The sequence below is a fragment of the Zeus faber genome (genome assembly GCF_960531495.2).
Source record: "Zeus faber genome assembly, chromosome: 7".
Classification (NCBI taxonomy): Eukaryota; Metazoa; Chordata; class Actinopteri; order Zeiformes; family Zeidae; genus Zeus; species Zeus faber.
Window position 1 is genome coordinate 9,558,508 of NC_137203.1, and position 70,264 is coordinate 9,628,771.

The 70,264-nt window shown below is 43.1% G+C and overlaps 9 protein-coding genes across 10 annotated transcripts in view; 4 read left to right on the forward strand and 5 right to left on the reverse strand.

Annotated features, from left to right (window-relative positions):
• Window positions 1-13,943, reverse strand: part of LOC307232498 (rho guanine nucleotide exchange factor 28-like) — a 49,174-nt gene extending 35,231 nt beyond the window's left edge. Inside the window, exons 1-9 of the mRNA XM_080003530.1 lie at window positions 13,887-13,943; window positions 13,546-13,586; window positions 10,391-10,532; window positions 9,111-9,220; window positions 8,757-8,943; window positions 5,515-5,698; window positions 3,605-3,806; window positions 1,879-1,954; window positions 795-838 (exon numbers count right to left, since the gene is read on the reverse strand). Of these exons, the coding sequence (XP_079859656.1) occupies window positions 795-838; window positions 1,879-1,954; window positions 3,605-3,806; window positions 5,515-5,698; window positions 8,757-8,943; window positions 9,111-9,220; window positions 10,391-10,532; window positions 13,546-13,586; window positions 13,887-13,941 (1,041 nt within the window). The 5' untranslated portion in view covers window positions 13,942-13,943. The remainder of the gene's footprint in view (window positions 1-794; window positions 839-1,878; window positions 1,955-3,604; window positions 3,807-5,514; window positions 5,699-8,756; window positions 8,944-9,110; window positions 9,221-10,390; window positions 10,533-13,545; window positions 13,587-13,886) is intronic.
• Window positions 13,944-15,428: 1,485 nt separating this feature from the next.
• utp15 (UTP15 small subunit processome component) lies at window positions 15,429-21,305 on the reverse strand. The gene is made up of 12 exons (XM_080003517.1): window positions 21,208-21,305; window positions 20,654-20,772; window positions 20,439-20,531; window positions 19,875-20,059; window positions 19,458-19,636; window positions 18,629-18,754; window positions 18,353-18,488; window positions 18,168-18,252; window positions 17,770-17,928; window positions 17,435-17,536; window positions 17,124-17,257; window positions 15,429-16,120 (listed from the first exon to the last, which is right to left on the reverse strand). Exons 2-12 carry the CDS (start codon window positions 20,741-20,743, stop codon window positions 15,808-15,810), a joined length of 1,602 nt encoding a protein of 533 aa, XP_079859643.1. The 5' UTR covers window positions 20,744-20,772; window positions 21,208-21,305; the 3' UTR covers window positions 15,429-15,807.
• Window positions 21,306-22,877: 1,572 nt separating this feature from the next.
• On the forward strand, window positions 22,878-25,531 carry LOC307232495 (transcription factor BTF3-like). Of its 2 annotated transcripts, none has more exons than XM_080003525.1 (6): window positions 22,878-22,954; window positions 24,096-24,164; window positions 24,278-24,391; window positions 24,586-24,787; window positions 24,895-24,954; window positions 25,171-25,531. In XM_080003525.1, exons 2-6 carry the CDS (start codon window positions 24,096-24,098, stop codon window positions 25,215-25,217), a joined length of 492 nt encoding a protein of 163 aa, XP_079859651.1. In that variant the 5' UTR covers window positions 22,878-22,954; the 3' UTR covers window positions 25,218-25,531. The 2 variants fall into 2 exon arrangements, with proteins under 2 accessions (XP_079859651.1, XP_079859652.1); XM_080003526.1 differs by lacking the exon at window positions 22,878-22,954 and adding an exon at window positions 23,217-23,487.
• Window positions 25,532-31,251: 5,720 nt separating this feature from the next.
• On the forward strand, window positions 31,252-35,482 carry LOC307232494 (protease-associated domain-containing protein 1-like). The gene is made up of 5 exons (XM_080003524.1): window positions 31,252-31,404; window positions 32,082-32,182; window positions 32,307-32,416; window positions 33,948-34,115; window positions 34,220-35,482. The coding sequence occupies exons 1-5, from the start codon at window positions 31,329-31,331 to the stop codon at window positions 34,338-34,340; spliced, it is 576 nt and encodes a 191-aa protein (XP_079859650.1). The 5' UTR covers window positions 31,252-31,328; the 3' UTR covers window positions 34,341-35,482.
• LOC307232953 (uncharacterized protein) lies at window positions 34,452-37,577 on the reverse strand (the record flags this gene model as incomplete). Its single annotated transcript, XM_080004167.1, has 2 exons — window positions 34,452-34,457; window positions 36,780-37,577. 2 exons carry the CDS (start codon window positions 37,575-37,577, stop codon window positions 34,452-34,454), a joined length of 804 nt encoding a protein of 267 aa, XP_079860293.1.
• An 11,862-nt stretch (window positions 37,578-49,439) lies between these two features.
• Window positions 49,440-50,330, reverse strand: LOC307232955 (uncharacterized protein; the record flags this gene model as incomplete). The annotated part of the gene is made up of 1 exon (XM_080004169.1): window positions 49,440-50,330. The coding sequence occupies one exon, from the start codon at window positions 50,328-50,330 to the stop codon at window positions 49,440-49,442; it is 891 nt and encodes a 296-aa protein (XP_079860295.1).
• A 2,844-nt stretch (window positions 50,331-53,174) lies between these two features.
• Window positions 53,175-54,041, reverse strand: LOC307232491 (allatostatin-A receptor-like; the record flags this gene model as incomplete). The annotated part of the gene is made up of 1 exon (XM_080003521.1): window positions 53,175-54,041. One exon carries the CDS (start codon window positions 54,039-54,041, stop codon window positions 53,175-53,177), a length of 867 nt encoding a protein of 288 aa, XP_079859647.1.
• A 1,755-nt stretch (window positions 54,042-55,796) lies between these two features.
• Window positions 55,797-57,039, forward strand: LOC307232956 (adenosine receptor A1; the record flags this gene model as incomplete). The annotated part of the gene is made up of 2 exons (XM_080004170.1): window positions 55,797-56,662; window positions 57,021-57,039. 2 exons carry the CDS (start codon window positions 55,797-55,799, stop codon window positions 57,037-57,039), a joined length of 885 nt encoding a protein of 294 aa, XP_079860296.1.
• A 12,797-nt stretch (window positions 57,040-69,836) lies between these two features.
• The window catches only part of hic2 (hypermethylated in cancer 2), a gene marked incomplete at its 3' end in the record, with an annotated part of 1,773 nt that continues 1,345 nt past the window's right edge, over window positions 69,837-70,264 (forward strand). The window contains exon 1 of the mRNA XM_080004379.1: window positions 69,837-70,264. This exon is cut by the window's right edge and continues 1,345 nt beyond it. Coding sequence (XP_079860505.1) covers window positions 69,840-70,264 — 425 coding nt within the window. The 5' untranslated portion in view covers window positions 69,837-69,839.

The window sequence follows — 70,264 nt, forward strand, 5'->3', positions numbered from 1 at the left end:
ACACGTGGTGTAATTTGGACACGCGACACACATTATATCAATAAACTTTTAAAAAACAGCGAGCCAGCGGAGGGCGGGGCTGCTCTGCGACTGAGTCACAAATAGTGTCTCTCCCCCGGTGTACGACTTGAACCTGCAATTTACATTTCTTAAAAAGTCTCACATTTTGAACGGGCATGCACTAGTTTGAGACAGAGTCAAAAGTCTTTTCGGGTCTCTATTTTTTCGTTTACTTCTTGTAGTGGGAGTCCTGGTTGTGATTTTGAAAATGATTAAATTCCATAAAGAGGATATTATGGCATATAGAGAGGTACTGTATATTTGGGGGGGTGTGGTTGCGTTGATTCACAGGTCAATCATTCACCCTCGAACAAGGTGGGCGTGTCTCTCCCGTCTTCCGACTGTCTGGTACTTTCACTCAGACCTAAGCTCGCCAAAAATGGAGAAAGTTCTGGCTCTGTTTCCTGCCAAGATGGCGGTTTACCAAAAGCAAATAATGGCAATCTGAATGAAATATCAAGAAACATATACCCATTATTAACCAACCATTGTGAACAGAACCATTTTCAACTGTGGACAAACCCATTATCATAAAATAAACGATGGGAAAAGCTAGATAAACTTCTGTAAATCATTTTGGAGATGCAGAATTTTGAGGAACTGGTCAACAATTAAACAAGTAATTGTGGTAGTTGGGTCAGATGCCAGTTGCATTTCATTACACTGTTTTTTTTTTAACTTGCTATGTCAATACTATGCCAAGCGCAGTGCCCATAAGGTAAAATAATACTTACATTTTCTTCTCCAGCTGTGCTGCCTCCATAAATGTCAGGATACACTGCTTGGCAGAAAAGAGGGACACACAAAAACACATGATTAAAATGGACGATATAGCAGTCATAAAACTTCAAAAGAATTTCTTCCAGAAAGCACAGATGTTTGTCATAGTTTAACGGTGTAAGTCCCCCCCCCCCCCCCCCCCTCTTCGCTTTTGGATTATCTGATGATGATTAAAAATGTTGGATTTTCTATTCTTTTCATAACCCCAGGGGTGTCTTTACGGTGTGGTTTACTACTTTGCGTCCCACAGCTAAAAGGGACATGGTGCACGATCACCCACCAGACACAGCAGCAACGCGCACACACGCAAGTCGAGTCTTTGGGTGGCATGACAAAAAATCTGGAGTTGTAGGCGTCAAAACTAAACAAAAGTCAGGAGGTGGAGGAGGAAGAGAAACAAATAGGATGGAAAAGCTTGGGAGAAGAAAATTCAAAAACAAAAAAAAAGAAAAATAAAACCAAAGAGAAAAAAGACTCCAGGAAGAGAATGTAAAAAAACAACAACAACAAAAAACAGGGGGTGTACAGTATAAGGGTAAGGCTGAAATAACCACATGGAGGGCCATTATCCCCACAAAGGTCTGTCTGTGCCCCAGCGTGATATCATACAACATGCTCATTCAGTGAGCTGGTAGACTGATGCCAGCTGGCTCTTTAAGTTGCACCCCAGTGAGAGAGAGAGGAAACAACCTTTAGCGCACGGCCTCACCCCGCCGGGAGGAAGAAGCCGGGGAGAGAAAAAGAAGTCTGCTCACTCTATTCATACCGTGGAACTTCCTCACGCGAAACGTGGAAAGCCGAGGAGATCGATAATTCAAACCGTCAACAAATTTGGCGAACGAAACCGTCCCCGTGTCTGCGTCTGATTTGTTTGCCAGGGCGGCTCGGCCGCTGCCGTGGCCGAAAGCGCCCAGCGGATGGCAGTGATGTTCTCCTGCAGAGAACGACTCCCCCTCGAGAGAATGGTAAAGACAGGCTGCATTGGCACCGCTAGGCCTCTTGAGATCCCATAATCAGAGACTTGGAAGAGAAAAGTACCATTTTCTGTAGGATCATCCACTAGTTCTTCTTTCTCCATGACGACCTCCGCACGTTCTCTCCTGAGCGCTTTGATCTGAGGGGAGGAAGAGTCGTTTTAAAAGAGGTATACCGAGGAGGGAAAATGCTGCTCCAGACAGGTTTGACCAGCGCTGGGCTGATTTTCACAGGAAATGGAACAAAGGCGGAAACGTTTCTCTTTTTTTTCAAATATCATAATAATTCTAATAATTATCACCATAATTCAAAATGCAAGACAAAGCCGGACTGATTTTCATGTAATAATCATATTGCTCTTTTCTTTTCCAAGTACATCAGTCCCTGACCACACAGTTTAATGCCTTTTTGATTTTATTTACTAAAAAAATAAAAAATAAATAAAAATAAGTCCTATTATGACAATTTCTTAACTTAGGAAACTATTAGGAGAGGTTCAGAAATGTCAAATGTGCTCGGACGTGGACAAGCGTGTACATTTCGCGGAAGGAGAGATGTTGGAGAGATTAGGACAACAATCAGTTTATCAAATTATATATCGTTTGGATAGAGACGGAATCGTTTTTTGTGACCGATCTTGTACGGGAAGCCATTACGCCATCCACGACAGGATCCCACGCACGTGCCGCAGAAACACAAGGGAAACGGGGAAGGTGCAACATTCCAACGGCAACCACTTCAGTCCATCACGGCCAAAAATGTGCAGAATCACTCAATCAAACTCTGATTGCCCTAACAACGGCAGACGACGACACCAAGATTCTCTCATTTCCCCACCGCTCGACGTGAAGTAATGCAAAAACCAAAATGCAATTATCGAAAATGGCTGGTTTTTGTTGTGCTAGTTGGGAGATCGTTGTCCGATTAGAGACCCAGGACACAAAAAAAGACTTAAAGACTTAAAAAAAGGGCATCATTTCCATTCTGCGGCTCAGATGGCGTCGTCATTCATTCTCAAAAAGAGAAATCCTACTCCTGGCTGAAGTGAGTTCAGGAAACTCCGTGACTACCTTAAAAGGCCCCCCCACAAGCGAGAATTGATATAATTTTTTTTACTCCTCATCAAGCTTTCAGTGAGATTGCTAGGGGTGATATTATGAACGTGCCCAGATCTTATCCTAAGCTTTTCTTTCCGGCTTGTTTTTTTTACATTGCCGTGCGTCTTTATGACGTTCCCGCTGTTATGTTGTTGAGCTTTTAATTACTTCAAGGTTGTAGGCAGGATGCGGAGAGCGTATAGGAAGGAAAGCAGGAATTGCATGAGCAACATTTCTGGCCCTTAAGCTCTGCAAAAGAGATTGAGATTGTCATGCAGCTCTGTGTCCATATTCATGGTTGCTCACCACTGGCCATTTTCTTAATTGACTTATTAGTATGATCGAATAACGAGGGCAGAGTCGGATGTCTAAAACCCTCGTCTCTATGAACAGTTACAAGGTAGGAACAAGATGGACTTAGAGCTCACTCACAGCACATCTCTGAGGGATTTATAGTCAGAAGGGCTGTGAACACACTGGACATTATCTGTCTGGAGACTGAAAACAGTAAAAATATACAATACATAACCAAAAAAAATAAAAAATTAATTCAAAGAGTTTTTCTTTTTCTTCTTCTCAAATCCGAGCGCAGTGACTGGTGATTTATATGATTTTTTTTTTTTTTTTTTTTTTTTTACAGAGCATCGGGCCAAAAGTATTCAACCTCACGACTCTCAGTATCACCCACTGACCTCCTTAAGGAAATCCTCATCTCTCAGCCTCTCCCTGAGAAGCAGGACGTCTGCGTGCCTGCTCTGCTGCGAGTTCCACTGCGGGTTCTGCCGGACGGTCAAGGTCAGGTTCTCCGTATCGTGGCAGAACCTGAGCAGGCGGAACTGATCGGCCCACACCTGGGACAGGCCCGCCGGGGGCGTGGACAGGGGGTTGGGGGGGCTGAAGCACAACGGGTGAGGGTTAAATTCAGTGAAATTCGCACTCCAAATGGGACTACGATTAATCATGTGATCAAAGTAAACAGTAACAGCTGAAACAGCCATTTAATTGCGTTGCGTTATGCATGTGCTCCTCTATATGATGCTTCCATTGTTGGTGGCAAGGTGTGCCTTTCCGAGGCAAGAATGAACTGTGGTCAGTAAACTGTCTATGTGGATGAACATTCACAAAAAAGAACAGCACCCTCAGATGGAAAATGTCTACACCACCTTAACTACCCAAGAACAATTGTATTATTATTTTTTTTTTTTTTTTAATTGTGAGACTTAGTTCATTCCAGTGACATGCAAATCCATAAAATCATCTGTTTTGGGTGGATTACACTATTCCAAAGCTCCAGGGTGTCTCCTGGAGCCTCTGTTGCAAAATGATCATGTCCTTCTTTGACCTGAAGCAAAGGCCCTTGAAAGCAGGACCGGATCCAAACATTCCTGAGTTTCACAGGTAATACGAACAGGTGTTTAGCATTTTACGGTTTAAACATAAAACATGTTTCATAATAATTTTTTCTCCCCACATGGAATCCGTGACATTGCTGGATAAAAAATATCCGGCAAAGGCAGTAAGGAGTCATTCCCATGTTGGCCTCCTTCATGGAGTAGTTCCGTATGGAGGCTGTTCCACATAGATGACTATTACGGATACAGTACGTAGTGGGTTAGGATTAGTCTGTTGTTTCCAGTGTCAATACGATGGTTTGGATAATCTGTCGGCCACGGACGTACAATCTGAATAAGTTTGGTTATTTTCCTGGCTATCATAGACCAGCGCTTCCGCTTCCCGTCCCCCCTGCCCCTCCAGGGAGGACTCTTCCCTGCTCCGACGGAGCCGGGACACAGGGATAGAGCCCCCGTTCCCGGACGCAATAACCCTAAACCTAAAGTTATTAAATCAGTGTGATCGTTCTCCACAAGAAGGAACGTTCTCCACCCTTTCTCCGGTGCAGCCGGTGGACCAGCGAAGGACTAGTGCCCGATGTCCCCGCAACGCGCCCCTCCCTCAAAAAGACACGTCTAGGGTCTGAGGGGCAATTTAAAGAAGGACAATAATAAAAACTTAAGAGTATAAAAACCTGTCCCGTAGAGACTGGACGTTCTTTCGGTTTCTAGTCTTTGCAGCCGAGCGCCCCGGTTCGGACTCGCCACATTTCCGAATGTTTTTTTTTTTGCTTCCCAAAAACAAATAACTTTTGAAATATTTGTACAAAATAAATATTCGTAAAAAATCCACTATTTGTGTTTTATTTGGATTCAGCCCCAGCCCTACTTTACGGAAATCTGATGCTTCCATTCCCACGCGCTGCCATTTTCCCGTAAGTTATACGACTTCAAGAGGGGGGAAATTTACGGAACGAATTTTATAGAACATTGACACCGGCTCCCGTTCCCACATGACGCCATTATGGAACATTGCCAGTAGATTTACAGCTTCCAGTGCCAGTGGGCAAGGGGCTACACAGTATATTCAGAGCATTTAAGAAATCCCAAGAATGCAAATCATCCGGGGCAAAAATGTACTGTAATTTTCAGTTTCCTTTTCAAACAATTAGGTTTGCAAGTAGGCTTTATGACCCTTTTCACTGTTAACATTCTACATTCTTCAGTCATGCTGTCAGTGTCTCTCCATTGTCTGTCTGCGCATCTCTCACTTTTTAAGCAGGTCCAACAGTTCAGCGTTTCCTGTGCTCTCTGCCAGCTGCAGAGGGGTGACCCCAACCTCGTTTGGCAGAGCAACAGCCATCAGCCCCCCCGGCTGACATAGCAGCAGCTCTGCCAGCCGACACAGACCCCAGCGCACTGCCAGGTGTAGAGGAGACTCCCTGCATCTGTAGTCTGAAGAGAGAGGAGGACCAAACCCCAGAGAGAGAGAGAGAGAGAGAGAAGAAAAAGACACGGACACAGAGGGATTCATTATGCAGAGTTAAAAATATACTCCTGCATAGATAATAGCATGCGGTGGTTGGAAACAGAGATAGCTGCCAAGTGGAAGCAAGATCGAGAATAGTAAGTGAGATAAAGTGGTGAAGAAAAATCAACCTATGTGTAAGAGAAGGGAGCTTCGGGGGAAAAAGCAGGAACTTTGATAACAACATTCTCTAATGCCACGGACACAACAGAGAAACTTTCAAAGTCGTCAGATCGCCGTACTGTTCACACTACACAACTTTCTGTCTTGTGGTCGGGAGTCTTGAAGTCGTTGTGGTTTTCACACTACATGACTGATGGATGACAGGGGGTCACACATTACAGGATCTGTCACCAGGAGGTATCCCTGATGAGTCTGTCGGGTCTCTAAATTTGGAACAGCAATTTGGCATGGAGTGGTCCCTTCCTGTGAGAGCTATGGCAGTAAATGAGGGAGAAAAGGAGAGGGATGTTATCAGGAGGGCGTTCGAGAGAGTGTTGAAAGCAGGTGTTGGTGGTGTGTATGTGCCTGTGATTCCACCTGTATGTGTGTGTCCACCTGTATGTGTGTGTGTCGTGTTCACCGGTGAGTTCAGGGGACTTGTCCCAATTAATTCTGGTTGTGGTCGCAATTATGTTGTGGCCCCTCCGAGCAACGGAAAAGGCATATAGACACTCCACAACCCCAAGCACTATGCCCTGCAGCCACAGAAGACCCCCCCTCAGCCCCCAGAGAAGCCAGGAGCCCACGGAGCAACACCCACGCATGGCACCAGAGAGCATAAACCAGTACCAGAGAGAACTCCCGAAGGGCACACATGCAACCCACCCCCACGTGAAGGCATAAGACACGGACCACAGTCACAGAGCCAGGTCCCACGCCAAGAGGTCGACATCTGCCAGAACCACCCCCCATGCCCACTAACGGCCCGTGCAAAGGCCAGGCCCGCCATCCCGCACCCGGCCAGATGCCCCACCCAGCCACCAGCACCGACGAGGGCCCTGCCCCCTCCCACTTAGCCAAGTGCGCTCAGCACAGTACAGCAGGATATCAGCACCCCTCACCGATGCCCAAAGACAGCCAGATATGTGAGCCCCCCACTACCCCTGGCGCCCAGGGCACCCGCCACATAGAAGCCACACAGCGAGAGCAGGGCCGACCGCCGTCTCCCGCAGCCGATCCCACACCCACAATGGCAAGCAGCCTCCAAGAGGCCCTGGAAAGCCCCCAGCAGCGCTCCCCGCAGCCCCGTCGGGTTGCGACAGCCCCGAAACCAAATTGGCACCAGGTGCAAGCCGCCAGGACCCGAACTCAGCCAGCAGGGAGCCCACCTGGCCAAATACGCTCCCCATACCAACCCACCACGGCCCCGCCACCCCGGAAACCCAGGCGCTCAATGTGTGCTGTTGGTAGTGGCAGTTAAAATTGTGGGCCGTAGGGGTGGGAGCCTTCCAAGGATGTCGAACCCGAATCCCTCATTCCCCGCAGACCCTGATCTGATGGACCCTAATCCTACTGAGTTTGAGTTCTGACGCTGGGAGAGATAGGCAAAGCACAACCAGATCAAAGCAGGGGTGCAGTAGGCCGGGCAGCGCCGGGCAGCACCACGCAGTGTGTTTTCTAAATGCTGCGCATTTGTTATATATTGGTGAAGTTGTTTTCTTAAGTTGCAGTTATGTAGTGGCTTTTGCGTTAGTGTTTTGTCTATTTGCATGTGTTTTCTTAAGTTGCAGTGCATTGAGCTCTCAGGGCCACCGTACATTTTGCCATTTTGTTGCGGCACAGCGCTGGATACCTCCACTCTTGTGACCCAGTTTAAACACACTTAAATTTTATTCTTCCTCTGCCTCTAAAGTGGTCAATATCCAGGTAAGTGAACAGCTTCCAAACAGCATGACATGGAAAATCTGGGCAAAGAGTCTGCCCTCGGTCTTACGATACTCGGATATTCCGAATTTATTCATTTTAATTACTTCATAAACTAACAGAGAACACAGAGTAGACACTAATTGATGCCCAGAGGCCGGTAGGGGTTAGATGTTGAACCCAGCAGTAGCAGTGGAGTGATGTCATAGTCAATGTTATCCAATTAGATCATTTAACTGCAGACATTCAAAGGGAGACTTTGCTATGAAACAGACTGCCATAACTATATTAACGCAAAATCTGATTTGTTATTTACATTTGTGCCGTGCGCACTCACTCAATGCGGCCAAATACACAAGAGGCATTTTACCAACACGGTGGTCAGAACACAAACCACAAGTGCACGTAAACAGTCTCACAATTATAGACCCACACACACACACACACACCACAAGTGCACGTAAACACAGTCTCACAGTTACAGACCCACACACACACACACACACACACACACGCACACACACACACACACACACACACATTTATCAGACTCTAGCCTATAACCCAGGGTTACTTCCAGATGGAGAAGCTCTATTAACCACATTACACACTGGTTAATTGGCAGTGACAAACTCGACAGAAGCGCACATGTGACCACGGCCACTTCCGATCTCGGCCCAGCAAGCATGCATGAAAAGGGAATGATGGAGGAGAAAATAATGGGAAAGAGGAGGGGAGAAATAAGGAGGAGCGCGAGTTGAAAAGTTCAGCTTCCACGGATAACGCTGGGTCCAGGTTTCCAATGCGGAGCCAAAGAAATGAGTGCGCTACAAAGGCTGTCAAATTGATCTCCGTTCACACGTTACCCTCCAGCTCTGCGGCTTCGTTTCCAAGCTGCCATTGCCCCTGACGCAGCAGAAGAAAGTATCTCCACTGCCAAAACAAAGCCATGCGTCTAGAATATAGCAGGCTCGGTCTATACTGCAAACCGCATTGTGCACTCCTGATCTGCTTCTGTCGATACTTCTGCAAACACACTCAGAATCAACAAATACAATAAAGTCCTTTAAATGACTACAATGACAATCCATCTGGAATAAGTGACGCGCCCTATCTCACCCTCTCCATTGGGGCGACCCAACACATTCCAGCTGTGAGGTATGTCCAGGTTGGCCATGGCCAGCGCCAACCTCCGATCCATAGCCCAGCGGCAACTCTCCTGGCCCAGGCTGAAGAGGCTGCTCAGCTCTATGTGATCCACGGCACTCAGCCGATGGCCATGGGTAATCAGGTGCTCTGCAAGGTCCTGAGGATAAAGCGTTGATAAAAAAAATATATATATAGGGAATATATTTGTGAATTCTTGTGCAGTAAACTACATGCACTGCATACTTTGTACTCTGTGTGATTAAGTGGGTATTTCATGCAATTATTCTTTGAGGGGAATATTCTTTGCTTTGTCGTCACTATTACCTGCGCGTCATCTTGGACATACTCTAATCTTGCTCTTCCCACCCAGGTTAGAGGCCCAGTCTCAGAGCACATGTAGGCCTGAACAGAGACCACTTCGGCCAGGTTGTGTCCTACAGGAACGAGGGACAAAATCATGGCAAATTAAAAAATATACTGTAAGACGGAATCTATTTTTGATTAACAAATCTATGTTGTGTAAGGCAAGGAGCGCACTGTCACGCCCTTCAATTCTGCCTCCTCTTCCCCCTAGCCTGCAGCCAGTCTCTCTCCTATCTGTGTGTGTGTGTGTGTGGTGGGCGTGGCTGCATTCTCCTGCTCTCTCCCGATGGCGTCACTCACCCCACCTGCTCTGCCTACTCACCTGCGGTTCATCTACTCATCACCAGGCAGAATTTCAACCCCCGGCTTGCCATCCTCTCATCACTAGATCATTGTTAGAGCTACCACATCAGTCTTGCTCCCGGCCACTCTGTGTTTATTCACAGTCAGAGTATTGTCAGTGTTTTGATTCCCGATACTTTGTAGTATTTCCCTATCGTCCCAGTTGCCATCTCTCCGGTTACCTGCCTGCCTACCCGCCCGCCAACCTGCCTGCCTGAACTACCTGCCTCACCTTCCTTGCCTGCCTTGCCTGCCATTCACTCACCTCCTGTTCCCGTCAATAAATCCCCGTTCTTTTATACGACTATTCCCGCCTCTGTGTCTCGCGCTTGGGTTCACCGACCTCAGCCGTGACACGCACGGTGGTAATTACCAAGGACAAAGATCATCTTCAAGCGCTGAATGAATAAACCCAATAGACCGTGTCGTTATGGACGTGCCTACGAGGACCATTAAAACACCGCCATGCTATAGGTGTGCATGCATGGCTGCACAGTGCCCCTCAGCCTCTCGATGGGTAGGGCATGGCTGTCACACGGTTTATGGGACTCTGACTGTTTCTCTCCTGGGAGGAAGTTGATAACAGTCTGCGCTCTAAAAGACCTCAGAGTCAAACGGTCCGCGCGCCTGTTGCGCGTTATGTGCGCATTACTCTCTCCCGAGGCTCACTTAGTGGAAACTTGCAGAAACGCAGCCACGTGCAGAAGGTGAAAAGTGCCGAGCAGTGAGTTCTGATCACAGACAAAAAATGCCGAGGCCCGGAAACTCCTGAGGTGTGGCGCGACGCTGCTGTCATATAAGGAAAAGTAATAAATGCCTCTTAAGTCATTAAACATGTTTTCTTTTTAAGGAAAAGAGCGGCACACCTACACTAGACAAACACCCGCGGACAAACATACCAGGTACTATGAAGCAGAGCATGACGTCCGTCAGAGCTCGTACGATATGAACCAGGGTGGAACCTTCCAGAACAATGAAGATTTCCGCATCCTGGGGCGCCGGGTCGAGTCCGTCGAGCAATGCAAAGACCTTCGCCTGGCCCTGGGAGTAAATGAAGAGTGTGAGAAAGGAAGGGGGAGAGATAACGAGAGCAGGGGGCGAAATGTATTCCTTAAGATGTTCATTTCAAAGTAAGAGTCCGTCCTGATGCGGCCTCTTACGGCTCCCATTTATTTGCACCGTGCACCAAATCCCTCCACAGCACTGCCTCAGCACAATAAGGCATTGCCCTGGGCTCAATAAAAGGAGGAATGTTTTGTCGACTGCTGTGAAGATCTACCCTAATCCCAACCTTTCAGAACACTCCAGGCCGCTGATCTGAGAGGGAAAGAGAAGGGAGCCGGGAAGGGGAGACAGGGAGCTTACCTCTGACTGAGGCGCTCGAGTCAAAGCTTGCGTGAGTCAGGTACAGGTGTGACATCGGTGTCATCTTATGTCCATGAAAATTCCTACTGAGGCGCATGATTCCCACAGCCCACTTGAAAAACCTTAGAAAATGTTTGAGGCCCGCAAGTAACTTCGGAGAGAGCGTGTTTATTTTAGCGATCAAAGGAGCAGTTCCTATCTCTTGGTTTATCACAGTGGTGATGCTTTTTCAAAGTTTTTAAAGAGAAATACAGTTTTATGAATTGTCAAATATTTTGGAAAAGTAGAACTTTTTTTTTTTTTTAAATAAAAGAAAATATATCTATATAAATGCAAATCGTGCAGTACCCCTGCAGACCACTAGGTGGCCTGGTGCACCGATTGAAAAATTGCTTCTTTAAAGGACTAGGAGTGGGAACTAAATATTCTATGGTGGAATCATATCTATTACTATTTGTAATGATTTATAACCTTCACGATAATCTTATTATTGATCTTATTTTTCGCAACTACAATTTAATGGAAAAGGGACGGGGCCCCTTCTTACAAAGCTTCATGAAAACTATAATCAATCAATAGCAAAAGACTTGATTTATTAACCCCAAACTCTCAAGTCTGTGAGGGTTCTCCTAAGAGCGTTATTGAACAGCCTCTCGTCCTCTCTCTCTCTCTCTCTCTCTCTCTCTCTCTGTGTTATCTCTTGGATTTCTCACGGGAGTTGGTCTATTAGACGATAAGGTCGTCTTCTCCAAAGCTGACCTGGTTTCCTCACTGGAACATAGAGGAGAGGCTTCATTTCTCATTTTCTCCGACAGGAACGCCGTCAACATAATCTCAGCCACCTGTCTTCTCTTAGTTAGCCCTTACCTCCTGGAACCCTAACCTCTTAGAATCTTGAATCTTGAATCTCCGTATCTAGTTCACTGCTCATACGCCCGAAGGAATTTTAACGTGTTTTCGTCGGCCATTAATAACTGACCGTTTAGTGAATAATCAGCCTGTTTTCAATTGCACTTCCATCCATGTCTTTTAGCCTGGTTTTTTTTTTGTTGTTGTTTTTCTTTATCCCCAAGTGTGTAGGTAACAGTCCTACTGAGCTTCTAGTTGGGTAGAATTCCCCACGGCCAAAGCGGGTGCGGGTCAAGTCCCGCTTTAGTGTGCAGGCCTGTTTTCAATTGCACTTCAGTGTCTTTATCCGTTTTTATCTTTTCATTTCTAAGCTTTTTATGAATTGGTCTTGCATTATGAAATGTGCTATACAGATCAGCTTTCCTTGCCTTAATGTAATTGATCAAACTCTTGGAGCAGTTCATCAAAAATAGGCAAAAATAGACAACAAATAATGCATGTTTGATGAGGTTCTTTCTCACCAAAAATAAAATACTAATGGAATTACAAATATTATTGCACGCCGAATGGTCTGGCACATTGGAAGTCACAATGGGTGGAGAATTTATTTTTCATACTTTTAACTGCTAGTTAGGACCATCTTTTTTGTCCAAAAATCCCCAAATCCCAACCTACCCCCCCACCCCGTCTGAGAGGGCACATGCAACAAACATCTCCCTATGGGGATCAATATGATATCATATCACAGCTGCCATCTGGAATAAAATGAGAGCAGGAGCACATGGCAGAGACCTGGATCAATGTAATGTTTGAAATAATACTGATTACAGGCTGGAATCAACGTTCAGACTCCGACAAAACCAGCTGGGAGCAAAAAGTGAGCGTGGGACTCTATTCAAACCAGTATATCTAAAGTACTGTCGTCACGGTATCAATGTTTTTTTGGGGTTTTTTTTTTTACGCCTTTGAGTCATTTCCTGCTTGAACTCTGTAACAATTTAAATGACTAAGAAGAGAATTTCAGAAATAACACCGCATTACAGTGAGTTATCATCCCAGCATGTTAAGCAGTGTTTGGATAGCCTCTGCGTTACGGGAGAAGATTGCAAACACCAAAAAAGGAAATGATTAAACATCCAAAGTGCTTAATGCAAGACTCCTTTGGCATCAAAATGAATAATCACAACATCGACGTCGGGTGTTCACCTTGATCTTCAGAGCCGCGCGCCGCATTTGTTTTCCGTTTTTTGGGGTATTTTTGACCCCTGAATGAATGAAAGCAACCGGGCCGGCGCCGTCTTCCACTGGCAACACGTCAGTTTTGAAAACACGACCCGACAATGGACGTCAGAAATCAAAAGCAACGGCAAACACAAGCTCCTTTTCAACCTTTTTTAACATAAAAGTAACAAATATATCATTACGCATAAAGAAAGAAGTTATTCATTGACTAGATGTATGGATCAGTGTCAAAACGTTATTGTCGTGTGCACGCTGACTAATAATATTTTTCCCCCAACGAGCTGTAATAAATGACCAAAACGTGACGGCAAAGGGAAAAATGTTTCCCACAGAGAAAAACAAAAGGTCGGCGAGGTGTTTATTTGACAGGAACAGAGCTCACCAGCGACCGAACAGTATTAATGATGTTGGAAGGAAGTGGACTCATCGACCCAGACGCTAAATATAAAATTGCAGATTGACTTTACCTGGGACTTGACTGCAAAGAGAGCAATCGAAACCCTTGAGCGCGTTTGGAACGGACGGTTCCCAAACGTCGAGCCGCACATCAGAACAAGGCTCGCTTCATTCATCATATTATATTGAAGCAGATACTCACATAGAGGGGCACTTCCCTTCTGCTCAGCTCCATCACGGCAGCTGAAAACACACACACACACACACACACACACACACACACACCAAAAAAAAGTTAAATAAGACAGGCGATAGATACCCACAGATTTCTTTCAAGTCTTTGGTTAGATCGACTTTTCTCTGATGGTCAATGCACGATTATAAAGTATGCAATCTGCTGTGTGCAAAATTAAAAAAAAAATCCTTCTGAGAACTACTGGTTAGAGACAGGTTAACCTTCTGATCCACAGCCGGTGCAGGATGCGGCTCTAATTCTCAGACACGCAGAGGAACAATATTTGGCAGAGGAAAAGCACCGCATACCTCCTTGTTTCCCCCTTTGTAGTGCAGGCCCGGCTTGGCCCCCGATCACCAGCATGTGTCCTGTGGTTGGACATCCATTGGACTCTGGTCCCGAGCTCTGGTCCGCCCTGTAACTGGACACAGCAGAACGACACGCATTTCAACAACCCCTGAAATGACAGAGCGCGGCCCCCTAGGGGTCCTCCGAAGGAACTGCAGGGGGTCCGCGGCAAAACTATTATTATTTTATATAAATATATATATCATTTTTCATATTTTTTGTTTTAATTAAAAATTTTCACAAGGCGTATTTACTCAACTTAAATAATTAATAAATGTGATTTTTGTTGAGAGAATTGACATTTCTTGTCAGTTGAAATTAAATGTTGAAACCAGAGCCGTTTTTTGTGGGTTTTTTTGCGTGGAGGTCCGGTGCTTATATTTGTTCGATTTTTTTTAATATACAATAACTTAAACAATAAATATAACAATATAAACTGTTATTCGCATGGTAATTTGATATGTAATGAGAAAATCTCCGACCCCGGTATATTGTCTTTCTTGGACCCCCCGATTCGTCCAACTTTGACTTGTTTACCTGCGGGGTTTTAGCGGCGTCTCCCGGGGGAGTCTCCCCGCAAAAAACCTCCGTCTGCTCGGGTCCATGCGAATGCGGGAGGATAACGTCCGATAACAGGTAACCAAGACCCGGCAAGTTTGCCCCCGAATCCACACGGAACGCGCCGCGTCTCGCCGTCTCCAGGCTCCGCGGAGAAAAGCCGCTAAGGTAACAAAACCCGAACAAAACCAAGCGACTCCTCCGCTGTTTCATTCTACTTCACCCCCACCCTCCCTCCTTCCCTCCCTCCGCGAAATACGGGCGTTGGGTGCCGGGGAGGAGGTCCGCTCCGCCCCGGGTGAGGTATCCGGGATCCGCGCTGCTGCGAGACCCGAGGATCCAGGGAGGGAATTAAAAAAAACAAAAAACAGAATTTTACCAAGAACGAGGAACATATTTTAGAACGCAGCGACCTCTGGTGGTTTTAGAACTGCTGAAAATACTGAATTGCGGGCTATGCGTTTGGTTCAGGGCGGGGCAGCGGCATCAGGTGGGAATAGGGCGGGTAGGTTATAAACTAGATGGTTTTATGAACCGATATAAGAAGTACTGGAATAAACTTTACCATCACTACTTTTTTTTTTGTCAGTCACATAAGTACAAGTTTTTTTATCAGCAATACTGACACTGGTGCAGAACGTCCCTATTTTTTTCTCTCTTATTTTATTACTCAGCTTTGTGAATGCATTTAGCTTTTGTTACTATTTGATGGCCTTATTAATGTAGATAATTGAGGTGCATGTTGTGTATCAAAGGTGCTATGCAAATAAAGGTTGTGCCACAAAAAAAAAGAGAAACATGGATATTCTAAAAGGACCTGCAGCAGACACCGTGGTTAACAATTCATTGTGATTTCGAGACGTGAAAGATCCATTGTGTTGACAGCACAACCGCCTCAGTTCAACGGTCACTTTTGATCCACACCACACAAGCTTTGACATGTTCCACCATATAGATTTAATACCATCTCCTTACAAAACAAACATTGGAAAATATCAAAATACAAAGTCGATATTAACAAATGATACCATTCAAACAACATGTACATTGCAAAGCGTTAATTACACGACCTTGAATAAAAATTAATCCGTCCGTTCAATCCCACACAACTAATGATTCCTTGTGAATCCTGTCTTCATACATTGAGGAAATGTGTCCTTTGTTGACCGCCGTGCCTTCAGTGATTGCCAGTTAAAATATTCCAGAGACCGCTGTTTTTGCATCTTAAAACCTGCATTGAAATGTTTTTTTTATTTTTTTTTTCCCCTTTGCTTTGAAGTCCATACAGAGGCATCAGCAGGGATCTTCTTCGCCCCAAGTGGTTTAACTCTGCCGAGGTGACGTCCTGATTTCAGATTCCAGAGCTCCAATGCCACCCTGGGCCAGGCCGTTGGCTGTGCCGACGGCGGGGCAGGCCACCTCCTTCCTGGGGAGGGAGGAGGTGAACAGCACGTCCAACATTCCCAGAACCTCCAGGAGGTCCTGCTGGTAGTTGATTTCCTTGTCCAGTAGCTCCTGGAGGCGCAGCAGCTGCCGGTCCACCACGGCCGACTTGCCAATGACTGACTGATAGATGTCCAGGGTCAGCTCAGCGGTCATGGTGAGGATGGCGGAAAACCTGGTGTCTGTGATATACCTGCAGGAGTGAAATAAAGCAGTACATCTTTAAAACACACAAAGGACAATACTGATCAGACTATGCATCGCCATCCATTTTCCCCAGAATCATGAAAATATTGACCAGGAAAAAAAAAAAAATTTCCCCAACATTGGCCAAAACTCATTGAGACATTTAGACGTTGAAATGCAGAACTTGAAAGTAACAAGTTTAATATTAGAATTCTGCTAAACAGTGCCCTCCACTTTGTTGCAAATGCTTACGATTGACTTTCACCAAGGTGAATAACCCAAACCAGCTACTTTCAGGTCTGAGTGTTTTTTTCCCCACCACTGGTTGAATTGAATGGCAGTGAGTGGCATACACTGTAGATGTAAGGTGGGTGGAGTTCTCCTTAAACAAACACTGTGTACTCCAAAGCAAACTTGGAACTTTTTAATAAAGTATCCGAGAAAGGCAAGAAAAAACAATTCTCTTTTTTTTTTTTTTTTTTGCGGGAAGGTACTATTTAAACTACAATACTACATTTAGCATCCAGGGCTGCATAATGGACCGGTTGTCAGAATCATTGAGATCATCATATTATTCAGTCGATGGATCACTCAAGAAATCATCACTCAACCTGTTGCATCACATTGCATATAATAATAATATATAATTATATATAATGGACAACACTGCGCACCCCCTACACAACCTACTGGTCAGACCACAGAGTGTCTTCAGCCAGAGGCTCCTTCAGCTCCGCTGCAATGAGGACCGTCAGAGTAAGTTAAATTATATTTGATTCTATCTATTTATATGTATAAAAACACACATTGTTCAATACAACGTTTGTTTTGTCATGTATGTCATTGCTGCTGCTACACTGGAATTTCCCTTTGGGGGTTAATAAAGTACCTGTATCTTACCTTATAGCTTGCACAATGTCGTTTAAATAACACACACATTTTGGCACTGCGTTAAAATATTTTAAATGAATTGCAAATGTGGCTGATTAATGAGTGATACAAATGCTTACTTGGTGAGGAAGTGGAGAAACTGGGAGACGTTCTTTTCATCTCTTCCTGCGAGGGCGTTCTTTAATGTTCCTCTTCTGTCCAGTTCCTTGATCACAGCCACTGCAATGTCCGGCTTTCTGGATCTCCTCCATGTCTACATATCAACAAAAATAAATATCAGCTGTCAGTGTATAAAGCAGTAGAGTAACAAGAGGCTAAACCATCTCAAATATATAGAATTCAATTATTCTCAAATACTTAATTTGCAGTCAAACATAATTGATCTGAACACTTGAAGTAAACTGGAGTGCTAACATTACATCACATTTACCTCCAAAGCTGCATCCAAAGCCTTGGATACATTGAATTTTTTGAGCTGTTTGTCATACTGGGCCAAGTGCTCCTTCACCGGTTTACTGACCAAATAGTCATCCTGTGAAAAAAAAACAACCAAAAAAATAAAATGCATGATACAACAATGGATGAGTAAAGCGATGAGGTCATGAGAAATAAAGAATTCCCCCTGATTATATAATTTTAGGCTCGGCTGTTGTCAGAATAATTGAGTTCGTCATTGGTAGGATTCCGTCGATGGATCACTCAGGAGATAATCACCCAGCAGACCGAGCATCAGCCACAGTGCGACGCGAGAACTCGGACCCTTGCCTGTTTAGGAAAGTAGTTCTTCCCCTTGACGTAAACACGGTACGTCGGCCCACGCCTCTTCTGGGCTTGAACTTTCTTTGACTCCTCTTCCGGCCTTTTCCTGTGTTTCATACTCAGGACGCCATTGGTCATCCCCACCAAGATGGACTCATCGTCTGGCTGAGGAGGAAAACACAAACAGCGTGACAATGAAGATTTGAGCCAGTGTTTTTGTATTGCAATCATCTCAACAATGAGGAGAATCGGAGTATGAGGCGCTTAATCTCCGTGAAATCACCGCTAGAACAAGTTGTCAGAATCGTTGAGATCATCATATTGTTCAGTCGATGGATCACTCAAAAACTCATCACTCAACCTGTTATTTACAGACAGATAGATGTTAGTATGTAGTTTCTTACAGCCAAACCAAGACTGAGGATGGAGGCAGAGTAGTCAAAGTTGTGGACGACTTTATAGTTTGTTGTGTTATACACCTTCACGTGCCTAGAAGGGGAGACAAACATAAGTTGCGACATTAGATCCAAATACAAGTATATTTTTTGGAGATAATACCCAGCCCCGAACAAGCACACGCGGCGCACACCTGTCCAAAGAGCCCGACAGCAATCTGGTTCCATTGCTGCCAAGGCACAAGCAGGTAACTGTTTTATGGTGGTTCCTCAGCGACACCAGCGGCTGACCGCCTTTCAGCAGGTCCCACACTTTCAAATAGCGTCCGCCTGAAGAAAACAAGACACAAAAGTTACACAACCCCGATGACAATGCCCAGAAAACGAGCCTTCGGCGAGAAGGAAAATACCAGTTTTCCTTCGGCTACTGACATGAGGAGAGCTGTTATGAGACGTTTCACACCAAATACCTGCTGAGACAAGCAATCCTTCTGAAGGATACAGGAGAAGGCTTTCCACCGGTTGGCCGTGGTCCATGCTCATCACACTCTTGGGCGCTCTCACATCAAATACTCTCAGTGTGTGGTCATACGAGCCTTGGGTTATTTTTAAAAGGGAGGGGGAAAAAGAAAACATGAAAAGAGAACCGTTATGCGGTGATTCAGAAATACGCATTGTAATTGTGCTTATATGATGTCATTCTCTTCCCTCCTATGTCAACAAGGAATCACCAAGTATGACATTAAATCCTGATGAGATCCCTGCAGTGTCTTCGCCACTGGATGAAACAAGTTGTCAGAATAATTGAGATCATCATATTGTTCAGTCGATGGATCACTCAAGAACTCATCACTCAACCTGTTGCATAAATCAATACCTATTCATAACATGGTTAAGTCATAATTACTACATGCCAGTTTCCTACATTATTTATTCTCCTGCCATGCCAACAATGAGGAGATGCAGGTTTTTATTTTTACAGTTTTATTTAATGAGTGGACATTCTGGCTGTTGCTAAAATCCTATATGCAACTTTAACTGGCTGGGTATATATCTAAACCTACCTATATATTTAACGATTTACACTTAATGTAAAAATCTCATGCAAAGGTAAAAAAAAGATGAGGAATTTTTAAGGTCCAGATGGTAGTATGTTACTCGTTTGTTGTGCCAATTGACCATGGCATATCAGGGGTCATAATGTTTTTTCTTTCATTCTGAATGAGCTAGCCACCGTACGTTTGAGCCTCCTTCACACTGCATTTCATTTAGCATTGAAACCCAACAAACAGGTCTCACCAGTTATGAAGAGGTCTCTGTTAAGTTTGCTTGTTGTGCCACAGCGGATGTAATCTGTATGTTCTTTGTAAGAGGTCAGTTCCGTTGAGTTGGGGATGTCCCAGAGTCGACAGGTGGAGTCATCTGACCCTGTGAGGATGTGGTAGCGATCGGAAGCGAAGTCTGTAACATGGACAGCCCTGGGTGAAAATTAAACAGAAGAGCGACGTGAGATTATTGAATGTTGAACATGTGTGTGCAATGCAGTTTGACAGCTGTCAAAATGGTCATAGCAATATCATAACACTCAGTCGCCATCTGAATTTCTAAATAAAAACAGACTTGCGTACTTCATAAGGGACACAGGGCAGGATTTGGATTATTTTCCCCATTTGTATTTGACCTTTGAAACAAACCATATCCACAGGGAACACTTACTTTGTGTGTCCTTTGAACATTCTCAGTGCCACCCTCCCGCTGACATCGAAAAGCCGCACCACCGAGTCCTCACAGCCTGCCACCAGAAGCTCGCCATCCGATCGGAACTTTGCACAGTATGCAGTGTCTTTAAATCGTGTAAACGTCTTCACTGGCTCCTGGGAGAACAGCCCATAGATGTGTACCTGTTGAGAGTTCACATCGGGTCATTCAATTGCTGCTGCCACACACGCACGCTCATTTAATATCGTTTTATAGAATATATATGATTTCTCGGTAGGATGTTATTCACTCTAGCATTTAACCAGAATCTATCTGTAGCAATAAAACGGCATTTCTAAATTATTGTAATGCATATTAAACGTGTTTCCCTGACTTCCTTTACCACATAGACATAGTGGCATACTAAACTAATGTAGTTTATTTTTTAGCCACCATCTCATTGGTACACAAATCTCTCAACTCATGCATAGTTATATTTTATGCCAAGAAACAGATCCAAGGCAATACATTATGGATGACAAATATATGTGTACAGGAGTAATACATGAGGAGTGAGTGTACCCGTGTGGAGGCTGTGACAGCATAGTTATGTGGAGCTTGAGGGGAGACGTCAATGTGCGTGATCGCTCCGAACGCCTTTATCTGGACCGGAGTCTGTCGGATACGCCAGGAGGAGAGTGCATTGTTAGCGACCATCACACAACATCGCAACGTGAATTTAAAGTTCCAACGGGTCGGAAAGGAAACACGGTACTTGTCCAACGTCCATCACTCGCCTTGTAGTTTTTCCAGTACAGTGTGTCCTGCGTGACTTTCTCTCCGAATTTGGGGTACACTTGGATTTTAGTGGGTTTGAAAGACGCCATTTCTGGGCAGAGGCGTTGCAAAATAGCTCCTAACAAAAAAGAAAATAAATAAAACAGAAATGGAGAAACAGTCACTAAATAGTGTGGATGACGCCAACCCTCAGGCGGGTTCTACAGAAGGGCGTAGAGCGTGGTCCCCCCCCCCCCCCCCCCCGGTTGCTTAAGCCCGTTAGCCGGGCAAGCTACCTGCTACGTCCGATCCCCGCGACCCCCTTCAACGGAGCTATAAACACCGCCTTTCCAACGGCGTGGTTTGGTAAAACTTTAAGTCGATTTGGGATTTGGTTTACAAAGGGAAAATGCCGTATAACAAAAGGCTTCTTTCTAACGGCAGCTCATCGGATCCGCCCGGACAACGTGTTCACCGCGGACCGGTCGCCGCATTGAGCTAAATGGACCGATCTAATGCTTCTCGCCTTTAAGAAAAAAAACAAAAACGTCAAATGTTCATTCCGTTGCAATACCTGTGCGGGGATCGGAGACACTGGACGTAAACGACTAGGACGAGAGGAAAAGTTTCCTCATCTTAAGGAGTTGTCACGTTGCGCAGCGTGCGCAGGGGAGGCCGCCATGTTGATGACGTCTCACTTCCGGCGTCGTGCCCCAAAGAGGGACCGTCCGCCCCAAACGCGTCGGGCTGTGTCGGGCTGTGTCGGGCCGTGTCGGGCCGTGTCGTAATCACAGCCCTCGGGACCGAAACCCGGGTCATTTTGAGGCGCACACGACCGCTCAGTCTCACGTTGGGAGTTGGAGCGTTCAATTTTGGAAAGTTGAAAACGGGGGGGAAACTGCATTTTATGGTTTGGGGAGTGCAAAACTTCATTTTATGGCTTGTATTGTCCCTTTAAACATATTTAAACTGGTAAAAAAAAAAGGGGGGGGGGGACTGGATGGGCTATAATATTCAGAATATAACCCTCATGAATGAAACCAAGTTATTATGAGGCAGCAATAACTTTTCAGTGACAAGTAGATGCTGCAATCACGTGTCGAAACCCGTTGCGCATTAGCAACGGGTTTCGACATCGTGCGTCGTGCGTCGTGCTTTATTTCTACCGAGGAGGGAAGCCCGTACACGTGGTGGTGACAGCACCGTCAGCTGACGGGTGTTTTACGTCTTTCTTTGGTGAATATCGCACGCAAGTTGGATGGCAGCCGAACATACTGTATTTGGTTTGTTTTTATAAGGTTGCGAAAGTGGTGAAAGCTGCCACGTTGAGTTGAGGGGTAGAGATTAAAGTACCTTTTACTGTTCTTCATAATAAATATAAACAGTAAAAAAAATCAAATCAAATAAAACTTGAGTACCAAAAACGATGAAGGGCAACCTTTTGTTGTTGCGGGTCTTTAATTGAAAATCCGAGAACCTATTCAAAAGACGAGTATATATATATATATATATATATATATATATATATATATATATATATATATATATATATATATATATATATATATATATATATATATATATAATTTTTATCTCTAGGCCAAAAGACAACATAGAAAAGGATGAGTTTTACAAATATTTTAAAACATTTAAATTTGTAATGGGAAAAAAAAGCACGCCGCCGAAGTGAGCAGCGATTCACAGCGCTCGTTTTCATGGTGCATTCAAATTCCGAGGAATTTTTAAACGTATTTTTCGAGACGCAGACCACCAAAAAGCACGCCTTGAGCTGTACGTATAGTCAAGTCGAGTCAAACTTGATTTATAAAGCGCCTTGTATACTAGGGCAACACAATGCGCTTTACAGAGAAAATACAATCAAAGAAAATATATTAAACGTCTGTGCAACCACAAGGAACAGTCAGTGCAGAATAAGCACATCTCACAGTAGTTGTCAAACTACTGTACTTACAGCTTTCAAACCTGGACTTGATTATAATAAGAAGCCCATATTATATTGTATTTCTAACAGTTTGTGGGAAAAAAACACATAGAGCAAGTGGAGGGGATATCATAATCTTTAGACGATTTATCCCCACAATATATAAAACAATACAATCAAATTTCGGCCCTACAGCAAAGGTGACATTCATAATTTCCAGTAACAAACGACGAGCGCTTGACGCTCGACCCGGCGAACCCGAACAGACGCGCCGAGCGGCCTCGAAGGGGTCGCCCCGTCTTACTCCGTCACTTCCGCTGCTCCATCCTTTCTCCGCGCCTCCATCGACAGTGGGACCCGCGTGTTTCCACTCTCCCAGGTGCGTTCCGCCTCCGCTGCCTTTCTGCGTCTTCCTCAGCGGGACGCGGCGTTCATCTCGCGGAGGGATAGCGTGGCGGGACCGGCCCGCACGCCCACAGGCTGGCGGGGCAGTGCTGGGCGAGCGTGCACGCCGACCCGAACGTGCAGGGGCCTAAAGCTTGGGGTTCAGCTAGGGTACATGCTAACAGTTAGCATACAGCAGCGCAGTAGTGAGTGACAGGGCTAAAATAAACGAAGCTAAGCTACACTAACAGGAGTTTTGACACCAGGGTTCACCGAATAAGCCCCTTTATTCGCCCCCCCGAGGGCTGAATAAATTGCGGTGTTACAGCATCTCACGTCACACGTCACGTAACAGTATGCAGCCATAATAAAGTTATGAGAAGACATTATTTTCAAGATGCAATGAACTTCAAAAAAGGACAATCAGCAAACCTCAACAATTCACGCATGCAACTATGCAAGTTTGCATACATGCATATATAGAATAAAATCTGTAGGTACACTGCGCAGCACCAGGGAAACAAAGTGGTAAGCGCAATATATATATAGTATTGCAAATGAGCACGCACAATTCTTATTGCATGCTTCCTCTCCTGGTACAGAAGTGATTATTGGTTGCAGTGTCCATGTTATTTAGTTAATCGACATTTTGTGATCATTATGCACAGTGTTGCATGTGGATGTGTAAGCTGCCCCTATCTTTTTGTACAAAGCTGTAGTCCAAACCAAACGGGCCAGCAGAACGAGTGTGCAGCTATTTTGGGTTGAGCAGCAGCTGTGGATTCCTTAGGTCTCCCTTGCCAGTGGAATCGGGTCAAATTTGGGGATTTCAAGCATGAATGTGCGATACAATTACAGTTACATCAACCGTTATTACTATTGAATCAATTAGTCAAATCCAGTCTGTCTCAATTATAAAATGATGTCCCAACAATTTGGTCTGCATCTTTATATGCATAATAAATAAATAAAAAAATGTTGAACAGTTTTTTGTTGTCCATGTGAGGGAATGCATAGGGACAGTATTGAGCTTTGGTGTTTGTTGATCAATTAACCCACATTTGAACAACCTTCTGAATTGGTTACAGCACGCTTCATTGCTAATTTCGTGGTAATCTGAGTGTTTTTCTTGTCAGATGAAGGAGTCGATAATGAACCAAGAGAAGCTCGCCAAACTTCAGGCGCAAGTCCGCATAGGCGGCAAGGTAAGTTAGTGAAAATATATATATATTATCGTTGATTTAAAAGGAACAATGGACCTCACTGTTGGCCCACAAAGTACTTTGGTTTACATATTTAATTTCAATGTGTTCCGCAGGGGACAGCCCGCAGAAAGAAGAAGGTGGTGCACAGAACAGCTACGGCCGATGACAAGAAGCTGCAGTTCTCCCTAAAGAAACTGGGAGTCAACAACATCTCCGGCATTGAGGAGGTACAACAACACCTGGGTGCCGTGGACTTTGATGGAGGGTCACAAAAAGTTTAATCCTGTCACAAATCCGATTCGCTAAAAATTGTAATTCAGAAGAGCAAAGCATCCCCCTTTTGCCATGTAGCCATGTAAGGCCGACATCTTTCTTTTCTTCCCATGTTTTTATTTCCCTTTCCTCTGTTGCACCGCCATAGGTGAACATGTTCACGAACCAAGGAACGGTGATCCACTTTAACAACCCAAAGGTCCAGGCCTCCCTCGCTGCCAACACCTTCACCATCACGGGACACGCCGAGAACAAGCAGCTGACAGAGATGCTCCCAGGAATTCTGAACCAGCTGGGAGCCGACAGCCTCACCAGCTTGAGGAGACTAGCAGAGACTCTGCCCAAGCCAGGTAGACCCAACGTGCTCTGTCCAGCTTCAGAAATGAATGTGATTTTTGTTGTATTGTTGCCTTGAATGCACCCGTTTTGAATTCCCCGTCTTGTCTCGTCACCATAGCTGGAGATAACAAAGCCCCTATGATCACTGCTGAAGAGGAGGATGATGATGAAGTTCCTGGTACGTTCGGTTGTTTCTCTCCGTTTAAGTCTAAAATGAAATGTGAAATGTTATGTTTTTATTAAAAGGGTTTAGCATGTTGCTATTGAAATAGAAATAGATAATACCTTTGGAATACTTTGTCATGTTGCGAAGCTGTGTACTGCGGTTTGGCACTCTTGACTAGATATAACATTACTATCAAACACTTAATTTGTTTCTTCTTTTTCTTTTCAGATCTTGTTGAGAATTTTGATGAGGCATCAAAGAATGAGGCAAACTAACAAGAAAATGTCATCAATTTCAACACCGCTCGTCATGCCATACTGAACAGTTGCTGTTTTATAGTTTGTCTTTGGCTACAAGTACTTCCTCCAATGTCATCTGAACCATAGGGGCTATAATAAGTAAAAAGGACACGTGTAATGCCACCCTCTGCCTGCAATTTGGTCTGATTTGCCTTGTTTTGCCCTCCTTGTTGTCCCAGATTGGAAGTGAATGTGCAAACCTTTCTCTCCCGTGCTGCCTCGTTGTGATTCTAACAAAAAATGTATCGGTGTAATCACAATTTAATAAAGAATACTTTAAAGTTCTAAAATTTTGCCCATGGCATGTTTTTTTTTGTCTCGCAGATCAACATAAACATCCGAAACTCTGGAGTAATTACTAGATTCTGTCCCTAAAATTCTGTGTTTTCAGGAACTGAAACCTAGAAAATAATTTATCTGATCTAATCAGCTCCTTAGTTTCATTGAATCATAGGTCAGTGCAGATCGCTTGTGCGATTCACATTTTCATATATTCATGGACATCCAACTATGAAATAGCTCAACGGGAAATGTCATAGTTTCTGGCACCATGCCAGTTTTCACTCATCACATTGTATTTGTAGTAGTCTAAGTGTTTATTAGGTAATCTTTTGTTTCTTGGTAACAGATCAACCCCAAAAATAATATAAATGGGGAAAGTCCTTTTTTGCAAAATTGTGGCCATTTTTAAGCCGTTTGAAAGCTATAAAATCACATGTGAACATGTGGGATACATACAGTATAACAGACATAACATTTTGATCGTATCTGAATTGCTGATATCAATTCCCACTTGATATTTCAGACAAATTTGGGGTGACCCTTCTTTTTTTTTTTCTGTCCCTATTCTTTTGAAAAATACAGATAACTCATTATACTGCGAGAAGAATATTTGATGCAAATCGGCATTGAGGAACCAAGGCTTTATGAGAGTTCTTATCTGCTGCATCGGTGTAGTTTTTGTCACGTGTTGCAAAGTTTAGCTTTTGGGTATCGGTGGGTGTGAACGTAATTATGCAAATTGGTAAACGAGAATGATTTAAAAGGTACTTTCATACTGAATTAAACTGGTTTTTTTTTGAGAAACCGGTTGTTTTTTTTATACATTTAAATCATCTTTTGATTCAACATACACACTCTGGTCACTTATCCACCCACTCTCCACCTACTTGAGTTCCCCCTGGGCCTGGCGTGTGTATAAAATGCTGTCTTTAGGTGAAAATCAGCACACAAAAGTACAACGTCCAACATCGCCCAAAAACGTTATGTATAGAACGGCAAAAGCTCCTCAGTCCGACTTCATCAAAATGGTAAGTAAAGTAAAGTGAATGATTAAAGATTTACCTTATTTTCATTTATACGCTTATTTATTTAACATTGGACTATCTTAAATTTGTTGAGTTTGTTATAATAGAAACAATTATTGATTATACGTGACTTATTTTTTCTAATTCTCTGTCTTATTTTTTCAGAGGACTTTGCCACTGTGGATATTTGTGTTTATGTTTAGTCTGCCAGGAGTACATGGTCTCACCCACTTTCCTGAGAATGGTAAATTTTCAGATTTAAACTTTTTTTTTTTTTAAACAATTCTGCCCTACCCTATGTAATTTTTAGATTTATTGATATTGCTTTATTTGTTTCTTCATATTTATGATGCTGATGTGGATGTCTACATATGCATATTCATAGGCCTGGTTTTGACTGGAATCTGTATTTTGTGTGTGTGTGTGTGTGTGTGTGTTTCTAAAGTGGTAGTTGCTAAAAAAGATGATCACAACTCCGTCACACTGACCTGCGTTTCCGAAACTCCCGGGCCCGTTACCTGGAAGTTCAAAGAGGATGAGTTGGAGGATGTGGAGTTGGGGCAAGAATTCCAGCAGGTGGGAAGGGATCTGAGGGTGAGCCAGGCGCAAGCCCCAATGGTGGGAGAGTACAGCTGCTGGAGTGGAGAAACCTTCTTATCATCATCATTTCTGATGCTGGACGCAGGAGAAATCAAGTCCGGTAAAGACTGTCACTTTGTAGTTCTGTATATTTCCACACGTTAACCTTTTTACTATGACATTGATATTGATAAACTCATGAGTCTGTCTGTCTATCTTTATTGAACAAGTACTCTTACTTTTAATGTTGAAGTATATCTAATATCAAGTACTTACTTCTAGTTGAGTAGAATGTTGAATGGGGGACTCAAGTTGTTTTTATAGTATATAATAATTTGAAATATACAATATAAGTATATAAAAATAGTAGAAATATGAGTATATACAAATAGTATACAATATGAGCATTTTCCACCACTGGATGAACAGTATTTTGCACCTTTTTGCTGTTTTGCTGTTTTTCCTTGGTATTGCCAACTGTTTCCACTTCAAATCACAGTGTCAAACCCACTGGGAAATCTGCCTAATTTACAACCAAGCTAAGATGTTAGATGGCATAGTTATTGCTAAATAACGATCAAAAACGACATTTCAGTGTGTTACCCTCAAATTGTCATTTGATGTGTCTGACCTTCAAGATCCCCCGATTAAGTGCGAGGCAACATCCTATAACTGCACCTTCCACTGCCACTGGACCCACGAGGGATTCACAGCCGTACGACTGGGATTGGGCCGTGACTGGTGAGTCGTTTCGCGGAGAATGAAACCGAATCCGCCCGCGTCCGAATGACAAATTTGTCGGCCGAGAGGCAGCAGCGTTGCCCCACATCGTGACCGATTTTGCCTTGCGTCCATCCGCAGCGAGGAAGGGAAGAAAAGTTGCCCGTGGGTCGAAGGCTCCGCGCTCCCTTCAGGTGGGGGGCTCCGGTTCCAGATGTCCCACAACACCTCCCCGTACGCAGAGGAAAGCACGATGCTGGAGGTGACTGCCGAAGCAATCACCGAATACATCTTCTTAAGGACGACGCAGAGGTTTTATCTCAGGAACATTGGTAAGTCGGGCTACATTCCAAATCAAATCACAATTGCGTGTGACTGATTCGAGCGCAAAAGCCCGGAACCGATCCTACACCAATTTTGATCGGTGGATTTTGGATTCGAATCGCTTTGTTGGGCCTTGCTCATTGACCTTCGCACTGTATTACCTTCACAGTCCAACCCGAGAGGCCCCGGATTAGGAAATGCCAGAAAGTGGGTCATCAGCTCAATGTGTCCATAGAGCCGGCATCCAGTTGGTCCACCCCTCATAGTTACTTCAGTCTGGAGCACGAGATACAATACATAAATAGAGACGACGGTGAGGTAAGGTGCAAAAAGTCGAACCCACAGGATCTCTCGCACGTTGATCTCTTCCCCCCCCCCCCCCACCCATTATTATTATTGTTGTTATTATTATAATAATAATAATTATTAGTATTTCTTCGTCACTTTAGGAGGGACACTCGACATCTAACCTGATACCGAGTATGGTCAGCAAACTGAGGGTGCACTCCAGAGACCCCCTGGTGCCCTCACCCTGGAGCGAGTGGAGCGAGTGGAGAAACATAAACAATGTAAACAACTAGGATTATTTAAACCATTCTCTGTCTGCTTCTACCCTGTGTATGCTTATTACATCTCCACAAATAGCCTTTCTTTCTGTCTATGTACTGTCTTGACTGTCCGTTTTGATCAATTTGTCTGATAGTTGTCTGTTTGTCCTCCCACCCTCCCTCCGTCGCTCTCTCTCTCTCACTCTCTTAGGAAATGACACAATAATGGCAGAGTTTCACTTCACAATGATTTTAGATTTTTATTTTGCTAATTTATTTATTTTATAGTTCTACATCAGCATGTTATTTATTAGAAGAATGAAGTACAGACATTTTGGGGCAAACTTGTTCTAATTTTTCGCCATATTAAAAGGACATAATATTATATTTATAACTATTTAAAGTAGTGTAACTTATTTAACTGAACCTCCTCCTCCAATATAGATATGTATTCTTTACACAGTATGTATTGGATTAAGCCCCAAAAGTCTAGCCCTAAAATCCAGCTTTGTTTTTTTTTTTTTACGTTGTTCAGTCTTTTCTCTGTTGTCTTTATATAAGTGTGTTTCTTTTTTTGTGTACTTTGGCTCTGAGTACCACAAATTTCTATTAAAAGTGGTGTCTGTTTGCGTCCACATATATATCTGTTCCTTAATTTCTCTGTGTGTAGTTCTCAGTTTCGCTGTATCAATTCAAATCGTATGCAGCAGCTGTGAAATTGTAACTTGCAAGGTGATGAAAAAAAATATAATTTGCATAATGGCTTTAGGAAAATCAAGTTTAAAAAAGCGCTAAAAACCATTCACTATAAATCGGTCTATAAATCAATCATCACATGGTAGAAAATAGAATTGCTAATATATCATCCATCATCACGCCGGTTTCCTGTCATGTATGTATTAAGTGCATATAGTTGTCATCAGTCCGAGACGATTCCTCATTGCGTGATGGTTATGACTTTCTAGTATAACACACCAACACACATATTCTACTCATATTTCATTCATTTTCATATTTCTCCTCTCTAAACTCAAGCCAATGAAGGGTAAGTGACTATCATCTGGTTTTGTTAGACAGACAGACAGACAGACAGACTGACTGAACTGTTTTACGGTGAAATACAGTACAATCAACGTAGAAAATAACATAGATCTATCTTGGGAGGTGCTGTGACACGAGCCAAATGTTGTCAGTATGATTTAGAAAAGAGGCGATAGATATCGACAAGCACTGGGCTGTAGGGGCTGTAGGACTGGATCTCATGTAAGTATGCAAAAGGAAAATCACAAATCCATCTCTGCCGTCTGCTGTTTGAAAGCACATTGCCATCACAAGTGAAAGACACCATTTGCCATTAAAATGTATCCTCAATGATTGTGAATGTCAACTGTTTACCTCATGCCAGGTGAAGAACGGAAAGAAGAAGAACAAGAACAAGAAGACAAAGACAATTCTGTTGTCTAGCACATAAAGTGGTGTCGTTTACTGAACAGCGAATTTAATGCGGAGAGTGCTCAATAAATGTGCGAACACGTGACGGCTGCCACGTTTTCTTGAGTCGAGAGCAGAGACAGATGCACATTTCGCCCTGTGCGTTAATTGTTGTCAGGCCTCTCAGAACGGTCATTTAACTGAAGCAGTCATTTTGTGCATGCACAGATTATGCCATACGTATGGCACCAACAACACATCATTTGATGACGTTGCTGACGAGCTTTGAAGTTGTTGTATTGACGTAATGCATATGAGTACTTCTCATGTTGCACTAGCATAGCAAACAAACAAACAAACAAACAATATGTGTGTGATTACATATTTGTATACATACATACATAAATACATATATATTTATAAAAAATAAATAATTTAACTAATGACACAATTTTTACGCTGATGCCTTACAGCATCTCGCACTCGCACCTGATTGAATTTAGAAACAAATTTAATTGAGTTCAAGGTTTCTCCAATGAGCGACGTCGCTTTTCTTTGTTTCTAGTCCCTTATGTGAGTCGCACAATATAGACGTATAGGGCGGCCTATAAGGCGGAAGTGCCGGATGCTGCGTTCCATTGACGTCGGAAATCGTAAAAATCAGACTCCTACCGGGAAACGTGCAAACGACCGGTGATTGAGGTCGAAAGTCCAGGTCGCGAACCGGGGCAGGTCGCGCACACCTGAGTGGGCTACGACGCCAAGCCTGGCGCCGGATGGCCAGGTTTTAGTTTGAAAACACCGACCTTAAATGCTCTGTAGTTGACACGTTGGGGGTCGCATACGTTTTGCCGCTTGTAAAAGTCACAAGCCCGCCCATCGGACGCGGACACGCCGATGGCGTCCAATTCCGTCCGCGCTTCCTCCGGGAGAGGGACGGGGACCCCCCGGGTCTCTCCGTGTTGTGTCCTTTTTTTTTTTTTTTGTTTTGTTTGTTTGTTTGTTTGTTTTTTGCGCGAACGCAGCAGAACGAGAGACGCGCTCGGACCGCCCTCCTTTCCGCCAATCAGATCCGCCAATCCCCACCCCGCCCCCCCCGGTGTGGCGACCCGCAGCGCTGCACCTGCACCTGCGCCCTCTCCGCGGAGCCGACGCGGCGCTTCTCCCATGTCGGCGCCATGGTGAAGTGGGCCCGGACGGCGACGTGGCTCGCGTGGCTCTGCGCCGTTTTCGTGCAATTTCGTCGCACCTCGGGTAAGGTGACCCGCCGTGGGTAACCCGATGTCGGCTAGCCCGCCGCGAGTGTCAAGCTAACCGCGGGACGCCGTCTCTGTCACGCTGCTGAGGTTGTTGTTTACCTTTTCCCCCCAAAAAATATGATGGCATCATATTCTGTTGTTTTTTTTTTTGTTGTTTTTTCGTGCATCACATTCCATATCGTCCCTGGTTTCAATCTAGCGACGATTTGGCTGCTGGTTGTCGTAGGTCAGTGGTTCTCAACATGCGATTCGGGGACCCCCCCCCCCCCCTCCAGGGGTCCTCCAAAGAGGCTCCAGGCGGCCCTTAGCAAAATGATTACCAGTCAAACTTCACCGTTATTTCATTTATTAGATGTCAAGACAGTTAGAGAACGCACAATAACTACCGTTTTGCGCACGGTTTCACTGTTATCGCCATAAATATAGTATAGACAGGTGAGGAGTTTTTAAGTAAAACATTATTCAACAATACTAATCTTCTCAGATTGCGTTGCCAGAGAGGAAATCTAATGAAATGGGGTCCGTGGCCTGAACACGTATCACCAAATTAAGGGCCCTTGAATGCAAAACATCTAAGAGTCACTGTTGTGGGTCATATCATTACCTCATAGGTGTTGATACGATGAATTCAGATAACATTGTGAACCTTTTGTGCGTCATTTGAAATTCAAGGTCTGGGAATCAATGAATTGCTCTACTTCCGTGTCATAAGCCCAGAGGACATAGGTTACATCTTTAGCGCTGCCCCGGCGAAGGACTTCGGAGGAGATTTCGTAAGTACCGTGTCCGCTTCCCCGCCAAAGCACTTTTATGGTCCAAAGGCTCAGCCGCCCTGCTACTGTACCTCCAGCGCTCATGCGCGTAACCCACGGTTCTGTTCTCTCCGCTGGGCCTTAGACCGCTTCATATAACGAGATCTTGCTGGTGCCGGCGGAACCGTTTGATGGCTGCTCAGCATTAATGAACAAAGAACTTATCTACGGACAAGTGATCCTGCTAGACAGAGGGTATGTATACGTGTTCACGGTCTGTGTGTACGCGCACCTCCGTCCTGTGAGTGACGGAGAGGGCTTAAGTAACAAGTTCTTTACTGTCTGAGGCTGAAAATACAGGGAAAAAAATGTGCAATGTGCAGTAAATGACCATGTAGCTAAACACTGTTTCGGCAGGAATACATTTTTTTACTCTGGCCGACACAAATTTGCATATAGTAAATCATGATATATTGACAGTATAGTATTTTACAAGGTGTGCTGCAGGGGACCTTGCAAACAAACACACTGAACATTTTGTGTAAAAAGTCATTAATAAGACCTTTTATAGGAGTATTCAGAGACAAACACGATAGCCTTCAGTTTATAGTGTTTTCAATGACCTTATATCACTGTTGTTTTTGGTCGTTACGGTAATGATAGAAACGGAAAGTGGTCTGCACTTCCCCCTTGTTCCCAGGGTGAATGTATTCGGTTTCCACTGGTAAAAACAGAAGTAAATAACTTTTCAAATTGTTTGTTTCCTTCTGTTGGTTGTGAAATCAGGCGGTCTGTAGACGCTGACTTTTCATTAAAGTTGTTTTGCCAGTCTGGTCCAGTGTACAAGGCTAAATGGTTTGATTTTATGCAAACAGACTGAACCGGCATTTTTCATTATGAGACGTTTAAAAGTAAAGTATCTTGACACACACACACACACACACACACACACATATATATATATATAGTTTGTTTATTTGTTTGGTATGTTAGTGCAATATATTCAAAGTACTCATATGTTGTCAGTGCATTATGTTAATATAACAACTTAAAGCTTGTCAACATCATCATCAACTCATGTTTTGTTAGTGCCATACCGTATATCATAATCCATGCATGCTCAAAATATGTCTGCTTCAATGAAATTAAAGTTTTGAGAGGCCTGACAACAAGTAACACATAAGCTGAAATGTGCGTTTGTCTCTGTAAACTCAAGAAAAGGAGGCACACGGCAATAAAACGTGCGCATTAGGAGTGTTTCAATCTGTTTCCGCACACATACCCTACAACTGTCGAACAACACCAACGTGCTGTTCGTCCGATCCAACACTCGCTCTCCATTGCTGTCGTAGTTCACCAGGGACCCGAAGTCTTCCCACATGGTCGATTTTAAAAGAAGCAGGCGGGTCTTCTAGCTACTGTGTGTCCGGCTCATTTGCACTCGCCTTAGTGTAACTGACTCAGTCAGATGCACGATTGGCTTGTGCCACGGGTGGAACTCGACTCGCGCTCGTGAAGTTTGGTTCCGCATTACCTATTGGTGAAATTCATTATGCCGGTCGGTTTGTCTTCATGTCAAACCGGTTTGAAAATGTTTACACAGGGCCTCTGTAGTTTGTGGAGAGAACCTAAATGTATTTTAACTTTTTCTCAGGCATTGTGCTTATATAACCACTTCATCATTGAAATGAATCATATGCATTAATTTCGTACCTGAATAGAGATGTCTTTTGATACACGTACGCACGCACACATTTAAAAAAAAAATTTTCTCCATGCTTTCCAGGGGCTGTTCGTTTATCCACAAGGCTCGACAGGTGGAGGAGGCGGGAGGCAAAGCCGTGCTGATTGCAGACAACGTGGTAGAAAATGACAGTCAGTATCTGGACATGGTAGCTGATGGGAGCAAAGCCAAACCAAGCATCCCTGCATTGTTTGTGCTAGGACGTGATGGGTAAGCTAGAGAGGCCTACGGTGTGCTCTGTGGACGACGCATGCCATTTTAATGTAAGCATTTGTATAATCTGTTTATAATATCGATTTTTCTCTTTACTCCAGGCTTATGATCAGGCGATCTCTCCAAAGACATGCGCTGCCCTGGGCTGTGATCTCCATTCCTGTAAATGTTTCCTCTTTGGCCTCCTTCCCACTCAATCAACCCCCGTGGACATTGTGGTAGAGCGACCCCATGCACTTTTTTTTTATTTTCATTAATTTGCTCTCATGTACATATGCCTGTGCCCTATTGTCTTTTAAAATGCATGACTATTAATTTAGTTTAAAATATTTATTAGAACTGAGACACATATTTAGAGGCGAGAGTGTAAATCCACAATTTAGGACAAATGGACTATTTGTAAGAATCTTGAGTGTTTGTAATAACCACGAGCCTCTGTTTCACTATCTGTTGCACCAGCTTATTAATATTTATTTGAAAAAAACAAAACAACGTGCGTATCTGCAGCCAATGACTGTTTTTTTTGGCTGTTTATCTTTTTTCCATTCTGCTGGATATTTATCTAGAAAGCAGACATTGCACAATATATTATGGCATTCTGTTAAATATGGACTATAACTTACACTGCCATAGACTTTTTTTTAAACAAAAGCATTGCTGCCTGAAGTGCAAATTTTATTTTTATTTTTTATTGAAGACTGTGTGAGCTGTTAAGAAAGGTGTTAGGCCTGTTCAAAGGGGCAGGAAGGAAACCAGAATATGGTTAGAAATTGTTGGTCTCAGAATGACCCTGTTTCTTTTATTTTCTGTCCTTTTGAGTCAGTACGCGCAATATCCTAATAAAGGGCGGTTAAAACACAGAAAAAGCTCAAGTTTCTTCATAAGGATGTTTTTTAATTTTTAATTTTTTTGGCAGAACACTAGTTTTGTAAGATGATCCAATGGCCCAGCTGTTAATCTTTTCGATCACGTTGTGGATTACAATCAACATGTGAGACACTCCGACATGTCTATTTAATAAAGCAAGTGTCATAGTGTTGGTCCGGGCTGTGTGAATGTAAGTTTGTGATGTGTTTGTCATTCAGGTCCTTTTCTATTTGAGTACAAGAATAAATGGAGGACTTTCACGGAAGTATTGTTTCCTTAGGGCATTTATAATTTAAATGTACTTATACTTACTAATAATTTTAACTTCTAATTAACTATATGATGTTTTGTTTATGAAAGTTTTTTTTTTTTTTTTTTTTCAGGAGCCATAAACATGAATTTAACCCCAGGAACTCAAGTTATCATATGTCTTATTCCCAAATCTGTAAAAGAACAAATGTAATGCCGCAAGTTGTCGATTTTGCCTTAAATAACAAACCACAAGAAGGTTTTCATTCACTTAACTTTAAAATATGTTCAAATAATGGTTAATGAAAAATATCCAGGCATTCTTTCTTATATGCAGATGTTCTATTTGTATCCTTAAAATGTCAGCAATGGAACAAAAAATAAATAGAAGCACTGTAAAAGAAACCCTCATGTGCTGTTTACATGAATTTCTAAAGTCAAGACCCACTACTTGAGGACTCTATGATGGTGCAAACTATGGTGAGGAATATTTTGAAAATTGTTTGGACAAGTTCACTAATTATTTGAGACCAAAAATTTGAGAGAAATGAGGATTTAAAATAATTTGTGGTGGCATGATCCATCCTCAAATGTCTCGATCTAAATTGATGACACAAAAGTGAAAATTTCTATAATATTTAGATATTTTTATTCAATACATTTTGCTTCGCCTTTTTATAGTTACTGTTTGATTGCCTTCTATTAATGTCAAAGACTTTGATTGGTGCATGATGTGTATGAAAGGTGTTATAATAGGTGCTGTAATAAAGGCAATCAATGTCAAAGTGTGTTTAAATTGTGTGAAATGAATCCATGCATTTTTCTTATTTATTTTCTATACCAGAGTATAGGCCTATTTTCAGAATACAATCTTCAAAGAAATAGTCAATAGAGAATTACCATGAAAGAAACTCTGAACACAAGCTCCTTCCTTGAATTTAGTTGGTAAAGACATCTTGGCAAATGGTAACATTAAGGTTTAGACAATATTTGGCGTCAGACTTGTATTTGGAGACAGAACATTGTTTAAAGTGGAAATCCATCAGATTCTCTGTGTTGGATGGATTACACCAAGTCCCAGAATTTCATTTTTTAAACTGCAACGTGATTTTTCAACATCTGAGTTTACCCTGGTCTTCGCCCTAACATGGTTACTTTCATTTCTCCAAAGTTTGCCTTTTTCTGATCGATTGACTTCCGCTTCATTGTCACTTTAGGTGGTGGCGTTATTTTTTTGCGAGGGTGCTCTTTTTCGTGAATTTTCATCCATATTGACAGTTTACTGACCACAACTAACTAGTCATGCCGGTTTAATAAAATTCACCACAACTGTTTTTCATTTCTTGCTTGTAGGCTACTTAATCGTTGCGTTCTTACCGGCAAAAGCGTACCCTGTCGCCAACAATGGGAGCAGCATATAGAGCAGTACAAATACATTGAAGGGTTTTTTAATAAAATAAAAAGTACCAGCAAAATAAAGTATCAAATATGTTGTTGTTTTTTTTGTTTTGTTCTCCAAACCGCTGCCCTCAGGGAGGGACTCGCCCACAGGTAGAGCCCCGGGGTGGACAGGATGTTGCACCGGGCTAGGATGCCCAGAGGACTCACCGCCTCATTTTCAGACATCAGACCCTTTCCAGTAATACGCCTGACGATCAGATTGAGCATGGACGGCGACCAGAAAGCCAGGAAACACACCACCACCAGCACCACGATCTGCAGCGACTCCCTCTTGCTCTCCCTCTCCGCACTGGGCGGGTCCCTGTCGATTTGGTATTTGGCAACAACCAGCAGTTTAACAGTCATTGTTATTTTAGTCAGGATGATGATCTGCAGACTGATCAGGCTGTACACCTGGATCTGTATAGCTTTAGACAGCGGAAGCAGCCGCTGTATCAGCAGCTGGCTGTAGATGTGGAACCAGCAGTACACATTCATGGCTATGACGAAATAGCGAGTGATGAACCGGCTGTAGAAGAAGGGATGGCAGATGGCGAAGTAGCGGTCAAACTGTGCAAAGAGAAAGGTCAAGACATTCACACCGAGGAGGGATGATAAAATGTAAAAAGTTCCGTTTCTGGACGGAAAACCCACTCGCACGTCGAAGAGGCAGAGGTAAAAAACAGCCAGTCCGGACAGGGCGTCACTGATGCTGGTGTTGAGCATGAAGATGAACCGGTTCTGGATCCGCAGCGCATGGGTGCGGAGGATGGCCACCGCAACACAACCAGCCAGGAGAACCGCGCTGGTTCCAAATAGTATGTGGAAGAAGAACAGCAAATAGTCCCCCACGCCGGCAAAGTCAAAAGCCAGAGGCACCAGCGTCAGATTGGCCAAAATCATGATGACGCTGCACCCGTGATATACTGACTGTGTCCTAGTCAAGCCTAGGGTTTAAATACAGCCCTGCTGCCGCGTTTCATAATTCTTGTGAGACTTCATTAATGCGGAGAGTTTTTTGCCTGAAGTTGCAGCCTCCAAGCGATCGCAAACGATCACAACAAATTTGTTTATTCAGCACCACGGACAGCAACTCCCTCTGGGGCCCTATTTAGGAAGCTGGATGCTAAAAAATAACCATGCATTGCCCCAATTAAGAAGTTTTATTTAAAAATGTATGATTTAAATCTCTGTTATAGGTGGTCTGCAGATAGCTGGACCAGCGTGAAAAAGTATACATACAATTCAGGTTTTTCCGCAACCTTAGTGGGTTCTTATACAAGAGGAGGCCCGAATAACAAAAACACTACATGAGAAATTATACAACATAAAATGATCTAAATGTCCTGCATATGTTGACATGAGATTACTAGTAATCGTTGTATTAATATTAGTGGAAGTAATTGAACTAGTAGGCCTCACAGTACTAATAGTAGAAATAGTTGCAGTCGAAGTAGTAAAACTAGCAGTAAAGGGTAGTATTGCATCAGTAGTATCATAGCCATCAGTAGTAGTATAAGTAGTAGTAGTTTAAGTAGTAGTTGTACAAGTAGTAGTAGTAGTAGTTGTTGTTGTAATGGAATAGTACAGCAGTAATGGTAAGAACAGCAGCAGTATAATCTATAGTGGTGGTTAATACCATACTCCTGGGGTAATCTCTGTTTATATAATGTTCAGTGTTTTGTAATTCTTTCAACGCGAATGTACAACTGGACTCCAACATGTATAGGTTCTTGTAACTATATAATTGTTCTTATTATCGTCACTTCAGTCGCACATTCATTTGGCAGATGGACTAAACAAACTGTAACAGATGAACAGATAAAGTTCCTGACAAAGACTAACGCCTGTAACGGGGAAAAAAAGACATCTGAATATATATGCAAGCCAAATAATTATAATATTTTAAAAAGCTTTGTTCCAATATCAACTCCCCTGCGTCACATACCTTGTTGACCCTCGAAATCTAGTTTTAAGGTCTTGTGGTTTTCGTGGGCCACAAGCTGCGCTTCCTTATCTTCAAACACTATGACAACGCGGATAAGGGTATAGATTGGAAGCTTATAGTCAGGTTAATTTCTTGTTTTGCTTGTTAAGTTAAATATCAACTTGAAATATCGGACTTGGCTAAGTGCAGAAAGTCAGAATATTCATCAGTCAGCCTCTTTCGAAATCGGCCTGTAAGTTGCTGGTTTGGTCTCCGGTTGACATTTTGGTTCAGATTCTTGTTTCAAAGTGAGTGACAAAATAAACTTCCGACTTCCTACACTCTCTGAAGAATGCCACAGCTCCAAGGTGCTTGAGCAAAAGGGCAAATAAAAATACCAGGCCTTAACAGGTGGAACATTTAGAATGAAGGATGATTATGAAAAAGCCCCAATTTGTATTTATTTTTAAAGTTAGAGTCACTAAAAAATTCCAAGAACAAGAAATTGCCATCCAGATGAAAGGAACCAAACACACATAGGTGTAAAGATAAAGACAAAGATGAAGATAAAGGTACTTTATTAATCCTCAAAGGGAAATTCCAGTGTTGCAACAGCAATGACATTCATGACAAAACACATATCATTTACAAAAACACACGTTGTTCAACAACGTGTGCCTTAATACATATAAAAGAACTAAACAAATAAATAAATTGCAATAATAACAATAGAAATAAACAGAATAAAATAGAATTTAACTTAGTGAAAGGTAAAGCTTAAAAGTGGAAGTCAAATGTAAAGTAAAAATGTGCCTTGTGCATCGCCATTCAGAGGAGTTTCCTCCCCTGGCACAGGGCGGAGTCATTGTAGGTGGCTATTGCGGTGGCAGGAATGACCTCCTGTAACCGTCCTTATTGCAGCGGAGCTGATGGAGCCTCTGACTAAAGACATTCTGTTGTCTGACCAGAAGGTTGTGTAGCGGGTCGCCCAGTGTTGTCCATTATGCTGAGCAGCTTGTGCAACATCCTTCTCTCCACAAGCAGCTCCAGGGGCTCCGGAGCAGCCCCCAGCACAGAGCCAGCCTTCTTCATCAGTTTGTTCAGTTTCTTGGAGTCGCTGGCTCTAACGCTGGCTGCCCCAACAGATGGCTGCAAAGAATGTTGCGCAACAGACTGGTAGAAGATATGTAACATCCTGCTGCCCGCATTGAAGGACACTGAGCTTCCTCAAGAAGTTGAGTCTGCTCTGTCCCTTCCTGTAGACAGCCTCGGTGCTGCATTCCGAGTCCAGTCTGTTGTCCAGGTGAACGCCCGGGAAGCTGTAACCCACCACCGCCTCCACCTCTTCTCCCAGGTTGGAAACAGTGTTCGGGTCCCGGTCCTCCTGAAAATCCACAACCATCTCCTTCGTCTCAGTCGCATTCAAGAGGAGGTGGTTGTTTCCACACTGTGCCACAAAGCCGTCCACCGGTTCCCTGTACTCAGTCTCCTGTCCACCGGGGATACACCCTACAACTGCAGAGTCGTCCGAAAATTTCCGCTGGTGACATTGCATTGGAAGTCCGAGGTATACGGGGCGAAGAGGAAAGATGAGAGTACAGTCCCCTGCGGTGCTCCTGTTTTGCTAACCACCCACTCAGACATAGCATTCCCTCAGCCGCACAAACTGTGGTCTGTCCGTCAGGTAGTCACTAATCCAGGAGGCTGTGGGGGCGTCCGCCCTCATCGCTTGGAGCTTCTCTCGCAGCAGTGCGGGCTGGATCGCGTTGAAAGTGCTGGAGAAATCAAAAAACGTGATCCTCACGGTGCGGCCTGCTTTGTGAGAGCGGGCCTGCCGAAGCAGGTCGATGACGACGTCTTCGACTCCAAACCTGGGGGCGGGGGGCAAACTGCAGTGGTTCCAGAGAGGTGCTCAACTGAGGTGTGAGACGGGCCAATATCAATCTCTCCAGGACTTTCATGATGTGTGATGTTTAGGCAACCGGTCTGTGGTCATTGAGGGCCGATGGAGAGGACTTCTCAGGTAGCGGAACAAGGCAAGATGTCTTCCACAGCACTGGAACCTTCCTCTGGCTCAGGTGAAAGAGGCGCTGTAGAATCCCACATCGCTGGTCCGCCAGACCTTCAGGACCCTGGGGCTGACACCATCCGGGCCCGCAGCCTTGTTCTGGTGCAGTCTCTCCAGTTGCCTCTTCACCTGACTACAGGAAACAGATGGGCGGGTGGCGGAGGGAGGCTCTTTGTTGCTCTTAGGGGGGGGGGGGTTGTTGATGGGGCTGTATTGAAGTCCACGTGGGGGTTGGGGGTTGAGGGGAGGCACAGTGTGAGTCAATGATCAAAATGTAACTCAAAAGGTGTGGGTTTACACAGCATGTAGTGCTTTAAAATAAATATTCAAATTTAATGTTGGCCTATTATTATATGATATATACATATTTGTTGCTTTAATATTGTTCGACTATAATTTTTTGATATGGTACTTTATGGTGCATTGCAGTACAATAGGCCTGTCATTTCAGTATCTGTCACGGACCACAAAATATAAATCTAATTAAGCATTCCTTAAAAGCTCCTGCAAACTATATACTAGGGCAGTCACCATTCTGACATTAAGCTGGCGATATACAAATACCAATAACTACAAATAATTGTGATTACAACTCAGTTGTCTTTTTTGGTTCATGGAATGACACTACCCCCAGTATAAGCGCATAACCGTGCATACAATTTTATTAAATATAACATATAATTAAAAATGCTATGACCAAGACAATTTTGGAAAATTAATGTGGATTTAAATTGGTCAAGGATTAGCTACTGACAAATTCAGCATTTCTCCTGTGCTAAATACACTATGCATTTATTTAGGACAGACCTCGTATATTTAATTACTACAATGATTTACGAAACGACAAATACTACACCCGGTTTGAATTTTATCGATAAAAAATATTTTCAAGAACAAAACCCAGGCCTCCAGACAAATCTGATTTCAAAAGACACATGATTTAGGAACTATAGCGTGATTAATGTCATTAATGGTTCAGTTATAGCTCATTAAGTCAAATCACAAATGTGTGTTTCGTTACATGTTCATAGGCTTCAAACAAAATGAAATACTGTTTATACATAAGCACCTTTACTTATGGAGAGCAGATGCACCTTTATTTCAGCACAAAGGCTCAAAAGGCTCAACTATAGGTCACATACATCTATATGGGCTATTATAATGAACAGTATTTAATATTTTTACCAATTAAAGAAAATCAACATTTGGATTGTTGGCCTTCTTTAATCAGAATCAGAATCAGAATCAGAAATACTTTAATAATCCCAGGGGGAAATTACATAACACATCATATTTAATTTGAACATCTGTCGATGTGAAAATAATACGATTGCAAATTTACAGATCCACCAGCTTATAGTCAAGTAACCTTGAATTATATTTTTTTGATTATTAAAGTGCAATTACATACAGGATTTCAATCATGAAAGCAATGCTTTTAATGACGACAACAACTCTATTCAACTCATTTATTAAAAAAAAAGCTTTGCTAAATTTATTTTTTATTTTATTAATGCAGTGTTATAAACCTTTATACAATTTTATACAGTAAGTTTCATGATTAACATTTTTTATTGGCTGAGGAATTTCGTTTCTGAAGTCACCACAGGGGTACTGCTCCACTCACTTTCTACCACATGGTTGGAGCTTTTGTCGCATAAATTTCACAATCTAATGTTTTCTTGTGTTAACACTAAGTTTAAATAATGACACGTGTGCTTCTTGCAAAGCAGCTTTGGATAAAAGCTGCTAAATTACATAAAGCAAGGGATCAGCAGGTTGCTTGTCACTTTTGTTTTGTTTTCAAAATCCACATTTTTCTGTTATAGGGCGACTACAAGATGGATGGGAACAGATATAGTGTGGCATTTATTAGACGTACATCTAAATGTGAGTACATTCATCTCATCAATCTGAAGTTATGTAGCTATGCTTTTTTTTGTTTGTTTGTTTGTTTTTTGGACAAGTGACCCACTTCAAGAGAAGTCACTTGCCGCAGAAATGAAACCAAGCTGTTGCTTTTACAACGCAGTTAGAATTTGAGCCCAAAACAATACCTTAACTGAGAACGTCAGCTCCAAAATTAAGCCAGTTGCTTTGACTCAGTCACAACATCTACCGAATAGAAGCACAAGTGTATATTCTGCAATGAGCAATATACTGGGGAAAAAAGGGTTGCAAAGGCAGTTGAGAGGAAGCAAATATTTATCATTTTAATCCCAAATCAAACACGTGAACGGGGAATCAGTGTTTGTTCATTCAGCTCAATGGCACACAATGATTTCATCCCAATTCATATCCAGGTGTTTTCTCTCTGTCTATATGCCGTGTGACTTTAAAGTTTTTACTACAACAACAACTACTCCCATTTGCCATAAATAGGATGAATCATTTTGGTCCTCACACTGTGTTTATATAAACACACAAACACACTTAACATACTACTACTTCCTTCGGTTATGGTTAGTATAACATTTAATTGATATCTTCGTTATCAGATCTTGGTCCTTGTGCTTATATTATAGTAACGCAAAGTTATAGATGCAGGCGTATGATCTTGAAATGCCTCGTTCAGTCTATTCGTTCCCATCGATGCACAAACCATGGTTTTGTGTTTCTGTAATAAGTATAAAATGCAGCCTCTCATTGCGGTCAATGTGGAATCCCCAAAGTCACTCCGTCCCCCTTCGCAGCTCTACAAGGGAAAGATTGTTGTTCAGAATGATTAGAAACTGTTAAAAATGCCCCAAAAACCTTAAGTCATCCATTTGAATTCGTGATTCCCTTCTCACAATTAAAAATAATACTAATAATTAACTCATACCACAACAAACAGAAAACAATAACTACAATGAAAACATTCTTGATACGCATGGAATAATCTGAAAGTAAAAAATGAGGCGTCCCGTGAAGCTTTGATATTTTTAATCCCTATCATACTGACCTTTCCTTCCTAGCTCTCATTTAAAGCCCTTACCAGTCAAAACAAATGTTTAAATTCACTCGGTGGCAAAGGACCCAGATGATGCTTTAGAAAGCCATTGCGCCTGTTTTTTATAAGAATATAATACAGTATATATATAATTTTAAGAATAATATTGGTTTGTGGGACAGTTTAATTTCGTTTTCCAGTCGCACGGAACAAACCTCTTCCTTCCCCGGCAAGGAAACACTCTGCTCCAGACGGCGGCCCAGGCCGCGGCCCTCAGGGAGGGACTCGCCCACAGGTAGAGCGATGGGGTGAAGATCGCGTTGCTCCTGGAGAGAATACTGAGCGGATTCGTGGCTTCGTTTCTAATCACTAAACCCTTTCCCGTGGTTCGTTTCACCACGGTGTGGACTACCGCCGGGGACCACAGGGCCAGAAAAAACACGACCACCACTATTATGATCAGCAGGGACTCTTTCTTGCTGTCCCTCTCTGGGCCTGGTGGGTGTCTGGCCAGCTGGTATTTGGCCACAATGAGCAATTTGATGGTCATGGTTATTTTGGTGTAAACGATGATCTGCAGACAGACCCTGCTGTACAACTCGATCTGTATGGCCTCTGACAGCGACACCACGTGCTGGACGAGCAGCTGCCCGTAGACGTGCAGCCAGCTGTACAGGTTGACGCACACCACCAGCCGCCTGCTGCCGAACCTGCTGTAGAAGAACGGGTGGCACACGGCGGCGTAGCGGTCGAACTGCGCGAACAGGAAGGTCATCATGTTGACCCCGAGCAGCGAGGGCAGGATGTAGAACGTCCCGTTCCTGGACGGGAAGCCGATCCTCACGTCGAAGAGGCAGAGGTAGAACACCCCGCAGCCGCTGAGCGCGTCCGCCAGGCTGGTGTTGAGCATGAAGAGGAAGCGGTTCTGCCGCAGCAGCGGCGGGGTCCGGGCGATGGCGAGCAGCACCGAGCCCGACACCAGCGCCGCGCCGCCGCCGAACAGCACGTGGAAAAGGAAGAGAAGGTAGTCCCCGGGACCCACGAAGCCCACGGAGAGGGGGACCCGCTGGCTCACATTGACCGGGGCCGGCATCCCTCGGTTGTGCTCGAGGAAGCCGGGGGGGGCGCGGCGGGGAGTGGGCTGGACGGGGAATGGGACGCGCTGGATTCGGGGCCTATTTAAGCTCCGTCTCGGCGTGTGACGGCGTCGGCGGGGACTGCGTACGAAGTCCGTGACGCGACGGAATTCGAATGCACGGCGTGGAAGGGCGTGGAAGGGCGTGGCGGACTTTTCCTCTTCTTCTTCTCCCCATCCCATCTTAGTTAGTGGAGAATCAGCTTTTTCTAACTGAAACTATGGCCTGGCCTGCTGCTCAAACATTTATATTTAAACGTAAATAGATAAACAAACTAACAAATAATAAAAAAAAAAAAACGAATAACTAACTAACTAACTAACTAACTAACTAAATAAATAAATAATATAAATAAATAAATAATATAAATAAATAATATAAATAAAAGAATGAATGAATGAACGAATGATTGAACAGATGAACAAATACATTTAAAAAACAAGCAAATAAATAAATAAACAAACAAATAAATCAATAAATAAGTAGATGAATGAATGAATGAATGAATGAATGAATGAATGAATGAATGAACAGATAAATAAAGCAACAAATAAATAAACAAACAAACAAACAAATAAAGACATAAATACAACAGTATAAATGATCAAATTTTAATAATAATCAAATCATTGTAAGATGTAATTTTACATTCAGACAACAGAGCATCTCCTCTCATTTTGGCTTTCACAGCCATTTTGTGCCTTTTTTACAATTTCACACTTGCAAGGCCCCATTTGTCCATGACCATCTATACTCAGTATATATACAGTTTGTATGTGTATATATATATATATATATATATATATATATATATATATATATATATATATATATATATATATATATATACACTGCAACCTCTTGCCCGTATTTGTAACTCGACTCTTACTTTTTTTATATTCGACTTTTATTTTATTTAAAAAATGTTATTTCCTCCTTATCTTTGCCTTGTTATTTTATCTTTTTATGCCCACTACGTAGTTGTTGCCTGTCATGCCCTAAGAATTTCATTGTACCGAATGACCTTGTGTCGTACTGTACACTTGACAAATAAAACACTTTGAACTTTATATATATATCAATTTGCTATCAACAATTAAGTTGTTTACTTTATCAAGTGTGTTAGTTTGAAATAGCAATGTTGGGTATCAAACAGAAAATAAAGTTGACATTTATATGGAGTTGAATTAAGCATATTATATTGCATATAATTTGGGAATACTAAGTTATATGCATAAATATTACAAGCTCTTTTTTTCATACCTCCCATTATATTTTGGGATTCTGCAGTTCACGCAAAACATTCTTCCTTCGGGGTCAATCTAACGGGGTTTTTTTGTTCCACATTTATTTTAACATTCTTTATATTCATTCTTTAAATAAATAGGACGCTGGATGTACACAAATAACTATTATTGTGTCACATGTTTATCACAGAGGGGCTTTGTTTTCCGAGAAGTGCTATGAAGTTCATTTATTTCTTTGTGTGAATTGTAAGAGGCTGTAGACATGATAGAATATGCCCTGCACGCCTGAGAGAAACAGGGCTGTACATCAATCTAGTATAAAAAAAACAAAAAAAAAAACGAAAACGAGTAACAAAAAATACGTGATGTCTGCTGCAATAGTCTGCATTTTCAATTGTGAAATGATAATTTCTCCTGAATTTCAAGGGAAATAAACAGAGACTATACCGTGATCTAAGCATCCCAACGTCGACAACGTCACTCACTTTATAAATACAACCCCAATGTGTTGTTCTAGTGCAGTGTTGCTCATATTGTGCCCCCTAGGGGTACTGCAGGGTTACTACATGGGGTACTCGAAAAAAAAAAAAAAAAAAAATAAATTAAAAAAAAAAAAAAAAAAAAAAAAGTGTTAATTGCGTTAAAATATTGCTTGTATATAATAAAAAAAGCACATGCGACCCACATACAGCACATCATTTATGTTCATTTTCTTTTTTTTGTCTCCCAATGCCAGTGAAGGGGGTACTCAGCTGAAAAAAACATCTTACTACATGTTAGGAGTGTAATCATACACTACTAAAATAAAGGTTTGACACTGTTCTAGAGTATTTGTGTTTGTAAATGTCAGGAGTCGAGTGAGATAGATATTCATCATCAATCCCTGAACATATCTGATCTAAGATAATATATCTTATCCCTATATTATATCATCCTATGATAATAACAGCATTACCGGGTGTCAATACCTCGGAAGCGTCCACACTTATACCTCCCGTTTATTTCTAGATTTAATATTGAATAACAGCGGTTTAAAATAATGGGGTGTGTGTGGTTTAATGTGCTCCAACCACATTGTGTCCTCGGGTCACTTCTCTGTCCAACCGTCCGCGGTCTCCTTTCACGCGGCAGCAGGAGCCGACTCTGTGGAGGGAAATAAGATGAGTTCACTTTTTGTCCTCGTCTCACAAAGCTCGACCGCCGCCCCCGACCCCCTGTGCACGGGCCTGCTGCTGCTGCTGCTGCGGGCGGGAGCGTCGTCTTGGTGGGGGAGTGGTACCAAGACGGGCTCTGCGCCGAGCGGCCTCCCTCGGGGTCCGGGCTGCCCCACGCGTACCGGGACGGCGTGCACGCCGCGTTCGACCGAGCCGTGGCGGCGGCGAAGGGGTTGGTGCCCGCTGCAGGGCTTCCGCGCCCGGGATCCCGGCGACCACTGTGTCAGTTCGTGGCGAACAGGACGTGGAAAGTCAAGATTAGTGGTCGAGCTCCGCCGCGAGGGGCAGCGGGCCCACGCCCCCGCGGGCGGAGGCGCCGTGCGGTTGAGGGACCGCATCGTCGCGGTTCGTCCGGGGGTGTAGTTTTGCCGCGGTTTATGTGTCGTTTACCCCGAGAGACACGTGGCCCGGTGACACGATTCCCACACGTAAGCATCCATTCAAAACGACACTGCATTTTAAAATACCTCCTATAAAAGTATGTTCAATTCAAAGAGTGTGTATGGCTGACATTTTGTCGATTTTATAATTTTATATTTTATTGATTTTATTTCATTGAGTTTTTTATGTGTGTGTGTGTGTGTGTGTGTGTGTGTGTGTGTGTGCGTGTTTCTGTGTGTGTGTGTATATGTATGTGTGTGTATATATTTATATATACAATTGTAATATATTATAGTAATGATCATGATCATAATCATAATAATAAGAATTAGAATAAACAACTTTTTTCACAAGAATTTGAGGGAAGCATCTTTCAACCCAGCCCTTATTAAAATGTTGGTTCCCATCATTTCCAACTGTCAATTTCATAACCTTGTTGAAAGATTTACTATACCTACCTTTTTTGAAAACGGTAAGCTCACAGTAGAGAGTCGAAAAACAATTGACAGAATCTGTGCATCAGGTTTATCAATGTTTTATTGTTTTGCTCTTCCGCAAATCAGCTCTTTTGACTACATCTGCGCTAAGGTAAGGGACTAGAAACAGGACGTTGCGCCCTTCTTTATACTGACACGTGCTTTGGATGTACTGTACTGCAGTAGTTAGTTAGATGTACTGCTAAATAGCTCCCATAATTCCTTCAAACTCTGACCACAGATATAGGTTTGAAAGGAACTATGTCACTTACTTATATGTAAGTAAAAGTGTGAAAGCAATATTTAAAGTCGTTGTAAAGGTGAAAAAAAGTTGTCTCTTGGCAGCTAGTCTGCTTCACTTTACTGCCTCAGATAAGACGTTAGACAGCGTTTGTCTGATCTGAAAGGCATTTTGAATGCTTAAAAGCTCTTTGGTTCCGTCTCATCTATTCATATAATGATTGCTCTAACAAATGCTTGTTACTATTTTGCAACAGGCGCGGAATCGCATAATAAACATGACATGCTCTTATAACCGCTCTGGATCTTAATCCCACACGTCCATTCCTTTATTAAAAACACATGTCATTATACCAACTTGCATGAATCAAGCTACATCATGCAATTATTAAAAAAAAATAAAATATAAGTAGAGATCCAGAAAATAAGGCAGCCCCACAGCAAGTTGAAAGGTCAAAAAGAGGTCATCTGAATCTTTGTGGGCTTAGATTCGACCTTTTTCTGTGCAATTTTTCTGTATACAAATACTCATCACTTTCATTACATTTCATATTAGGCGTGGCTGCTTGGAACCTAAGTCAAAGAAGTACATGGAGAAGTTTAAGAAATGTGGTACAGTAGGTTGGAAATGTGAAAATGTCAAGGCCGAAAGGTAACTTCATTTTCGTCATTGAAGGGGGTTCTTTTTTATGCTAAATAAATAGGCTTTTATAGATCAAAGAAAAGGGTTATTGGATCAATATTTCTTCAATTTATTAAACAAATACATATTTTAGGTTTTCTAAACTTAAAGGTGAAAAATTATGAGTACATTTTAAGTAAAGGTAACCTAAAAAATATAGGTTTAACAAACTGAAACATTATTTGAAGTTTATCTAATGACTCCAATCAGATGTTTGTTTCAGTGGCTTAAACATTTATGAAGTCCTATCTGGAACATCCGGATCTCATTTTAAAAAGTAAATAAGTAAACCTGATTTTGTCCCATTGATTTGGTCTCAGCCCCCTCCATGATGGTGATATGAGGAATAGAGAATAGGGTAGAACAGTGCATTAGAATGGAATAATAAATATATTTATTTTTCGGTGCCGGTGAACTGTCCATGAACCAAACACATCTCTCCCCTTTCCACGATGTTACCTCTTACCTCCCCCGGCCCCGGGGACAGACTCGGCCCCACACGGACCTCAGCGCGGCCCCCTGCAGCGCCGGACTCCCCCAGATGTACACGGACGGCGTGCACACCGCGTTGAACCGGGCCATGATGGCGAACAGGTTGGTGGCCTCGTTCTCGAACCGCAGGCCCCGGCGCACGACGAGCCGCAGGACGATGTTGACGAACGAGGGCAGCCACAGCAACAGGAAGCTGACCACGACGAAGATGATGATCCTCAGGGACTCCCTCTTGGCTTCCCGGTCCGCGCTCGGCGGGTCCCGGTCCAGCTGGTACCTGGCCACGACGTACAGCTTGACGGTCATCGCCACTTTGGTGATCACGACAATTTGCAAGCTGACGACGCTGAACGCGTGCATCTGCGTCGATTTGGAGAGGGGCAGGAAGTTCCTGACGAGCAGCAGGAAATAAACGTGGAACCAACAGTATACGTTCACGGCGATGACCAGCCGCCGGGTGATGAAGCGGCCGTAGATGAACGGGTGGCAGACCGCGACGTATCGGTCAAACTGCGCGAACAGGAACGTCATGATGTTGACGCCCAGCAGCGAGGGCAGGACGTAGAACGTCCCATTCCTGGACGGGTAGCCCTCCTGGACGTCGAACAGGCCCAGGTAGTACACGGACAGGCCCACCAGCGTGTCGCAGATGCTGGTGTTGAGCATGAAAATGAACCTGTTCTGGAAGAGGAGGGATTTGGTGCTCAGGATCCCGACCACCACGGTGCCGGCGACGAGGACGGTGGTGGTGGCGAAGATCAGCTGGAAGATGAAGACGCAGTACTCCGCCGGGCGGTCGAAGTCGAACAGCAGGGACGCGCCGCTGACCACGGGCCGCTCTATGGTGTTGGAAGTGGGCATCGTTTGGAGCGCGCACCACAGACCGTAGGTGCGCTTTATAACGCGGAGGAATCGACCCCCCGAAGTCCCCACCCACCACGTGGTATTAATTTTGTCAGGATTCGCCACTGCCCAGATTTATCCACCCACCGTTCTATGGACTCCCTGGATCCCACTGAACCGAATCGTTTTAGTTCGTTTATGAAACTATAATAAACTGTATGAAAACAAATCCACCTTATATTATTATTAATGGCACTAACCTTGAAATAAAACGGTGATATAAAATGAGGTTATTTTAACACACATATTTGTTCTGTTCAAAATAGAGGGATTAGAAATTACACTTTAAGTTGAGGAAACCTAGAAAAAAACGATATAGGTTTAAAGGATCAAAAAAACATGAAGTTAATCAAACGACTCCAATCTATTGTTTTTTTTGTTTTTTTTTTGTTTTTTTTACAGATTACCGGTAAATCAATGTAGTAAGGGCCTAATGGCCTGTAACGGCCTATGAATATAAACCGTAATTTTATTAATGTTGTTTTATTTTTCTATGTACGAAAAACGTAACTTTCCCTTTGGTAAAATGTTTTCTTGAGAAAACAAACAAACAAAAATGGTTTAACAAATAAAACATATATATCCATCTTGTTTCCACTGTATTTACAAATATGCCTCGGAAATACAACGTGCATTTCCCATTAAGCCAATATAGCTCAGACATCTCATTCAAATATCGTGTTCACCATCGAGTGAAGTAACACGGATTTAAAAAAGACGACTAATAGATTGCGTAAATAATTTGAAACCCAAGATTTGGATTCACTATCATGTCCCTTAAAATGCTATTTCATTATAAACGTATTAACGTTGATTGATAAGATTCAAGATAATCCTCCTCCTGCGAATAAGTTTGGCCTTAACGTGCCAAACATGAACGCACGCATGTTTTAATGTACATTCAAAACCGTTTAAGAAATAGGCATTAAAATAAACAAATGAAATAATAATAATGATAATAATACTACTAATAATACTACTACTAATAATAATACTAATAATACTAATAATACTAATAATAAGAAGAAGAAGAAGAAGAAGAAGAAGAAGAAGAAGAAGAAGAAGAAGAAGAAGAAGAAGAAGAAGAAGAAGAAGAAGAAGAAGAAGAAATAAATAATAATAATAATAACAACAGCAACAACAACAACAACAACAAAAACAATATATGTGCCTTTCATGAAACCCAAGGACAGGTGAACTTCAAATGAGGTTAATTGTCCAAAGGTTGAACGGGTGTTGAACATTTCATTGAACGAGATATACAAACACAAGCTCCAAATCCGACTTTTTACAATACAACGTAGTTCTATAATGTCTGCATGTAGACCACCATGTTTTGTGCAAAGCCTGAAATGCACTATTTGGGCTTCATAAATAACCAAAAATAACTAGAACATCATAACGGAGCGTGTAACGATATGTGTGGTTCATTAGATTTCTTCTGTCAGGACCAAACAACTCGTTCGTTCCAAACCCAAATTTGAAAATGATTCGACTTATTTCCACGGGAGATTGCTGTCACAAGCTTAAAGAGCTGTTTGTCCGTAATCTCAGTGTCAGTGAGGGCCTCACTAACACGGTCCTCACCGTGAGGGCCTCATGGTGCCTTGTTTACGGTGCTCGATTTATGATGCGAGTTATTTTCCAAACCGCACTCTGCGTCACCCCATCACGTTTAATGCCAATTCTGTTTGGAGAGAGAGAGAGAGAGAGAGAGAGAGAGAGAGAGAGAGAGAGAGAGAGAGAGGAAATAAGATGGTCAGATCACACTTTAAACACTCAGCTAGGCAGCAGTAGATGCTGATAGAACAAAAAAAAAAAAAGACGGAAAGAGAGAGAGATGAAAACCATTGTCTACGAAGTACACTACCCTGATCTACTGGAATAAAACTCAATATTCAGATAAAAAAAAAAAAAACTGGAACCGATGAAATTAATAAACAGACATATACACAGCACCTATTTCTAAATAAATGTGTTCTGATCTTTACTTTTAAACTTTCCATATAGGCCTACATGATGAACAATGAAGTTCTGTGTAATAGGTAAATAAATCAGTGAATTAGGTCTAAAGTTGGTAAAGCCGGGCTTCTCAAGTGTGGCCCATGCATTAATGCACAGTGACTTGAAACCCTTTGAATACATTTCAAGGTAAGCAGTGAACAGCAGTTACACTCGTTTAAGAAAAGTACCAACAACCACATGACTATGTACATATACAATGTGCATTTAAGAATATACCGCTTGAGAGAATATTATCCAGAGAAACGTAATCGCTCATTTTAAGCTGTTTTATAAATTGGTGAAGATAATTTGAAGAAAATTAAGGTTGTTTTTGCATTTTCGATTTCGTTGCAACACGCTCAACAATGAAATTTGCTTATTGAATTAGCCAGGCCCCTGAGTCAGTAGGAGGTTGGGGAACCTGGCCCCCAGCTGGATGCATGCATAACTTCTGTATAAAGCCCTATAGTCCTTCAAAATCTTCCCGGTGGTCTTTGTAGTGTACACACAACCAACACACAAGAGTAGATTTGTTTCCAAAACCACCATGAAACGCTTGGTTTTCCTGCAGCAGTGGCCTAAGTACAGACGTGGGCCCAGTGGCCGCTAGAGGCCCATCCCATAGGCGCTGTCAGCGATGGGGCGCCCGCTGTGCGTCCCCGTTCCTCCAAATAAATAAGAAAAAAACAGTGTGTTTTTGTTTTAGATGTGGGCTATTTTATCTTACGGAGGTTCCTCACGAAGCACCGATGGGGGACACTTACGGGGGGACACTTTCCCGGACACTCTCCCGCAGACTCACCTCCTCCGCCGGGGCCACACCCTGCGCCACACCGACCTCCACACCGCCTCCCGCAGTGACGGGCTGCCCCAGATGTACAGAGCCGGGGTGACCAGGGCGTTCACCCGGGCCAGGATGGCGAACAGGTTGGTGGCTTCGTTGTAGAACCTGAGACCCCTTTTGGTTAACTGTCTGACGATAATGTTAACGAAAGACGGACACCAGAGCGCCAGGAAACAAATGACCACGATCACGATGATGCGCAGGGACTCCTTCTGTTTGTCCCTCTCCATGCTGGGAGGCTCCCGCCCCAGCTGATTTCTGGCTATGATATACAATTTAATAGTCATCAGTACATTGGTGAGAACTATGATCTGGAGGGTCATCACTCCAAAAGCATTAATTTGCGCCGCCTTGGAGATGGGCACCATGTTCTGCACCGTAAGTATGAAGTAGGTGTAGATCCAGCAAAATGCACAAATGCCGACGACGAACGACCGGGTGATGTACCGGTTGTAGAAGAACGGGTGACACACGGCGAGGTAGCGGTCGAACTGGGCGAAGAGGAAGGTCAGCACGTTGACCCCCAGGAAGGAGGGCAGGATGTAGAAGGTCCCGTTCCTGGACGGGTAGCCCTCCTGGACGTCGAAGAGGCCCAGGTAGTACACGGAGAACCCTGTGAGCGTGTCGCTGATGCTCGTGTTCAACATGAATATGAACCGGTTCTGCACCCGGAGATATTTGGTGCTGAATATCCCGACGACCACGGAGCCGGCGAGGAGCACCGCGCCGGTGGCAAACAGGATGTGGAAGATGAAGATGAAGAAGTCTGCCGGGCTGTCGAAGTCTACCGACAGAGGGACGGTGGTGTTGAAGAGCATCATGGCGAACCACCCCCCCAAAGTCTTACGGATCTATTGGTCTTTATAGATCCGTCCTTCCAGATCACCAAGCTCCAGGAATACCCTGATGGATCTCTGGGGGTAAACGTCACGGTGCCAATTAGGAATTAGGCCAATTAGGCCTCTCCGGCAAAATGCCCCACCGGGGGGGTTGTATTGATGAAATGTTTACCACTAGACGTGAAGGCCTGGCTGGTCTCCATGACAGGCTGTGGTGATCCAGGGTGTGACACCAGCCAACCTCAAAATGTGTATATTTTTGTAAATAATAACTTTGGACGACAGCCATGATTCTCAAGTATCCTCATTTTGATAACCAGTAGGACACAGACGCATTAATAACCAAAAATGTATGAGTTCCAAGAACTTGAATATAACAGAACCACAGACACCAAGTTTCATATAAACAGTATTTTTGCACTATATACAATTATTCCACCGAATAAAACATTGAGTGCAGTAATCAAAATACACCAGTACGAAAAATAAAATCAAAAATGTTTTTATAACTGCATTGCCAGTGGTTCCAGTCATTCAAGATACTCTAAAAAAACAATAAACTAAAAGTTAAAATTGTCCAACTGTACTGGGGCCTTTCAACCATGCATTGGTTAGCTTTAGGATACAGGTTTTTAGGCCTGGAATAAATAATTCTCTAAAGATTGCATTAGGAAATAACCAAAAGAACCCGAGAGTATAAAAGGTCAATGTTTTTGTTAAAAAGATGCACCCTGTTAGTTGGCTGGCTGAAGGTCAGATGAATGATGAGGAAATAAGGAATATATTTGAAAAACACAATTCTAAATGACATTTTCCTACAGACATAATAAAACCTTTCTCACCCCAAAACTGAACAAATTGATGCAACAAGCACTCCCGCTCCCTTTAGTGCAGCACACAGCTGGCATAAATGCAAGACAATTCAAAGGGTTAGGAAATAAGACTGTTGACTGAAAGCATACAGCCTCCAGGTGTAGGCCATATATTTTGAAGGATTTTAGCCTCTTGAACAAAACATAAATCAAGGCCTGTCATAGTCCACAATTGAATGGATGCATCCGATTTTAACCTCATCAGAAAGATAACAAGGAACCGTTATGCTCATGTGTATCTACAGTATGATGCTGTACAGACTTCAGGCTGATCTACTCCTGCAAATAACAGAGACTATGAGACCACCAGTGGGCGCCATAATCTTGGATTTCTGTCGCGCTGGAGACTGCCGCGCTGGTCCAGTCTGTCTATTTTACAAGCCTAATCTTGAGATGAGAAACATGTGACGCCAATATTCCTGTTTCATTTAATTTGATATGTGCATCGTTATTTTTCTTTATTTTCCTTATTCACTTTTTTTAAAATCAAATCCTGATCTTTTAATTTCAGATCATCTTAGTGGGTTCCAATCAGCACTGATGCTTTTAAAACCCATAAAACAATAAGTATGCAGCATCTTGTATAAAACCCACGATTAAACAATATGGAATTAGCTGCAATTTCTGTTTTTTTGTTTGTGTGTTTGTGTGTTCGTTTTGTCTAAGTACACGTAACAGCAACCTTGTCACCTTGTTAATGAATTCATTGGAGTCACCCCTGTCGCTGTTTCCTTGTCAACCCCCAGCCCGGTTTGCATATCAACCCGTATAAATCAGGGTGCGGGGCCTCCTGTCTGTGGGTGCTGAACACACACACACACACCCCCCCACACACACACACACATCCCCCTGCATATCTGCATCCATGAGTAACGGCAGCTTCTTCCCGAGCCCCGCGCTGCCCCTCACGTCCTTCGGCAACGTGCTGATGTTTCTCTTCAGCGTCTCTCTGGCGACGGCGATCGTCTTCCTCAACGTGTCGGTGCTGCTCTCCATCGTGAGCGACAAGTCGCTCCGCAGCGAGAACCGCTTCATGTACATGCTGAGCACCTGCTGCAGCGACATCTGCACGGGCGCCTCCTACTATTACGTCGGCGTGCTGGACGTGAAGGACCACTTGAACTCCCCCACCAGAACCTACTACATCGCGCCCACCTTCCTGGGCCTGTCCTACATGGCCATCCTCGCGGCCCAGGCGGACCGCTACCACGCGGTGGCCGCGCCCTTCAAGTACTCCCAGCGAATGACGCGCAACAGGACGCTGCTGGTCATCCTGGCCTACTGGCTCTACGCCTTCGTCATCGTGGCGGTCAACAACCTGGTGACGTTGGGGGTCGCCCTGCGGGTCACCGGCATCGGCACGTTCGTGGGCAACATGTTCACGGTGGTCATCATGATCGGCCTGAACATCCGGCTGTTCTTCATCGCCACGTTCCAGCTGAACAGGGAGCGTCCCTCCGCGGAGAGGGACAGCAAGCGCGCCTCCATCTACCTGGTGGTGGTGGTGGCGGTCTGCTTCCTGGTGGCCTGGCTGCCCCTTTTCATCCACGTCATCGTGTGCACTTTCCTGGGCTCCACGTGTTACTCGGTTCAGAACGAGGGCACCGACCCCATCCGCATTTTGCCCCGGATCAACGCCGCCGTGACCCCCATACTGTACACCAGGGGGTGCGGCGCGCTTAGGGCGACGCTGCTCGGCAGGGTGTGGAGGAGGCCCCGCTGCTGCGGGAGGTAAGGGGGTGGGGGGACACCTGAGTTGGGGGGCCCGTGGAGCCCTCTCGAGGTTTTGAATCGACTCCATTTAAAGTCCCGTTTAAAACACATAGTACCCTCCAAACGAAGATTTTTTTTTTTTTTTTTTTTTTTTTTTTTTTACTTCAAAGGAACCCCATAACTTATGTCAACTATAAGAAATAATGAGGCAGCAAGTCAGTAAATAAAGGAATAGGTTGCCTTTCGCCTTTCTTGCATTTTAACCTTTGCCAGCTTCCCATATATTCAAAAGAGTCAAAAGATCTATTTGTCACATACATATTGCGCTGTGCAGCATAGTGACATGTTTTTGTGTTGTTTTTTGCAACCTCCACAGAGTGTGCTGGGCGTACTAGCCTACAAATATAAAAATATAAAATACACAAAAAAAAAAAAATTATATATATATATATGCATCCGATAAAAATGGAGAATACATAGACAAAAATATACAGCTATCTATACAGCATTTCAACATATAAAAACAACAGAAACTATTTGTATATTTATGTAGATATATGTATATATGTATATTGCACGTAGACATTCACGTCTGCAAAACAGTACTATTCAGTTTAAAGAGCTTTCTTTCCTTTATTTATTTTCCTTTCCCTTTCCCCGCGCCAATGAGTGACAATGTCTGCATCATGAAATGACGGGGTTATGTTTTATAGTCTAAATATGGAACTATTTTCTTTCCAATCTTTTTTGAATCACAAAATTCTGTAATCTTTCTACAAATCTCTCAATCTACAAATATTGGAGTGGTTCGTGTAAAACGAGTTAATTTAAGTCAAAATCAAAAAAAATCTTTAGGCAAATTTGAGGGGCAGCCGAACATATCATTTGTCATTGTTCTTGTGACTTCATGGTATTTTAATTTTATTTTTTTATTGTTAGTTTATCAGTTTTACATTATGATTTCAAGTCCAATTTATCATATTTGTCCAAATGTTTAAATAAACGGTTTTATTATAAAGGTGTAATTGGTGTCAAGCCGTATCCTACATGATTATTGACGTATTTTACCTTTTTAAGCCTGAATCGCGGAATGAGGAGACCTGGCCCCATCGAACAACCGACGGTCCCCAATATCTAACACATCTGTGGATTGTACAGGAGGGTGAGATGGATCTTAAAACCCATTGCAAAACTGATTAGAAATAGAGTAGTGAATTTTTTTCTCCTTTGCTCGGGAGATGTGTTAATGTCTATTTTGTAGGCGACTCAGCGGGATGTCCGTTCTTGTGCAGATAGGACTTCTGTAACCAACTAGAAAGAAAGAGCCTTTATTAAAAAAAAAATGTATTTTCCAATGTTAAACTGTGTCCAAATTTGATCATGCTTGGGGCTGTTACACTGCAATTTCCTGTTACCTCCCCGAACCCCCGACATAACCCAGGTAGACCTTTTAATTATGGTGCATTTATTTCCAATGTACATTTGTTCTAAATTGTACACCCGAGGGGATCCGAGTTAAAATAAAATAAACTTGCTGAAACGAACCAGTATCATGTACACGTTTGTTAATTTGCCAACGTCACGGCACCGGTGGCGTGTGCGTTTGAGTGTCGGGTTCAGTTACAGTTCCCCCGTTGACCACAAGGCGTCAGGAGAGCACCTTGGCACGTCGCCATGACGTCCAACTGCGAGAATGTCTGTCTGTCTGTCTGTCTGTCTGTCTGTCTGTCTGTCTGTCTGTCTGTCCATCCATCCATCCATCCAGCTATCTATCATCAAATTATCTATCTATCTATCTAACTATCTATCTATCTATCTATCTGTGCAAGAAAATACGCTTCTCTACTTACACCATTTGCTCTGGAAAGGGCCACAACTCGCCTCTACCAACCGATGTTAATCAAGATCAAGACGTAACGCTGACAACCGTCATAACAGCAACGTATCATCGTGACGTCATCAACTGCATGCACGCAGTTGAAAAAGTGGGCCTATCGAAGTGGAGTATGTACATTACGACTGGTACGTTTTATAATTTTAAGGAAACCCAATTCCATTCAAGTGTTACTGCAAAAAAATTTCCTTCGCCCATAAGGCGTAGAATTATTCACTTTTTTTCGCATTTCAATTGGGCTAATTTAAACAAATCATCCGCATAACACGGGGTAAAACCGGTCTGCGGGCGAAGTAAATATTAGTTAGCTTGGTTTTGAGGCTTTACCTTGTTCAGGATTACCCTATCCCTACATCAGAAATACCATATGTAAATACTTGTCCGGTCCCCAGAGAAGAGCTGCGAGCAGGGGTGGTTTCTGCCTGCGTTTATTATATTCTAATTTGGGTCAGGGGTGAGGAGGGCGGGCGTGACGTCACAAACTTCAACATGGCGTCCCGAAGGCAGTGAGAGGAGCGAGAGGATGGTACACTGAGGACGATCCTACCGATGAATTAAGGTATTTGCGCCCAAACCGCCCGTTCGCTGTCGCGCGGTAATCGACGCGGGGCGCCGCGGCTTCGACGCGTCCGCCCGGTGGGTTTTGTCACGGGGGGCCCGGGGCTCTCTCTCCCCCTCGCTCTCCCTCTCCCTCTCGGACGAGGGGGACGCTTCTTTGCTGCGGAGGTTTTTTCGCCGTGTGCCGACCGACAAAAAAAAAAAAAAAAAAAAAAAGGGCTCCGCGGTGCCTGCTCCGCTCTGCCGGGGGGCTGCTCGCTGGCAGAACCGGAAACCAAACCCCGTTTCTGCGCCTCCCGACCTACGGGTTAAACCCGTTTGAAAGGAACGGAAAATAAACGACCGCAGAAGGCGCCGCTTTTGTTTCTGGTGGCGTGCGCTTCACCCGGGTGATGCCCACAACACGGTGTTCCGCCGGAGGATGAAGCCAGGCTGGCAAAGAGCAGCCCCTGCATTTCGACTAGCGACTGTAAGACATATATTTTTATACATGTGTATATATGTATATATATATATTATATTTCCCCCAAATAAGACTCACCCGGAGCCCACTGTGCTTGTTTACCTGTGGAAGGTGAAGCTAATTGATCTCGTCGTAATCAAAACAAAGTCGCCGTCGACTAATTCGCGTGATACCGCTTTGACTAAATCGCCGGTCGTTTCGTGTGTATCTTTGTATTCTATTTATTTTTTTCTAATCTAAAAAAAAATAATGCAAATTTTCTACATTCATATTTTCCTTCGTCGCCAGGAGCCCGGATTTATACGAACGGAGCAACAATAAAAAAAAAAATAACGACTCGATTAGCTAGATGCTGTATCCACCCCCGGTGTGCAATATCGGTGTCACAGCAGCAAACACCGCAGTAGACCGCCACCGTTCTAGAATTTAAAATGAAAGTAAGAAAAACGGAGGGGAAAATGGCAATATACAACGATCAACCCACCTAGAAATAAACAAGGACCAGTAAACCTTTGTGTGAGCTATTCGACGTGTAAAGCAGGATGTTGTGCATGTAAACATAGATATGTGTGTATATTCCGCATGAGGACGACATGTAAACAGGCTCATAAACACTGCACGCGTGACATTACAAACGTTACATCTGTGACTGGCTTATAACTCTTTGTTCCAGGTTACACTCAGTCTTGGAAAACAAAAGTTTCCCGTTTTTAAAGGGCGTCTTCTTTGTAATGACAGGCTTTGGGGGTACAAGGGGTCCGTCGCATCTCCAGATATACGTTACACACTTCCATACACATCGACCGTGTTCCTGATGCGGTCTGGGTGTAGTGTTACACGCTGACCCGAAGCAGGTTCCCTCTGATGCTGTAAAACCTTAAAATGTGTCCATACATGTCACCGCACCTTTTTTTTTCTTTCTTTCTTTATTTTCCACAAGCAAAACCCTACTATATACTAAATACTAAACCAGCCTTGTCATGTGCAGAGCTGCGGATTTTTTTTTTTATTGTGATTGTAAATGGTGCCGTTTGAAAATACAACTTGTGCTGCTGATGTGTCAGTGCAGTTTGTCTTTACAATTTTTTTTTTTTTTTGGGTGATTGGTGCTGTTTAAGTAAGGGCATGGAGATAATAAGTCAGAAGAATGTCAGTAATGTGGGTTTCTTTGACTGGCCCCCAAGTTATGTGTACGCAACTAGTATTTAAGTTCCATCAGCTTACTGGGAAAGGTTTAACTAAGCTGCAAATGTCAGAATCAAATAAGGACGTAGTTGAAGACGTACTTTTGATTGACAAATGTAGGGAGAGGTTCGATTGTAGAGACAGGGCCTTCTGCATATGCAACATAATGTTAACTGTGTTATACCTGTAGTAACAATTTAAATTACACTAACAAATAAAATGGAAAATGCTCACTATTGGTTTGTCAGTCACCTTGAAGTTATTTAGGAAAAGTTATTGAGCAAGAAAAATCTAATACACATATCAAATTTTATTAAAAAAATCAAATTTCCCTTTTGAAGTTTGAATATAGTCTTGTTCTTACTTATAACCACATAAAACTCAATACAGAGTATAAAGTGTGTTTCCTTTGCCTTGAGAGTAATACGCATGTCACAGTATTAAACAGATTCATAGTTATAAAGGAATTATTTCATATTAGAACATTGAATGGTATGTTTAATATCACTCTGTCCTTTGCTGGCGCCTTTCTCAAGTTTATTTTTATAGACCCATTTCACAGGTATGTATGATTAAACAGCTGTAGGAACAATAGATGAATACAAATTAAGGTTGTGTTTGCCTTTTTTATAGTGAACTGTCAAAAAACAGTTTAGATGAGTTGAACAGTTTCAACAAGGACTCACCTACAATAACCGTGTCTTGTGTGTATTAGTAGCCTATTTCATTCACCATTTAGATGTTGTCCAACGTCCATTCAACATGATCTTTTAAAACCTCTGCACATTTACAATTGACCAACAAGTTGACGAAAGACTTTAGAATGACCATCACCTGATCAATGTGACAAGCTAGAATGATAACCATAGACCTCTGAGTTAAGCCTGCGGGGAAAGTGTGTGTGTGTGTGTGTGTGTGTGTGTGTGTGTGTGTGTGTGTGTGTGTGTGTGTGTGTGTGTGTGTGTGTGTGTGTGTGTGTGTGTGTGTGTGTGTGTGTGTGTGTGTGTGTGTGTGTTCCTCATGATCGGCTGGTTAGTTTTGCCTCAACCCCCCTTCCCCTGCCATAGCCACACACTCTATACCCTCTATACATTGCGATTGTGGCTTACAGTGCAGAGTGGGGGCAGTGCCTGCAGTAAGAAGGGTACTTAGGCTATATGTTCTGCTGACATGTTGCACTGGGACTTATGGATTTCGCGAGCCTGTTGTGTCCATATTGGTCTGTCTGTTCTGTCCTGTTTGTTCCAGGGCAGTTGAGTTTGCTCAGTGGCTAAACCACCTCAGGGTAGGGTTGCTGTTGTTCCTTAGAAGAAACAGTTCTTGGAATGCAGGGCTGATAGCCAGAAGGGTGTGCAGTGTTTAAAAGTTGGGGGGTGGATGTGTGTGTGTGTGTGTGTGTGTGTGTGTGTGTGTGTGTGTGTGTGTGTGTGTGTGTGTGTGTGTGTGTGTGTGTGTGTGTGTGTGTGTGTGTGTGTGTGTGTGTGTGTTCTTTACCCAACATGCCTGATTTTTTGGAGGCTAGTCTTGTGATGGTCAGCATGTTGCTTTTACAGTTGTTTTTGTTTTTTTATCTCACAGTTATTGTTTCTTTCAAAGTATTAACAAAGTACTTGGCTTGTAATGTTACATCACATTGAAGGAGAAATTGCATGTCACTAGTATAGCCATTTTGCTTTCAAGGTCCAACAGTACGATGTATAGCAATATATATTTACTGCATTACACAATATGCTGACTCGAACAGAACCTAAACCTTCATATGATCCTCGTACTGTGTGAAATAGTAATTTGGAACTTTTAACCACTGACATGGCAAGGTCGCATAGAATCACAATCAATAACAACTTTATGTGTCCAGTGTGCAGTTAGGGTCACCACTGGGCATAGCTTTAAAAATTTTAAAGTTATCATTTAGAAAATAACTGTTATGAACATTTTATCTGAAGTTCAACTCCTAAGGTGCCAATGACTAACAATATGAAATTGTTCAACCTAAGTAGGAAACCTTAAGCTATTTTAAATGTCTGCGTGAAGTCATTCTGCCCCATTCACCCCCCAATGTATGCGTGTGTATGAAAGGTGTTGCCGGAACTGTAGGCAGTCGAAACAATTTAACGTAGATAATCTGGTTCATTAGATCAGGGACAGAGATGACCAAGTTTGTTTTGGAACACAATGGGGTGTTTTGTATGGAGTCGTCCCTTGCAGTGGTAACTACGGCTACAATGCTTAAGTCTCGTAATCTCTTTCCATTCATGTAACATTGTGCTTAAGGGAAACCTTTTCTTCTACTTTAGTACTAGTTATTGTGATGCATTATGTTGATTGCATCTGTGTGAGCCTTGCCTTTGTGCATGTATGCGTGTGGGCGTCTTGCCTTTTCTTCTCTCGCTGCACAGTACTGGCACATCTGGGGTACGCAGCAACCAAAGGCCTCCCCCTGTGATGAAATGGACAGGGTTCCTTTCATTCCACAGCACCCTGGGCAGGACTGTGTTTGTGTTCAACATGGCTGACCTGCCTGATGGAAAATGGGTCTTAATTGGAAGGGTCCCACCCAAACCGTGGTAGGCGCACTGTAAATGGAAGTCACCCCCTACCTCAGCCCTGCTACACTAGGGTCACTGCACCTGTTCACTGGGATTTATATCCTCACAATGCTTTACGATTCCTCCATTTTTCAAGACTAGACGGATCAGCGTGTGTCTATTGTCTTTCTCTGTCTTTTTTTTAGATGTCACACACCAGGGCTCTTCTCCAGCAGGTTGAGTGAAGATATTATTTCCTGCATTAAATCAATATCCAGAATTCCATTAGTCTATAGATGTGTCACATTGACTATTTTAAGTATCGTAAATGAGTAGAAGTGTGTATGGGATGCAATATAATATTTGACAGTGATATTTGCTCAGGAAAAAGTTAGCTTGTCTGCTCTAATAACTTACGTTTTTTTGGGTTTTTTTTTTATAATTGTTTGTTACAGAAATAGGTTTGTTGATTTATTCGTTGGCATACAGGTGGTTCTTATTTTTTTTTTATATTGGAAATATCTGGGAAAAAACACATTTTTTAAACATTTACAAAGGTGGTTAACACAGTTGGGGTGCTCCCAATGTAGGTGATACTTTGTAGAACGGCATAAGCATTACGGCCATTCTGTATTTGTGTGATATTCTGTTGTCGGCCTCCCTTTCAATACGCAACAATGGCGAGAGAGTGGGCAGGGAACTGAAACTTTTGTAATTGCAACACTCTTTAAGTGCAGAATGGATCAACCTTGTCTGTGTAACCACCGTCAGCCATGATGAAATGAGCTCTGAGCGGGTTGCTCAGTGTTTGCATTTCAAACTGGCTTTGTACCATCCCCCCAAACCCTCCCCCACTCCTTTTGCCCATCAGCCCAGGGTGTGTGTGTGGGTGTGTGTGCCGCTGCCTTTACATGTGTACATGATGGGCTCTCCTTCCCTCCCTGTCTGCTTCAAATATGACTTACCTCCACAAAGATTCAGGGCTGGCTGATATTTTTGACAAATACCTCAATACTGATAATTTGACCTTGAAGTTCGGAAAAGTGCGTTATTTTACTCTAATGCAGCCTAAAAGAAAACATTTAACTGTCTCACGATTTCCGCTAACGAAAATCCAGGAAGATATGTAGTCTCGGTACTGATATTATATCAATATATTGCACGGCCCTACCTTCACATCTCTCCTGATACCCTCACCTTTTCTCAGACAGTGTGACCATCTAACACAGAAGCTTACAAAAGCCAGCGGAAAGTAAAATAATGTTAATTAAAAACAACCTATCTTGCAATAAAGGGTTGGTCAGGCGTATTCTTGAAATCCCCTGTTTTCCATCGGTCAACAGTAAGACAACAGTAGGGTTTGTGTTCTTTGCTGATTATTGCACTACTGGACTTTGCCTCACCTCTGGTCTCCATGCTCCCTCCCAGCCTTCCATTCAGGAAACTAGTCCCATAACCCTCTTACTGACCCCTTCATCTTGTGTCCAGAGATCTCCAGATCCAGTCACACCTGGCATTAACGTTAGTCTCAAATGTGTCTCCCGAGGACGCTTGTGATCCGATTCACTGTTTGACATTGTTGCCTTTCCCGTACTGTTAAGATGTTTAACTTTTCTGTTTGTTTTATTTTTTAATTTTCTTGTATCGCTTGATTGTGACATGAGTCATCATGTTTACTTAAAGGGTACCTATTATTGTAATTTTCCGAAAGTTAATATAGGTCTCTGAGGTCCCCAAAACATGCTTTTGAATTAATATTTTTTATTTTTATTTTTTTTGCTGGAAATACAACTTCGATTATGCATTCTAACAACCCTCAAAACCTCTCCTGTTCCTGACAGTCTGTTTCAGTGTGTGTCACCTCCCTCCTGAGGCCCTCTAATTCTGTGAGCCAATGGGGTTTGAGCATGACGTTCCTCCCGAGGCCCCGGTTCTGTGACCCAATGGGGTTTGAGCATGAGTAGTAGGGTTCCGTTGTATGAAGTACTTAAACCTTCCCTTATTTCACCCTAGCAGTCCGCCAAAATCTGTTTCTGGACAAATTTGAGGCGAGAAATAAGCAATCCAGTTGCTTAATCTTCACTCATTAGATCCACAAGGCCTTATTTAAAAGTTTCTTCCGACTTTCGTAAGGCAATGAATGGCACTATTCCACAGCCGGTTGCCACTGCGTCCTGCTTGTGAGGGACACCACACGGAGCTTTTTTGTTTCATTCAATTAGGAAATGTCAGAAAATTAAATAAATGCATCTACAATCAAAACACACTGTTTTTGTGTTTGGGGGAAAACGCGCAGCGGATCACGCAAAACCGAAAGCACAATTTTTTTTTTTAAAATTTTATTATTATTATTATTTTTTTTAAATACTTATATTTTTTTAAATACTTAGATTTGCCTAGTCTGCAATTTTGTTACAGACAGTTGGAATTAATTCCTCTTTCGCTCAAAAGATTTGTGCTGGTCTGTGCAGCCAGCAGAGCAGTTCCCAAGCTTTGCTCTTAGCTTCGACAATGCTAGCAGATCCAGTAGTTCTCAAGCCCTGGGTGGAGTTACTCTGGTGGGGGGCAGTTCTAATTCTAGTGAGTATAGAGTATAGATATAGTAGAGGGAGGCAAATCTGAATGGCTTGTTGAATCACATGTTTTCTGATGAAATAGGGACCCCACAAAAAACTGACTGGGTTTTCTTATTTCACACTTTGTGTGTTAGTCGGCCCATCAGAGACCCCAATCTATGTGCTCAAGCACTGAAATGGGATTTTTATACAATGTCTCCTTTAAAACTGAATTTTTAAATCAAATAGGGTAGCCATTGTTGAATGATTTAAGCTGAATGATTTAAGTTAAGTCACTGTTTGCTGTGAATAGACATGTACTTCCAACAGGCTTGCCAACCTTAAATTAGGTTGACCCAACTGGCTATTGTTACAGACCTTGATCCGAAAAGTCTGGGAGAAGCATTGTACGTTTCGAAGGAGGATGTTCATTCCCATATCCATTTCTTACATAGTCCAAGTTTAATTTAGCCCGATTGATAAATGGATTAATGGCTGATCTCTTTTAGTTATCAACCTTATTAGCCTAGTGAATGAAAGTATACACCGTGTCACGCCAATCCTTTTTCCCTTTGTTTAGCTCAAAATCAACTTGTGCATGTTGTCCTATATGTTTATATGAAAAGCAAACACGGTATATGGTCAGTGTCTGCTCCCACAGAGGTGTATATAAGTAGTCAGGGTTTCAAAAAAGGCTAGCAGGGCAATGTGTTTTTTAAAATGAGGTTGACCCCCTCTATCATTAAGCCAGGGTCAGTTTCTGTAAAGGTTAAGATTGCGGGCGAGGTAAGGCGATCCTGTGCCTGTACTTGGGGCATATCTCCCATGGACCCTGGTTCAGGCCACCTTGGTTTGTATGAGGTGCCGTATTTGGTTGGGAGAATGTCTTGTCTCTGGTGTCAATAATTCATGATAGCTGTCCTGGCAAGCCATTTTCAGCCCTTTTGCCAACTAACCACAATTTTAGATTTTTATATAAGACCACAAGAGAAAAAAACTGCTGACCAAATTCCATATGGACAATCTAAACATTGTAAAGCAGATCATTGCTGCCACTGGCATGCTTCAATCCATTCTCTATTTTATGATTCTTTTGAAGCAGTTTGGGTTATGTTATACTCCGTCATTTTCCTTGTTGTTTCATAATTGGCTAAACTCGAGTCCTAAATGTTGAAAGTATCTGCACTGTGCCGAGCGCCCAGCACTCTGCTAGCCCCTCACAGATGGGGCCACCAATGTGCAGCTCTATCTGCTCCCTGCGGTATTAAGCCTGCTTTCCTGGGCAGCACCAGTGGTAGTGGGAGCTGGGTCTACACGTGTCCCACCCTAGCTGCATATAGATCAGCCATAATCCATTAGCAGCTCCCTGGAATCCAGCCGGCACAGCGCAGAAGGGGCCAGGGGTGAGTGTTGGGGGGGGGCTCTTTTTTCTTTCTCCTAAGCAGGCTTCTCTGCTGTCAGCCCAGCCCCCTTTTACGTTGGTCTGCTGGAAAGGACTCTTGACCCCCCCCCTCCCATAAGCCTTGCAGAGGTGTATGTTTGTGAGAGGGGGGAGAGACTTGACTGATATATGGCTTCCTGACTGGCATCATAGCAGAGGCCCTTCTTTTTCACCAGTTCCGTCACTTAGCCCCTGCAGGGCTGAGTGGTGGACAGCTTTTTAGCACATCCTGCATTTAACTGCTGATCTGGGATATGTGTTTCTAGAGAATAGAGCGATGATCCCTGCAAGGAACAGGGATTTGGGTGAGTCCTTAGTTTTGTTTTTGTTTTTTTACTTTTCTACCCCCGCAAATGGCTGGTGAGGGTGGAGAGTAGAGGTAAAATGGAAAGGAAGAGCAGAACAGGGGAGTGGGGGAGGGGAAGACCATGGGTAGAAGTGTCAAAGCAGAGGAGGCAAGCCCAGGCCTGGACTCGATGGTAATGATCACTGCAGCTGATTGTATCAGCCAGCCTGACTCTTTAAACAGAGCAGACTGTGTCTGTATTATTATATCAGCCAGCCATCCTTTGTTGACAGTGTTTACCATTATACTGTTGCATAATATACATAGTAAGGTATTTCTTGTCCTACGTTTTACCCTCAACGACCAGAAATTGAGGGGGGGGCGTCCTTTTTTGTGATTTATTTTTTATTTATTTTTTTACCTTGTTTCTTTAATGAATTTGTTCAGTGGTCACTGGGTCTGGTGATGACATCACTCCTGTTTTCTCAGCAACATCTGTGCAAGGGTTTTAAAGCTTAAATTAAGTGCCTTTGGCCAAGGCATGTGTAGCAACCTACTAGATTAGTGGACTGCTCTGTTTTATGGAATGGTTTGGCTAGGAATAGCTGATGTGCTGTGGGTGCAGTCAGTCACCACCAGAACCCCCAGGATTCCCATATAAATCCGAAAGTAAGCTGGCCATTAAGTTACTATATACAGATTAAAAAGTTATTTATACACATCTGCCATCTTAAATGGACTTATTAATCAGTCCATAACAAACTCAATTCTGTATATGGTGATGGGTAAATTATTTGTCATAATGGTGTGTGGTTGATTGCAGGTCAGATAAATGCCACAATGACAGACAGCAAGGTGCCACCTTTCCAAAAACTTCTGTGCATGTATGTAAAATCAGTCGTGAAGTATTTTGGCAATAATTCATTGCTTTGCATTATATTTTCTGTGCATTACCAGATAACTGTAAGTAAATCTGTAGGTTGGCACTGAGTTAAAATGGTACATTCTCGTGTGTGTATTAATTTTCTGCATTATGGTATAATCTCCTCTAATACAGTATACCCTACGCTGATCGGGGGCATTACGTGTATGTGTCCATTTTGCAAGGCTTTGACAACATGTAGCTCATGAGTGAGGCCAGGCCCCGCTGACATGCTTAACATTCAACACTATGGATGGATGTACTCCTGTCTTTGCATACTTCTTCGAAATCCCAAATTGTATTTGTTTCTTGAGTAGAACGTGAGCTGCACGAGTTGTAATACCTACTCCATCTATAGTGACACAATGGAAGAGGGTGATCTGTCCGAATTCATGAATGAGGGTGGCTGTGGGAGCAGTTGGCGCTGTTGCAGTCTGTGAGCCACACCCTCTCCCCCTCCTTCTCCCCATCTCCTGTGTAGTTTTACCTACTCAGGTGTCACCTAATCCCTCCCCCCTGGCCCTGCAGTGCCACCGACCCCCAACCCCAGACAATAGGGCAGGGCTGACATTACCATGACCTAATCGAGGCTATCTTGAGCTGAGCTCCCAGAGAGGGCACCCCACTGAAACTAGAGGTGTTCTCTGGAGAAGGGGAAGAGAAGCTGAGACGAGGAGGCAGCCTAGATAACTTGCTATTTTATTCTTTCTTTGTATCCAACCCTTTGGCTTTTGTGCCAGAACAGTGGCACGGTGTACAAATTCTAAATTTGATACATGCAGCATGTAAATCTTGTAAGAGACAGGTGAGAAAGTGTCCATGTTTCTCAGTTACTGTGTTATCGTTTAACATGCCTTCGTGATTGTTCGCCAGTTATTGATAATTATTTGGGTAATTTCCTGAAATAACCCGATGCGTTGGCAAATCTCACTAACATATCTACACTTCTGATGTTTTGGCACTACAGATTAATAACGAAATAGCTGTTCTACATTAGGTGGATGTGCATTGTGAAAAAAGTTAAATAAAGAATAAGAGATAATTAAATCATTTTAGTTACAATGATATTTCATGATCATGACAGCCCTATTTAATATTTACAATATTTACAGCCTTAAATGGTTCCAAAATGTTTTCTTTTTTTACATTCTCCGAATTTTTTTTTTCTCTCTCTGGGAATTGTTTTTAAAGCTTATTAATTCCTTCGAGCCAAAATAGGTTCAAAAATGGCTACTTGTAATGCTGGTAATTCCTGAGTTTTTCACCTACTAACTGATTTCCCCACTTGTTTGTCTATTCTCTTGCAGCTTCAGGTGGTGCTCGTGTAGGAAGAGAGAGAGAGAAGGAAAGACGGAAGGTGGAAATGGAACTGCCAAATCATGCCAAACAATTGCTGCTGCAACTCAACCAGCAGAGAGCCAAAGGCTTCCTGTGTGACGTTATTATCGTGGTGGAAAATGCGCTCTTTCGTGCCCACAAAAATATCCTGGCAGCCAGCAGCGTCTATTTCAAATCCCTGGTTCTCCACGACAACCTCATTAACCTGGACACGGAGATGGTCAACCCCTCTGTGTTCAGACAAGTCCTGGACTTTATCTACACTGGGAAGCTCCTTTCGTCATCGGACCAAAGCAACGAGCAGAACTTCAGTGCCCTCTTAACCGCAGCTAGCTACCTCCAGCTCCATGATCTCGCCGCCCTGTGCAGAAAGAAGCTCAAGCGCAACAGCGGAAAACCCTTGCCAGGTAAACCCTCCACTCCAGGTCCGCTCAGCCGCTTACGCCTCAA

Excerpts from the sequence above, each read along its gene's own strand:
- utp15 (XM_080003517.1), bottom strand. The coding sequence starts at position 20,743 with ATGGCGTCTTTCAAACCCACTAAAATCCAAGTGTACCCCAAATTCGGA. Across the intron at positions 18,253-18,352 it reads CTGTCGGGCTCTTTGGACAG|GCACGTGAAGGTGTATAACA; the intron begins GTGTGCGCCGCG and ends CTCCCCTTCTAG. Across the intron at positions 17,929-18,167 it reads TCCTCAGTCTTGGTTTGGCT|CCAGACGATGAGTCCATCTT; the intron begins GTAAGAAACTAC and ends TTTCCTCCTCAG.
- LOC307232495 (XM_080003525.1), top strand. The coding sequence starts at position 24,096 with ATGAAGGAGTCGATAATGAACCAAGAGAAGCTCGCCAAACTTCAGGCG. Across the intron at positions 24,165-24,277 it reads AAGTCCGCATAGGCGGCAAG|GGGACAGCCCGCAGAAAGAA; the intron begins GTAAGTTAGTGA and ends TGTGTTCCGCAG. Across the intron at positions 24,955-25,170 it reads GGATGATGATGAAGTTCCTG|ATCTTGTTGAGAATTTTGAT; the intron begins GTACGTTCGGTT and ends TTTTCTTTTCAG.
- LOC307232494 (XM_080003524.1), top strand. The coding sequence starts at position 31,329 with ATGGTGAAGTGGGCCCGGACGGCGACGTGGCTCGCGTGGCTCTGCGCC. Across the intron at positions 31,405-32,081 it reads GCAATTTCGTCGCACCTCGG|GTCTGGGAATCAATGAATTG; the intron begins GTAAGGTGACCC and ends TTGAAATTCAAG. Across the intron at positions 32,183-32,306 it reads AGGACTTCGGAGGAGATTTC|ACCGCTTCATATAACGAGAT; the intron begins GTAAGTACCGTG and ends GCTGGGCCTTAG.